Genomic DNA, 72089 nt, shown 5'->3' on the forward strand with positions numbered 1-72089 from the left:
TTTTTTTTACATTTAATTTCCATTATTAACATAAATAATATTGAAATTAAAATATATTATTATTAGAAAAGATAATAAACATTCATTAATTACACATTGTTTAACACTATAATATCCACAACAAACACCTGAAATGAAATTAATTACACAATTACAATCAATAATTAATAATTAATTAATAACAAACGCTTGATTGATTGATTGAATACAAATGAATTAACAAATAATTAATAATTCATCAATAAAAAATAAATTACTTCCCACCATTTACACCTATAAACACCACAACACACACCATAATCTATTAATAATTAATTAAGTTAAATTAATTAACAACTAATTATCAAACAATTATTAATAAATTAATGTACACTTTTAACTCAATAACATCACGATTATACAATTATGAACGAATATAAATTACTCAATACGTTTCATATAATTAAATTACTTCCCACCCTATTCCACTATAAACCCACGACCCTCTACAGAACTAAAAATGCAAAATTCAATTTTAAAAAATTTATTAACTACTATAAATAATAAATACAATCTATAAAATTAAATTACTCCCCACCCTATTCCCCTATAAACCCACAACCTGCTACGGAAATAAAAATTCAAAACTGTATTAAAAAAAATATTACCTACTAAAACGTTAACACATATATTAAAATTACAAACAATTATCATGCAAAGCACTAAAATGCATTACATTAAAAATAAATCGATATTTTTAACAACTACATTTTTGTAAACGATGTTTAACACTTCGATATTTTTGCAATCGATAATACTTACCTAACAATCGATATTCTTGACCACGATATTTTTTCTATCGATATTTCTATCCCACGATATTTTGACCTCGATATTTCTGTACATCGATATTTATACATCGATATTCTAGCTCTTAAGCGTCTGACGCACATACAATGATGCAGATGGGTTAATGAACTTGTGAAGAAGGGAAAAGTAACACAACAGAGATGCGGGTGAGGGGGAGGTTAAGGAGCATCAATAATGGAATGCTGGATGAAGGGGGTATGGGGAAAATAAAAGGAGGACGATGCGAGGGAGGCAGAGCCAGATGGGACAGGCAAGATGTAGAAGGGATGGGATGGAAGGAAAAAGGGCATCACACACAAGGGGGAGTGCAAAAGGGAAAGAAGAAATAGTTCCTCAAACATAAAGAGAGGAACTAATAGGTACTAATTAAGTTGAATCAATCTGTACTTGGTCCATGCTCCACAGAAAGGAATGGAAGTGATGCTTGTCATGCACTGGCTAATTAGGAGGCAACAAAGTAGAGTGACACTGAAGCCAACCTATGGTAAGCAATAGGAGGCACCATGCCCTTTATAGTAAACAGTACGTCCTGCAAGCGAGAGCACCTGCAGCGCATGTGCTGTTGCAGGGTCGATCTAAGAAGATCATAAGCTTCCACTTTCTGATGTGAACTGTGGTGGAAAAGTTGCTGCTGCTGAAGCGCATGGAACCTTTCATGTTGTCTCTTTTTTTATATTTTATCAACTGTGCACTTATCAAAACTTTCCAACCTTTTTAGAAAAAAGTAGAAAGTTGCAAGTTGCCAGCCAACAGTCTTAGCAAATATATGGAGACCCCCGCTAACCCCGAAGTTAAAAGCATTAAAGTTGTAGGACAAGAGGTTACAGAGCTCAAACTCAGCATCTCCAGAAAAAGGTTATGCTTCACGAAATGGCAAGGTGCCTATCAAAGAAGCTACAAGCCTTAATATCATCCAAAGAATCGACCACTACCATTAGAGAATGATCCAACCCAGAAGGGTGCAATTTGTTCCGTTTTCAGACTTTGCCCATGTATTTTTTAGACTGACTGTGGGACTTGTTATATTCATGAGGTTCTGATATGACTGTACAAGAGGATGTTTAGTGAGTTTGGAAGAGGAGTGAATGGTGCAACTTAAAGATGGTTTAGCAGATCTGTACTGAGTGAATGCATAATCGGAAATCTTCTAGAGGCATGCAAATGAGGTGAAGGCACTAGAGATCCTTTTCACTTTTTTGGCTGATAGAAAAATGCCACGGCTTAGGCTGAAGATTTTTAACCTTTGTTCATGGTCCTAAGCCCACTCAGAACTTGACAACCATGTTTCTGTGTTGTTCAGAGCTTGCTGCATTTTGGATGGAGGTGATATATTGAATGCAGATGAATCTTGAAACAGATATACATATTGATCTGTGCCATTTTATTTTAAGTTTTACCTTCATTTTTTGGAATGTGAGAACTTAATTACCTGGGAGGCAAAAAAATAGATCAGAATGACATGTAGAGAAAAATAAGAGAAGATGATAAGGGTAGGGACAGTCCATGCACACATTAGTAAACCACACAAAGAAAATGCCAGCAGAGATGGCATAAGAAGGGAAACCAAAATAGGGAAATTACAATAGGAGAGAGGTGAGCCGTTAAAAAAGGAAACGAGTGACAGACTTAAAGACAAATTGTCAAGGAGCAAGTGAATAAGCAGGAATAACAATCTAATTCAGTTGTCATTGTGGGGAAAGATCAGAGGAAGAACAAACATTTTAGAAGCAGAGAAAATCAAACATGATCATATTTTACTGACATTAGCAGGAGCAGGAGTGGTTGGATTTCAATACAACGCGGGCTTTTACCCCGCGTGCCATTACAACGCGGGCTTTACAACGCAAGTCGTTACCACGACTTGCGCTGTAGGGTGCTGGATTTAGGAATAGTAAGATTTACTATTCCAACACCAGCTACGTACAGTAGGGAAGGTGTTGGAATAGTAAATCTACTATTCCTTAGCCTAGAGCACCCTCCAGCGCATGTTGTGGTAACGACTTGCGTTGTAAAGCCTGCGTTGTAATGGTAGTGCGGTGTAAAAACCGCGTGGTAATGGATGTTCCCTGCAGGAGTCAGTTAAGATGTTCTAAGTTAAAGAGTGATTGGTGTAAAAGATGACACCAGGATTGTGGGCTGAAATGGTGACGGTGCAACGAGCATGGGAATAAATCAGGAGCGAGGTTGGAGCAGTGGTTGATTTGTAAAAACATAAGTGCTGGGGCTCTCGTCAGGAGGTCAGCTTGCAGCAGCCCATTTCTCCTGTTAGCGTCACCTAAAACAGAACCAACCACTAGCCATGAAAGTGGGGAGAGGGTGTGGTATAATGGCCAGACTTCAAGGTGATGACTTCAAAGCTGTGTAACCAGATTAAAGTCTTGGCGTTTGCTCAGCATCCTGTGATTCTGAGCAAATCACTTCATCTCCCCTTAAATTAATGTGTCCTTCACCGGTGCTCATAAAAAGAACTGGTGTTGATGATTATGTGCTAAAAATCACTGTCTCAAATTAAGCACTGTGTAGGAGATATTAAGGGGATAGGACATATCATTAGAGCTGAACATTCAGCCATAATAACATGATTTAACTTACATACTTTCAAGAAAGGTGAATATGATACCAAGAGGTGTATATTTAACAAGGTGACCTAATGTAACGCACTCTAAGTAGTAACTTCTGGTTACAGTTTAGGAGCTATTTAAGTTGAACCCAGATCTTTTAACTTTTGGTGGGAATTGCCATCATTTTCTAGTATATTTGTCTTTATTAATAGTTCTTGAAATACTGTTAATATTAAAGTACTTACTATCACCAGCTGGAACTGATTGCAAGAAATACTGAATAGTGGCCCTATTGCTAGATGTAATCCCAGCTTCCCCACTTTTGTGTGATCCTGGGCAAACCTCTTTATCTCTTTGGTCTTTGGTTCACTTATTTGCAAAACTGAGAGCACTTACCAGTGATATAGCCCCAGCTTGATAGCCATATATTTACATTTACTTAATGAAGGATCAGGCAGTGGAAATGAAGGGTTCAGCAGTCTTTATTGCTCAACAGCCCTTAAATCGTTTCTTCTCAACAGATTTGTAGGAGTTGAAACAGTTGTGGTCAGGAAAGCCAATTGACGTGCCCCACACACTTCCCTGCTCCTTACTAACTGGCCACACTCTGACCTCCAATCAGTTGCAGTACTTGCAAGATGTTGTGTACAGATGAATCGGGATTGAAAGAGAGGCAGCTACAGCGAGGAGAAAGCACAGAGACAGTCAACTGGACAGGTTGGGAGTCAAAGGAACAAGATGTTTAAATGTCGGAAATGATGATTCGAAAAGGACTCACATTCTCTTTTAAAATAGAAGCCCTAACATGATGGAAGGGCTTCCTATTGGCTATTTTTCTCAGTCGTTCTCTCCTTTTAAAGGATGTGATGCTGTAAATTCAAGAGAGATGATCACACATATGAGAAGACTGCAACTGGACGGCAATCACAAATAAAGGAGCAAGGAGACCAACACACTGACAGACACCTCGACAGCAAGACAGAGAGCACAGACAGAGTCACGTGGGGCCGTACAGCACTCCACTGACAGGAAGCAGTGGCCGGGGTAAGGGCTTGTCAGTCAGTCAATAATCTTTATTCGGTCAAAAAATATTAGACCATAAAAGCAGCAAATAATCACAAATAAAAAAACATGTCAATCCTCTTACAAATCATGTCTACACCATTACTATAATACAAAAAACAAGAGTATAATACTTATTTTTGATCTTAAAAACCCAATCAATACAAATCACATTTACATTGTTACTGTAATACAGAAAAACTGAGGGCCTCATTTATGAAAAGTGACGCATCGCTGCGTGAAAACAGCGATGCGTCACTTTTCACTGCGTCCTCCTTGCGACACCAATGATGCGTCATATTTACAGTATGACGCATCATGTCGCTAGGAGTTACAGATACGTCAGTATTTCTGACGTATCTGTAAGCGCAAAAGTCACGCGTTGCTGGGGTGTGTCACAAAAGTAACGCAACTCCAGCAATGCATCCTTTCAATGGGGAAAGCCCCATTTGAAAGGGCTTGCGTCAGTCTTACGCCTGCTGTGAGGCAGGCGCAAGATTTTGCCTCAACAGCGCCCTAAAAGTGATGCAGTGAAATCTCACAGATTTCACTGCGTCACTATTACGAGGCTTTTTGCAGGGGAACGCCCCCTCTGCATACATTATACCGGACGCAGGTATAATGTAGCGCAGGGGTTTACAAAGTGACGCATCTGCTTAAATGCGTCACTTTGTAAATAGTGCGCAACAGGAGGCATGTTTTACGCCGCCGTTTTTGTGACGCATCGGAAGCGCAAAACTGACGCAAGGCCTCATAAATGAGGCCCTAAGTCTAATAGTTCATTTTCGAGCTTGAAAACAATTCATACCAGGTCAGTTTAAAAAGCATCATGAAAGTTATATTAGCATTAGATCATTTGGAGGGAAGAAGAAAGACGTCTATATATGAGGTCACGGGGCAGCGTACAGGAGGGTAAGAACCTCAAATTAGGGTCCACCATACGAAGTTGTTCCACAGGCCCAGTCCAAACCATTATTGTTAGGGTTACACATACAGCGTCGTTTAGCTCACTTGTTCGTTACGTTGAAATGCCCTTCTTCCTTGCATGAAAAACACTCCATAAACAGGATGTCATTCTTACACAAATATCAATAGTCTTTAAAGATTGTAAGAATAAATAGGCCGGGCAGGATTGAACAAAGTCTAGCTGCTTTACATAACTTATTAAGCAAAATTGCATGTGGTAACTGGTTAAAATAAGCTGGTTTCCTAAAACAGAGGGTTTAAACCGTTCTGCTAACACTTGCTATTCTCTAGAAGAGTCAAACAGTCACTCTTTAGTTCTTTCCTGTTTAGTTCGGCTAAACAATCAGGGTTGGTAAAGTATTCTAGGTGACCCAGGTCCTGACAAATGCGCTTCATGTATGTTAACCACGGAATTTGTGCATAGTTGTTTGAGTGTTTACAATCCCTGATGACAAGCTGATTTAAAAGAGTGTGCTCTGATTACCATATTTTGTGCCATAGCAACATTGGTTGGATCTTGATAAGGTCAACCAGGAAAGAGAGTCCTAACTCCGCATGACATACAAAAGTTGGAGCGGATTTAGGGGTGGCAAGAAGGTATCTTAGGAATTCATTCTCCACTAGTTGTAGGACCATACAATTTCCCATAACCCTATATGCCTGACCTGTATAATGCTTTGCTAAGACATTTTGCCTTGTAAATGGTGAGCATTTCACGCAGTGGGTTAGTACCGAGTCTTATGGTGAATTTGCATAGGGCCATGCAGGCGCATTTGATAAGCAGCAACCTTAATTGCATGACTCCAAGTGCCATCCTTATCAAAGGGTACACTAAGATATGAGAAAGTGTTGGTTTGTACGATAATGGAATCCTCAATTCTCATTGCCCGGCAGGTACCTGATTTCCTCCCACACTTCATTATGACTGTCTTTGCTTGGTTCACATGTAGATTGAGATCCTGCATATAGTTAACAAAATCATTGAGCACCGACTGCATGGAGTTTGCGGTGGACGCCAGCAAAACAGCATCGTCAGCATAGAATACGGCAGGCAAAGGGCAGTGTCCCACCTGGGCCAGATCTTTTGGGTGTACAGTCAAGGCACACCCTACATTATTAATGTTGAGTGAAAATAGAATTGGTGCGAGGATACAGCCCTGCCTCACCCCTCTTTCTATGCTGAATGGCTGGGTACATTAGACGTTTATTCCATATCTAATTCTGGCCTTGGTCAGCCGCGGGCCGTGGAGGGAGTTACGGTGGGGCAGGGCGGCGGGGAGGGGGAGGGGCAGGGTGTAGAGGGCTAAAAACCGGCATATGGATAATTACAGGTAAGTAAATATAAAACGAATTTCGTAGCGCCACTGCATCACATTTTGCAATGCACGGCGCGCTACGAAATTGGTTTTATTATTTAAATTGTTTACTTACCTGTAATTATCCATATGCCGGTTTTTAGCCCTCTCCACCCTGCCCCTCCCCTTCCCACCTCCCTGCCCCACCGTAACTCCCTCCACGGCCCGCGGCTGGCCTTGGTTCCTTAGTACAAATCCCTCAAAAAGGCGATTATCGAGGATTCTACTCCCATCTCACTCACGATTACCCTTCCCTGCTCTTTACTAACTTAACACACTCTGTCCTCCAATCGGTTGTATGACGGTCTATCGCGGACATAGTTTTCGCGTGCATGTACCTCGCGGCTGTTACATCGCAACGGACATCACACCGTCATTTTTAACATCGCATGTTGTTGCGCCGCTAATGCGGCCTTTTAATTGGATCGCGTGTCACATCGCCGACATTACATCGTGCGACATGACAACGCGATGTTTGTGCCCTACAGAAAAAGCTTTCCAAAAGATTACCACCTGAACTCTCTTGTTTTTTCTGTTTCCCACCCTCCAAGTAAAACAATTCAGTTTTATCTGCTGGCACGCTTGTGAGAGAGCACAAGTTTGAAAAAAATGTATAAGTACGCCATATTTACAAGCACGTAGTTAGTTTAAACATGTTTTGCACACGAGTGTTTTATATCTAGGAGTGAAAATATACAGAGTGTTTTATATTCAGTAGTGAAATGTATAGAATGTTAAGTAGAGTAACTATAATTATAACGGTGTGAGATTAATGTAGAAATGTTGGAATATATGTGAAAACCTCATGTTCTCATGTTAAAAGAATCATGTCCGAATTAAATGTAACTTTAAAATCCAGTATAATGTGTAGGCCTTAGGGCAATTCACAGCAAACCTGAACGTGCTGCTAAAATAATGTGAGATAAGGTTGACATGGTTCTTCCAAATGTACTATTGAACTTAGGGTTAAAAGTATATGCTTTATAGATGTGTTATTTTAGAAACGTATGCTAGTTAAGAATGTTTGCTGTTTAAATCAAGTTAACGTTTTAAGAGTGCAGGGACCTGCTGCATGTAAATCAAGTAGGCCAGAGGAGATAATGTCATGTCGTGTAAATCGTCATGTGCTCGTTAGAGAAGAGGTCGCGAGGTGTCCAGCACAGAGCTTTGAGAGTGTTTTACGACTTAAGATATGGTGGAGTCTGGAATTTGAGGCCCACTGCAGGACGAGCTGTATGCAGGTGCGAGGGTCCTAATCAGCTCGAATGAAAGGGACTTTGTTCAGTGGCGCCTTGCGCAGGCCTGTAGGAGTTTCCAGGAATTTCAGGGGGTATCAGCGCACTGGAGAAGAAGCCTGGGAACCAAGGTCAACTATAACGAGGGTCTTCAAGAGTACCATCATGGAGTTTGCCGCGCAAAGATGTACCACGTGAGGGGCGTCCCAAGGGGCGTTTCTATTGGAAATGTGATTTGGTATTAGGGAAAGCGACCCGGGAGGAGAGCAGCAGATGATTTTGGGAGCCTAAGGAAGCGGATGGGTAGGCAGATAGGCTGATCAGGAGAGACCCATTATTAGAGAAGAGACAAAGAGAAGTGCGTGATCTTCTTAGGAAGTCACCACGGCTGACACCTAGAGGGTTAAGATCTTGCTAAGTAGGGATGTCATTTAAAATAGTGTAGGGACAGACTAACCTTAATTTTCTTTTCTGTAATGACTTTGAGATTGCAACTTATATCTATTTTGACAACCCTTATGGTTTTTGAGCTTGTACTTATTATTTTGTTCTTCAGACTTAGATTATTCAAGAAGTTCATGTTTATAGTGATACCAATTTACCTTTTGAATCTCATTTTGAGAAGTTTGTATCTTCAGTTATCTTTGACTTTATATTAAATCTTTAAAACTTAAATTTGGTCAGTGGTCATTTAGAGTGGTGTAAGTTCTTAAATTGATTGACTTATTGCGAGATTACCTTTTACTCAACGACAGGTACCAACGATTCAGTCGACATAGTTTGGGATTTGGTAAGATAATTAGTAACCAGTAATCCCGCGTTAGCAGTTGGTAGCAGAGTGAGGATGGTTATCTTCTTGAGGAAGGTAATCTAGAGAGGTTAGTTTACCCCAAGGCCCGAGACGCCGAGAGACGAGCAGCGGAAGAATCGTGTGCCGAAAGGTGCAGACGGTGCGAGAAAAGCAGCAGTATCGGAGAGTGAGTATAAAAAGGGTCATGCGTGAACAGATTGCGGTGTTTTGTGTTGTATTTGTATTGTAATGTCTTGCGGAGTTGAATGCCTGTAGTGAGAATGAGAGAAGGTTGTGAGCGCGCGCAACCTGGTAAGCTGGTAACCTGGTAAACGGGTGAACTGGTGAAATCTTAAGTTCAGGCCAGAGCTTAAGTGGTTTTGGGTGTATCGAACATCCAGGGTAGTTGTCGACCATAGTACGGAGGTCACGAGGTACCATTGACCGCCGTGGATCCAAGATAGGGGGAGTGTAAGAGTGAGTGTATGAGTAACGGACGCTGGTCGAAAGTTACTGTGTGTGAGTAACCTATCGGAGAAGGCGATTGTCTGGAAGTAAACGGAAAGACATTTCGCCAAGTTAAGGTGACAACTACAGAAAGACTGTGGGCGTACAGTCAAAGAAAGGTGATCGCTTGGACGGAAGTAATCATTTTTCAGAGTATGAATGGGATGCGTGCATGACCGAGGAGACGAGCTGAGAAAGGAGGGGAACTGCTGCGAAGGGGGACGGGTGACGTCGGCTAGAGCCGCGCTGTGATTGAGCGGTTGGTGTGACGTTAGCTAGAGCCGCGCTCTGGTTGGGCGGCTAGAGTGACGTCGGAGAAAAGTCGCGTACGGATAGGCCAGTTAGTGAGAACGGCGCTGAGATTGGTGGAGTGTCATCAGGAAGTAAACAAACGCGGAGAAAAGAGAAATCATGAAGTGTTTTAAGTGTTTGAAAGGGATTTTTAAACGTAAACGAAGTGAACATTATTATGGGGAAGAGGCTCCGCCGGAGGGTACGCCAGCTCATTATATGGCAACGAATGTGGGGCTGCATACCATATTGTGGATTGGGGCTTGGAATAAGCTTACGGAAGGGAATGAGGAAATGCAGTTCCCGAGGTACGGGACGTTTAAATTAGAGGTGTTACATCGGCTAAAAGCAACCATGTCCTCATTGAAACCCTCGCCCAGACCAACACAGTTTGAGGCTCTTAATGCATGGATTAAGGCTGCACACGACCGAAATTTGAACAGGCGTCAACAAAGACTGACGCGATCGGTAAGGGCAGTGCGAGATTCCAAATGGGATGAGGAGGAAAAGCGTTGGAGAGTACAGACTATTGAGGTGGAGAAAATGTATCCGATGAGGGAGGTGTCAGGAGGAGGAAACCTCATGGAAGAAGACGAGGAAAGCGAGTCGGAGGACAATCTGATAAACAGATTGTTAATGGATAGACCACCTCCGAGAGTGGGGTTAATAGAAGATAGAGGGCTCGCAAGGGAAGATGGAAATGACATAGAGGGATATACACCACTCCCTATATCGGAATGGACACCTATCAAAGGCGGAGAAACACCTCCAAACAACACTGTACAGAGTGTAGTGGGAAGGTTTGTGGTGCAGAAAACGCCAACCACAGAAAGGGTTGAGTCTGTGGGATTGCCAGACGCTCTTCAAGTGCCTGTTACCATAGGACCCATAGTTTCGATCTATAATTCTGTGAGAGATAGAGGGGAACAACAAAGGCAATTGGATAGGGAAAGGATTGAGATGGAAAGGAGGAATAATGTGACAAATGCATGGAAACAATTGCCAGGTTCGGTAACATGGAACACCCCATTAGACACAACTGTCGGTCCCAATTCAGAACAGGGAGGTCCGAGAGGACCAATGGATCTAAGGGGACCACGGCCAAGATCTTTTTCAGAGTTAAGAGCTGATTTGAGGGAATGGGACGGGTCCATAGTATCTCCAAGTAACAGGACAAGAACAGAACCAGAGTGGGAAAGCAGGGGTAACGGGACTGTATCTCATTGCGGGGCCAGCGAAAGCAGTCAGGGCCGGGAAGGCCAAAGTCAAGAGAATAGAGGGGATGCATGTCCTACAAATCAGAGAGAACAGCCGGAACAAAATACTAGGATTGTAGAATGTGAGGAAATGTCCCGTCTCTGGGGGAAAGGAGGAGATGAGGCGGTACGGGCTTTTCAGAATAGGTTTAGGTGCCTTCATCATACACTTGGGGAAGACGTTCAACATTGGAGAAAGGAGAACAGCGATAGGTCCCGCCACGCCTCGAATAATCAGGAATCACAGGGAAGTAGGGAAGAAAGAGGGAGTAATGGAACATCTTACCCTGCATCCCGTGAAACTAGTCAGGATGGGGAGAGAGGGGCTATGAGGCATGAAGGAGTGTTTCACCACCCACCCCGAGAAGATGGAAAGGCATGGGACCTAGAGAGATGGGAACAGGGGAGGACTCCCTATAACTCACCAATACCTAAACGAAGATCTCGGAGCTGGGATGGGAGAGATGCGGATGGAGGAGCTAAATTGAGTGTCTTGAAAGCTGAAATTAAGGCAAAAAGGCTTGATGTTACTAGTTTAAAATCAGATGTTGATGAGATAATAGATGGAACATTGCCTTTGGAAAGGATAGAATTGTATGAACAGGATGAGTTATTGTTCATGGCAAAGGATATTACTAGGAAAGCTAGAGCGTTTCATGAAAAACTGACTGATTTGGCAGATAGATATGCCGTGGATTTGTCTAGGACAAGGGCATTGCAGAGTAACCACAGATTACAGTACGCAGACCAGGATCTAGATGAGAAGAGAACTACTGGATTAAAAACACACATAAGAGAGCTGGTAACAGGGATAAGAGTGTGGAGGGAACTGGATAAATGGGAAGAAAGGTGGTCGAAAAAGGGCACGGTTAGACGAAGTACAAATGTGATGACCCCCGAGGGAAGGGTAATGCATATGGAGGCATTCCCTTTGCGAGAAATATCAAATGGAAATTATGTACATGTGCCCTGGAGTAGAGGAGACTTAGCTGCATTTACCAACTCATTTCCGAAGTTGCGGGACAATCCAGTAGAGTGGTATAAGCAGGTAGAGAGGTTTGTTAAAATTTCGAAGGTATTGTGGATTGATTTGAACACGTTGTTTGACATCGTGGTCCCATCTGATTTGTGGACCCCGTGCAAGACTAGTGTTGAATGGCCAAATACTGAACCATTGAGGGATGCTCGAACAAATGGACCGTCCGAGATTGTCATGCAAAAGTATGAAAGGGTAATGGCATGGCTGAAAGATAAGGTACTACCACAGGACATAGATTGGGTAAAAATAGACCGAACAAGGCAGGAACCCAAGGAGACAGTTCACGAGTTTTATGAAAGGTTATTGAAAACATTCAAGCAATACAGTGGACTAGATGTAATGGATCCCAAAGATATAGGGCAGTTTGTGTCAAAGTTTGTCTTGGGGTTGAGACCTGATATTTGTTTGATGATACAGCAACATTTAATCTGTTGGCAGAACAAACCACTAGATGAGATTTTACGTTATGCGAGGTACTGCAGTGACGAGATAGATTCTAAAACCAAGAATCTAAAGGAGAAATTGATGGTGGTGCAAATGCAGTCCGCTGGGAAGGGTGGCCAGCAGAAGCAGGGGATGGGACGAAAACCAAACGGTCAGAATAAGGACAATGAGGAAGGGCAGAGACCTAGGATAGACTTTGCCACTTTAAAGAAAACGACAAAGTGTCATCAGTGTCACCAGGTGGGGCATTGGCGACGCGAGTGTCCCTTTAACCCTGAAAATGGAGAGCTAGAAGTAGAAGAGCAGGTCCAAGAAGTCCCAGTGCAAAAGGTGACAGTTCCAGGAGGCAAGGTGGCCAAAGGGGGGACTTCGGCCCCACGGGCCCAGTTCCCACAGCCACCGAAGGTAGCGACAGGGGGTAAGGTCTTTAAGCAGATGCCTCTGTTTATCGAGGAAGAAAAGTGTTATTACATTGATCCATTGACAGGACAACGGGTGAGCAGTGAAGAGGACTGTACCCTTGGGGCAGTCCTAGAAGTGGATCAGAGAGGGCCATTTGTTGAGGCAGAAGTGGTAGGGTGTCCCACTACGTTCTTAGTGGACACTGGGGCTACTCGTTCGACTCTGAGATCAGCGGTGGTTCCAGACTTGCCAATGTCAGGGGAAACAATTCAGGTGGTAGGAGTCGCAAATTAAAGAATGACTAGTCCTTTGACAGAACCAGTGTCTGTGAAAATTGGAAACCACATGAACGAACATCAGTTTGTGGTTTGTGACTCGAGTCCGGTATGTCTGTTGGGAAGGGATTTGTTATGCAAATTGAATTGCACCATATACTGCACCCCGCAAGGAGTGGAGGTACAGACTACCGACGAAGATGCTACTTTTAAGGTGGCCAATTCAAAATCTTGTGTAGAACTATATCCTACTCTGACAATAGAAGATCTTCCCCAAGACCTACGAGATGCAGTGGCGTCAGAGGTATGGGATTTCACAGGAGAAGAAATAGGATTGATTAAGGGGGTAGAGCCGGTAAAACCAAATGTTGAGTTTCCAAGAACGCCTCAATACAAATTGTCCCAGGAAACGATTGCGGGAATAAAACCTGTGATTGAGTCAATGATACAACAGGGAATACTGAAAGAAATCGTGGGTAGTCCTTGTAACTCCCCGATTATGGGTTTGCAGAAACCTAGCGGGAAGTTTAGGATAGTTCAGGATTTACGAAAGATTAACAACATAGTTGTTTCATGTTGTCCCGTGGTACCGAATCCATCAGTGATACTGTTTCAAATACCATGTCAAGCAGAATGGTTCACAGTGATAGATCTTTGTCAGGCTTTCTTTTCAATTCCATTGGATGAAGAGAGCAGGTATCTTTTTGCTTTTAAAATGGAAGATCGCGTTTTAACATGGTGTCGAATCCCACAAGGATTCACAGATAGCCCATCCATCTTTAATCAGTTGTTGAAGAAGAATCTTGAGAATCTAGTACTGCCACAGAACTCGGTTCTGGTACAGTACATAGATGACCTACTTGTTGCGTCAGAGACAGAGGAAGCTTGTAAAGCAGATTCAATTGCCTTACTGAATCATTTAGCTGAAAATGGACATAAGGTATCTCCGAGCAAGTTGCAGTATTGTCTGACAGAGGTACAGTATCTAGGGCACAGGTTAGAGAAAGGAAAACGTAAGGTGTCACCAGAGAGGATTGAGGCGATAATGAAAATGAATGCGCCTACAACACAGAGAGAAGTTAGAATGTTCCTAGGAATGGTGGGTTACTGCCGACAGTGGATAGTTAACTTTTCACTGAAAGCAAAGCCCTTACAGAAACTGACGCACAAGGAGGTGAGTGATCCGGTACCATGGGATGAAGAATGTCTAGTGGCGTTTTTACAGCTGAGAGACGATTTATGTCGTGCTCCGGCTCTGGGAATGCCAGATTACGAAAAGTCATTTTCACTCTATTGCTGTGAGAGAGAGGGATGTGCTTTGTCAGTCTTGGCACAGACCCACGGAAATGCCCGTAGACCAGTTGCATATTTTTCGGCTACATTAGATCCAGTAGCCGCAGCGTTGCCCGGATGTCTCAAATCCGTTGCTGCAACGGGTGTCAGCATTGAAAGGAGCGAGAGTATTGTGATGGGACATCCAGTGGTGGTGTATGTACCACATTCAGTTGAATTGCTAATGACCAGGACGAAGACGCAGCATCTGACCAATAGTAGGCTCACGCGCTACGAGCAAGTTATTCTTGCCGCGGAGAACGTGACCCTCAGGAGATGCTCTGTCTTGAATCCTGCTACTTTGATGCCATTACCTACTGTGATAGAAGGCGAAGGATGTGAAGACCACGATTGCCTTGATGTGACTGAACTATGCACGAAACCCCGACCAGATATTGTGGATGAGCCATTGTCTGACCCCGATGAAATTTATTTTGTTGATGGCTCATGTTTAAGAGACGATACTGGTCGGTTGAGAGCAGCTTATGCTGTTTGTACCATTACTGGAGTTGTGGAAGCCGCTTGCCTGGAAGGAGTACATTCCGCACAGGTAGCAGAAATGATTGCCCTAACTCGTGCCTGCATAGCAGGAAACGGAAAGAGAGTCACCATATACACTGACAGCCAATATGGTTTCGGTGTGGTTCATGATTTCGGGCAGTTGTGGTCTCAGAGGGGTTACATGACCTCCTCTGGTTCGCCCATTCGAAATGGAGAATTTGTGCGGCTGTTGTTAGAAGCATTGCAAGGTCCAGTTGATATCGCAATAGTAAAATGTGTAGCTCATACTAAGAATACAGATTTTGTGTCACAAGGCAACAGATACGCTGATGAAGTCGCACGCTATTGTGCGGAACAAAATTATTCTTTCTCAAAGGTGGAAATAGAAGGTGCAGAAGAAAAGACTGAATTAAGTATGATGTTAGAAACTGTAGACACTTGGGAGGATTTAAGAATAATGCAGGAGAACGCACCTGAAACAGAGAAAAAGGCATGGGAAATAGCAGGTTGCGTGCGAAGTGAAATGGATTTTTGGGTTTCAGCCGATGGGAGAGCTGTATTACCTGAAGAATTAGCTAATCCCATGGCGAGAGAAATACATGGTCCAGTACATCTAGGAAGGGATGCTATGATGAGAGTGTTTAGGCAAACTTGGTATTGCCCTAAATTTAGAATAGCAGCAGAATCAGTATGTAAACGATGTGTTACCTGCCAACAACTGAACGTAGGCAAACGAACACCAGTCACACTGAGTCACATTGGGAGGTCGGGGGGGCCTTTCAACAGAATGCAATTAGATTTCATCGAAATGCCAAGAGTCAATCGCCTTAGGTATGTGTTGGTGATTGTATGCGTATTTTCCAGATGGGTTGAAGCGTACCCTACACGTAGGTGCGATACACTCACAGTGGCAAAGTTGTTGCTCAGGGAGTTGATACCGCGCTTCGGGGTGCCTGCCTCTTTGGAATCTGACAGAGGAAAACATTTTAACAGCGAAATAGTGAAGATGTTGTGCTCCACACTGAATATCGACCAAAAGCTGCATTGTAGTTATCGACCAGAAGCTTCAGGAATTGTGGAACAAGTGAACGGCACGTTGAAAAATAGATTGGCTAAAGTAGTGGCATCCACATCTTTGAGTTGGCCAGATGCTCTTCCTTTAGTGCTCATGAGCATGCGCAGCACCCATGACAGGAGGACAGGTCTTTCTCCCCACGAGATCCTGATGGGGAGGGCCATGAGACTTCCCACAGTTCCAACTACTGCCCTATTGAATATTACAGATGATCTGATCTTGGATTATTGTAAAGGACTGTCTGACGCCATCCATTCTGTGTCCCTTCAGGTGCATGCGGCTGAAGTTCCAGCATCGAGGAACCTGTGTCATGATCTGAACCCAGGGGACTGGGTCTTAGTTAAAAAACACGTCCGGAAGAACTGCCTAGATGTTCGCTGGCGTGGGCCCTTTCAGGTAATCCTGATAACGAACACCGCGGTGAAGTGCGGGGGGCTGCCAAATTGGATCCATGCTTCCCATACTCGAAGAGTTCCAGCACCTCTAGAAGGAACAGCTCCCATCCCAGACGAAAGCCCGGAAGTGGAAGAAGAGTCGCAAGAAGGGATTGAGGCAGCTGAGGGGGTGTCAGAAGAAGTTGGGAACGCAACGGATTCAGAAGAAGAGCGAAGGCAGGACGGCAGTGAGACGGAAGACGCAACTGAAGGAGAGAGCAGAAGTGAATACGACTCAGACTCAGATCCGTATCAGAGCGACCAAGAACCAAGTGAGAGGACAAGGAATAGGAGAATAAGGCTTGGAGCTGCCACTTGGCCAGCAAGGAGAAGAAGGCTAAGTTTGAGGTCGGCCCAAGAAGAAACGCTTGCTCCTATATCCGAAGACTCAGATCCAGAAGAAGATATCCAGGATCAAGCCGAGGAGGGTCTTAGAAGATCAAGGAGGGTGCGAGTGCCTAGCAGAAGATACTCTACTCCCGACTGGACCTACCTTGTTGCAGATGTCTGGGAGACACAGAACAGGGAGGATCAGGGAAGTGGAACTGATCAGAACTGACCCGATCATCACAGTGCAAATAAGGTTTCTACTGCCAGGAGCGGAGACCGAAAGGTTGCTGACACTCAACATCGTTCATCCTGCTCTCCTGAGTGGAATAAGAAAATTGATTTTAGAGACAGTTGAGTTTCCAGTTTGCTGTTCACGATATCCAATATTGGAGGGAACTCTTCTTCGTTTGGAAATGCTTGAGCGAGTAGTAGAAATGCTAGGAGCGCTTATTGTTGTGGATTAATACCATATTGTGAATGTCTTCAAAGGGGCGCAGAACTGGAAAGGTGAAGAAAGTGATCTTGATTAGAACGGACCCCTTTGTAATTGTGGATGTAGAACTGATAGTACCAGGAGTAGAAATTGAAAAAACGCTAACTCTCAATTTCGTCCGTCCACTTGTCCTGAGCGAAATAAGGAGAATAATCCTAGAAAAAGTTGACTTTCCATGTTGTGGTACGAACTGCCCAGAACCTGAGGGAATGATACTTCGGATGGACATTTATGAAGACGTAGTGTCACTCCTTGAGTCATACATAACTTCAGACGAAAATAAGACTGTTGAAAAGAAATTGTAAACTTGTTGCAAGATAACCTAGCGCCGAGTGGAAGAAGAAAAGTGATAGGGGTTTCCTTTTAGTGGATGGAGAAGGGCTAGGGTTGTCTAATTTCTACGGGACTTTGAACTGTTTTGCGGAAATAAATTGTCAAGCTTCCAAGTGTTCAAAGAAAGACATTGCAAGAGAGAAAGACTTTGTTTGAAAAGAAGAGGAAGTGAATGCTGGAAGAAAGTCAAAAACTACACTGTTTGAGAACATGGAGGCTGGCAACCCGAACCGCAGGGCAAAATGTATAGCTGTTACACTTTTAGGAGTAGTGGTTTCTCTTATAATTTTAGTGGTAACTGTTTCATTCCTAGCGGGACACGAAGGGGATGAAACCGCAGTCAAGGAGGATAAGGGAGTATCAACACCGAAAACTACCATTATTAAAGAGAAGGGAAACATCAATGAGAAAGACAAAGCATTGTTAGATGCAGAAATAAAAAGGCTTCACACAGATGAGTCACAGGGAAATTACAAGTCAAATGCTTATGCTAAATTGCTTTATGAATATGTTGATGCCATGGAAGTGAAGGATTGTTACGTTTGTATGCAATTACCAGCTTCAGTGGAGGAGGGTATCAGATACCATCATCTTCCGTTGACGTATGGAATAACGTGTAGTTTATTGTTGAGCATGTTTTATGGACGGGAAGGATTCGAGTATTATTTCTCGAATTTCGACTCGACATTGCCAGAGGTTCCGAATTTCAAGCATTTGAACAAATGGGACTACTACAAAAGCGAAGACAGATTACACAAATGGTTTATTCCATGGAAAACGTTAGATACGTCACATGCTCGAAGAAACAATCTGACTTGTCAAATATCAGAGGTTGAGAAAAAGTTTATAGCACAGGTAGATACTAGATACAGGAGGCAGAAGATTTTGAAAGCATCAGGACAATGGGAAACAGATTGGACCAAGGAGGAGAGGGCACATCAAAGAAAGGGTAGTATTGGTCCAATTGCTTTGGATAAGGATAAACGGGGAAAACTGTGCATACACAGGAGTTACTCATATTATGAAAACTTTTATGTAGGTCAAGTCCATTGTGAACATGCCTTTCAATTGGAGTATTACTCTAAGAACTTTTTGAAAGGGATGCAAGCAATACCAAATGTATATTTTGTATGTGGAAGAAATGCCTATGTGAAGTTACCAGATAATTGGTACGGATCATGTTATTTGGCTGTTGTCTTCCCTAAAATATATCATGTTGAGAATTTAGACACGCCTAAGAAAGAAATATCAACTAGATGGAAACGAGGGCTGGGTGCAGCAGAAGTAGTTGGAGATGTACTAGGTGCTGCATTCCCTTTCTTAGGATTGATAATGAATGACATCAAAATTAGGAGGTTAGCTACAGTCGTAGATAGGCTATCTGCTAGTACTGCAAGATCATTGATGCTGATAGAAGGTGAGATGCAATCGATTAGGGCAATGGTTCTTCAGAACCGACTTGCTCTAGATGTTCTGTTAGCAAAAGAGGGAGGAGTCTGTAAGGCTTTGAAGGTCCAGGAATGCTGTACTTACATTCCAGACAATTCAAAACCTCTAGAGAAGTATATACAAAATATCACTGCCATACACTACGAAATTGAGGACCTAGCAAAGGTAAATGTGTGGGAAAAAGTAGGTCATGGAATGGGTAAAGTTGGAAGTTGGTTTGCCAACTTAGGAAAGGGTATCGTTTGGTACATACTGAAACCCATCATCATAATAGTGATTTGTGTAATCACTTTGTGGGGATTGGTGCGTTTGTATCAATGTTATAGAGCAAATAGGTTACAGAGAGCTATGAAGAAACAGGAAGAAGAGTTGACAGCGATGCAGGACACTCAATATAAGAGTCTGAAAGCATTAGAGAGTATGAAAAGAGGTGGAACTGCCCTGTCTTCTCTTTGAAGGGTTCTACATTTTTTGGTGTCTTGGTGATGATGACCCCTGAAGGTCATCAAAGGGGGGACTGAGAGAGCACAAGTTTGAAAAAAATGTATAAGTACGCCATATTTACAAGCACGTAGTTAGTTTAAACATGTTTTGCACACGAGTGTTTTATATCTAGGAGTGAAAATATACAGAGTGTTTTATATTCAGTAGTGAAATGTATAGAATGTTAAGTAGAGTAACTATAATTATAACGGTGTGAGATTAATGTAGAAATGTTGGAATATATGTGAAAACCTCATGTTCTCATGTTAAAAGAATCATGTCCGAATTAAATGTAACTTTAAAATCCAGTATAATGTGTAGGCCTTAGGGCAATTCACAGCAAACCTGAACGTGCTGCTAAAATAATGTGAGATAAGGTTGACATGGTTCTTCCAAATGTACTATTGAACTTAGGGTTAAAAGTATATGCTTTATAGATGTGTTATTTTAGAAACGTATGCTAGTTAAGAATGTTTGCTGTTTAAATCAAGTTAACGTTTTAAGAGTGCAGGGACCTGCTGCATGTAAATCAAGTAGGCCAGAGGAGATAATGTCATGTCGTGTAAATCGTCATGTGCTCGTTAGAGAAGAGGTCGCGAGGTGTCCAGCACAGAGCTTTGAGAGTGTTTTACGACTTAAGATATGGTGGAGTCTGGAATTTGAGGCCCACTGCAGGACGAGCTGTATGCAGGTGCGAGGGTCCTAATCAGCTCGAATGAAAGGGACTTTGTTCAGTGGCGCCTTGCGCAGGCCTGTAGGAGTTTCCAGGAATTTCAGGGGGTATCAGCGCACTGGAGAAGAAGCCTGGGAACCAAGGTCAACTATAACGAGGGTCTTCGAGAGTACCATCATGGAGTTTGCCGCGCAAAGATGTACCACGTGAGGGGCGTCCCAAGGGGCGTTTCTATTGGAAATGTGATTTGGTATTAGGGAAAGCGACCCGGGAGGAGAGCAGCAGATGATTTTGGGAGCCTAAGGAAGCGGATGGGTAGGCAGATAGGCTGATCAGGAGAGACCCATTATTAGAGAAGAGACAAAGAGAAGTGCGTGATCTTCTTAGGAAGTCACCACGGCTGACACCTAGAGGGTTAAGATCTTGCTAAGTAGGGATGTCATTTAAAATAGTGTAGGGACAGACTAACCTTAATTTTCTTTTCTGTAATGACTTTGAGATTGCAACTTATATCTATTTTGACAACCCTTATGGTTTTTGAGCTTGTACTTATTATTTTGTTCTTCAGACTTAGATTATTCAAGAAGTTCATGTTTATAGTGATACCAATTTACCTTTTGAATCTCATTTTGAGAAGTTTGTATCTTCAGTTATCTTTGACTTTATATTAAATCTTTAAAACTTAAATTTGGTCAGTGGTCATTTAGAGTGGTGTAAGTTCTTAAATTGATTGACTTATTGCGAGATTACCTTTTACTCAACGACAGGTACCAACGATTCAGTCGACATAGTTTGGGATTTGGTAAGATAATTAGTAACCAGTAATCCCGCGTTAGCACTTGTGATGAAAGTATTGAAAACTGTAAAAAAACTTTTTTTTCTCTCAGTTTCCAATTACTGTTGAAAGACGGGGCTAGGTTAGCGCTGCCTAAACAAATTATCTGCTTGCACCAGTAAGTGGGAGAACTCAACTTGGTCCCATGAAAAGTCCTTGCAAGCAGAGCCGTAGGACGCCAATATGATTGCAAAGGCTTCCTTCGCACACCGTCAGTGTCCTTTGTGCACAGCAGGCTTTCCTTCAGCCAACTTCTCACCATGTCATTTTGTTTTACAATTAAAAAAAACGGAAAGGTAACATAGGGACTTCTTTAAAGTTTGGAAGCGTGAATGTGTAATTTTATAAGTTCTTGAATTAAATAAATGCTCTTTTGTTACGAAAAATCTGCAAGTCACGAGTTGAACTACCCAAAATTGCACTGCCGAATTAAAACATCCTTAAAAGGGTTATTTCACCACAAATGCATAAAGTAAATGCTGCTTCGTACAATTGCTCCGTCATTGAAGAAGTTGACCCACGTAATAGTGTTTAAGAAATATCTTTAGAAGTATCTAAAAAGGGTTTTCGGGCACCAGTCGTATTAGACAAGAACATGAAGAGAGAATATGTAGCATTTTTCCAATTTTTAGGAAGTTCATCTGCAAGCCCGCCCGGCAGCACCGCTGGCAAATCTAGGCCTGCACCAAGCAATCCTTGCCCCTTGCTATGAACTCCAGTGTGGGTGACCTTGGGCCCCGTGTATCTTGCCTGAAAGCAGCATGAATTCCTGCAGGTGCCGGGCTCTTGCTGCCAACAGAAATTACTTCCGCACATTCATCCATCCACCCACCCACTCCATCCACCCAGCACCCATACATGCACCCATGCATCCATCCACCCATACACCCCTCCATCCATCCATCCATCCATCCATCCATCTATCCATCCATCCATCCATCCATCCCCCAGCACCCATCCATCCAGCCATCCACCCACCATACACCCATCCATCCATCCCTGCATCCATCCATCCACCCATACACCCACCCATACATCCCTGCATCCATACACCCATCCATCCCTGCATCCATACACCCATCCATCCATCCGCCATCGTCCATCCATCCATCCCTGCATCCATCCATCCACCCATACACCCACCCATACATCCCTGCATCCATACACCCATCCATCCCTGCATCCATACACCCATCCATCCATCCATCCCTGCATCCATACATCCATCCGCCATCACCCATCCATCCATCCATGCATCCATCCATCCACCCATACACCCACCCATACATCCCTTCATCCATACACCCATCCATCCCTGCATCCATACACCCATCCATCCATCCATCCATCCATCCCTGCATCCATACACCCATCCATCCATCCCTGCATCCATACATACACCCATACACCCATCCATCCATCCACCAGCACTCACCCATGCATACATCCATCTATTTTTCCAGTAAATCCATAAAAAAGTTTCCTCGATAGGAGACTCGAACCCTGCTTGACAGCACCAAAGTCGGGAGTGTTATACGTCATGCCACAATGTAAGTTCTTAGTTTCCATTTTGAATCCCATATATCAGTAAAATGCGAAATTGTTGTTAATGTGCATTTTTAATCCAACATATCAGTTAAATCCATCCTAAATGTTTGAATCCCACAACTGTTTTCATGTTTGTTAATTTGCATTTTTAATCCCACATACAGTATAATTTTCCCCATAAAAACGTTCCGTTGATAGGACACTCGAACCCTGCTTGACAGCACCAAAGTCGGGAGAGTTATAAGTCATGCCACAATGCAAGTTCTTAATTTGCATTTGTAATCCCATATATCAGTAAAGTGCGAAATAAAATGCGAAATTGTTGTTACTTTGCATTTTTAATCCCACATATCAGTTAAATCCATCCTAAATGTTTGCCACATATCAGTATAACCCATCCGAAATGTTTGAATTCCAAATGTCAGTAAAATCAGTAATGTGTGTATTTCGATAATAGTAATCGTTGCGATGAGAACGCATGCAATGAGAACGCATGTCAACACGTGTCAGTAAAATCCGTAATGTGATGAGAACGCACCTTAACATCGCATGCGTTGCAATGACATGCGATGTTAATGGCCTCGCGTCCTCGTTGCATGCGCACTAAAGGCATGCGATGTAAACGTTCATCCAATGTCAAAGTCGTGTTTTGACACCGATGTTTTTGGTGTTTCCCCTCCAATCAGTTGCAGTACTTGCAAGATGTTGTGTACATATGAATCGGGATTGAAAGAGAGGCAGTTGCAGCAAGGAGCAAGCACAGAGACAGTCAACTGGACAGGTTGGGAGTCAAAGGAACAAGATGTAAATGTCGGAAATGATGATTCAAAAGGACTCACATCCCACTTTAAAAAAGAAGCCCTTATATGATGGAAGGGCTTCCTATTGGTAATTTTTCTCAGTTGTTCTCTCTTTCTGAAGCATGTGATGCTGTAAATCTAAGAGATATGATCACACATATGAGATGACTGCAACTGGACGGCAAACACAGAAAAAAGGAGCAAGGAGACCGACACACTGACAGACACCTCGACAGTAAGACAGAGTGCACGGGCAGAGTCACGTGGGGCCATAGATGCCAGGGTCTCTGCCTTTCATCTTTCTAAAAATTCTCGATCTAACTCGTAGAAATATTTGCGCCTGCCCGAGGCCACTCGGTGGCCATCAGGAGGGCGGGCCCTTAGTCACGGAGGGCTGCCCCCACCCCTAGCTAGCCATGGTTGCCACCCCTCCTCAGGGCAGGCTTGCCCGGTGGAGGTGGGCGGACCTGTGACGCACGTCCGGGGCGGCAGGCAGGGAGAGGGTATATCTCTCCCACTGGCCATAGTGGTGGCCTCTTTGCCGCTCCGGACGTCGCGCTGTACACGTCGGGACACTCTTGCGTCGGGACATTCTTTACGGTGAGTGACCCAGGGGCTGAGGCCTTCGGGCATTACCCCCCTCCGCCTACTCCCTCCCTTGAGGTTTCAGAGCGATGGCTAGGTGGCCCGCTTAGCGTCGGGCCGCTGTGGAGGTGGGGGTTTCGGGCTTCTGCTTCGGCAGTATTCGGCTGCCGCAGGAGGCCCACGGGCTGGCCTTTCCTCCCCCTCCCTTCTCGGGCATGAGTCCACTCCACTGAGAACGGGAGAGGTGGGGATTTTTGGGGCTCCCGTCACCGCTTGGTACCGCCGGGGTCCGAGCTGTCCGGAGCGGCGTTACCCTGGCGGCTTGCCCCAAATAGCCAGTAGGCGAGGCTGCAGTGGGCCACGAGGCGGCAGCGGTGTCGCTCGTCATGGTTGCCCTGGTGTGAGGGAGCGCCCCGCCATTACCTTACGCCCAGGCCCAATACACTCGCCCCTTCCCCACCCCATCCCAATGCGGCGCCCACGTGCTGCCAGGCCAGGTCCCGCCCGAGAGGTAGCGGGTGGGTGCGTTCGTCGGGCCTAGCAGTCGTGGTTATGCTGTGCCCGGCGGCCTTTTCATGGGCCAGGATGACTTAGGCCTCGTGACGAAGGTCGAATTTTAATTACTATGTCGTTGTTTCACCCTCGTGTGCTCATACCGGCACGGGGATGAGTCCGCCTAGCACGTGCATAAAGTTTCCAAGTTAATGCAGGCCTAGGGCCAATATCTTGTAGGTCTTCACGTGAGGCGCGCACAAAAGGTTCATTGTCTCGGCGCAGAGGGCCATAATAAGCGTAGGCGTGCCTCGCCACTGCACCGTGAAGCGGTGTGTTAGTGTCCTGCAGGCGGGCCTACGTCTGTATGTGGGGCCGAGGTAGAGTGTGGGAAATGTGTTTGGGGGGCCATGGTCCGACCCTCCCCCCGGTCTGGTACCACCTTCCCCCACCCGCTCCACGTGCCTACTTACGCACCACGTTCTCAATCTGCGAATACGAGTGCGTGTGCGACCCCATGATTGTGCCACCTTGGCACACCCCCATGAGTATTGTTGTCTTCCAGCAGCTCGCATGTACGTTGCCACGCGGCCTATTCGCTTGGTTGTATCGTAGCCCGCTGCGGTGGTGACCGTTCTCGTGATTATGTTTTAGCTAATTCTAGCAAGGCTAGGGTCGTCTTGTCAGAGCTTTTATTCATAAGAACGTTTCCTTGCTTGTTTCAGGCCTCACCCTTCCGCGCTCCTTCGGTGGGCGCCCCCATTTTTCGAAACAACTGCAAGTATTGGAGGTACGTATACGCCCTGAGGGTTGCTGGGGGTGCCTCAGGGGTTCATGCCAGTTTGCTGATCTGGTCTTTGGGGTAGCTGTCTCTGCTGTTGTCATCCTAGGTGTGTCTTGCTCGGGGTTATGTCACCCACATCGTGGAGACACAGGTTCATGCAAGCCTCTGGGGGCAATTGTGGACAGACGGTTCATGCCCTTAATGTTGCCTTCCCAGCGCTCCTGTTGGGCAGTGGGGCGAGTCGGCGTGTCATTAGTCCTGTAGCCCGTGGACCACCACAGGGCCTGTCCAGTCTCACACTCTCTTTTTCCCATACAGAAACTCGCACTCGCCGCCGGCTTAGGATTTTGGAGGTCCCCTCGTTCCCGACAGCACCCCCCCCTCTAACGCACAACAGGCGATAGGATCTATTCCGTGAGGGGAAGAGCCAAATTTAGGCATGGAGAGTCAGGGGTCCCCTCCGCTTTTTACGCAGACGTCCCAAGTCGACGATTCGGGGATAGGACCCACGCAGGATGCGCAGATGAAGGCATTGATGGACTTGATCAAGGCGAATGGGGTTGCGTGGGCTAGTGAACTGTTGACAGCCAACCCCCCCAGAGTCCCCGGGGTCGGCCCCGTCCTGGAACAAGACATTGTGGAAGACCCTGGTCACACCAGGTCCAAACGTGTGCGGAAACCAACAGTAAAAGACTTCCCAGCCGAGCCTCCTCCCAAAACCAGGGCGCCAGAACTGGTTAGGAATGTGATTGTGCATGCCCCCGCTTCACCCCCGACGGTGACCGTGGTTGGCACCCCCCCACCCCCTTGCCCGGTGGCTTCCACAGCAGACTTCGCCACCAGGGAGGACTTGGGTAAGCTCACGGTTTCGCTCTCTGCCTTCATGTCCGAAGTTAGAGCGAGTTTGCTTGCCACCCCCTCACCGTCTTTGTTGCCAGCAGCCCCCTTGGTAAGGGAGCCTCAAAACATTGCTCCTCCGCTCACGGCTCCAGTTGACACACTAGTTGCTCGGGTATGGGGCGGGCTTCAAAGTGTGGTCAGCAGGGCAGCGCCCAAGTGTTCCCCTGCCGACATGGCGTCGCCGGTGGATTGCTCACCATCTATCTCAGTTAATCCACCGTCACCTGCCACAGTATTACCTGCCCCGTCCCAGGTGGCCACAGTCTTACCCACGCCCCCAGTTGCACCTGCTCTCGCACACTTGTCAGTTCCCTCTGCGCCAGTGGTTAAGATGAGCATGGCCCCTCTACTGTCGGGTAAATGTTCGTTAGCCTGGCAGGTGCCCCAGGCAGCAAAAGAATGCATTTGGCGTAGGGAATTTGTCGATATATTTTCCTTCCTCATGGTGGGTGCCGTTGGCTTTGACATCAGGAAGGTGGGTGCCAAAGATGAAGATAAGAAAGTTTGTTTTCAGTCCTGGCCAGAGAAAACAATTAAAAACTGGAGACAAGCTTTCTCCATCCTAGCAGCAGTGATTACGGAGCGCTTCCCAGAGCAGGCGCAGGGCCTTTTTCAATACGCAACTGTAATAACTGATGAAGCGGAGTCAGCTCCAGGCATGGGGTGGTACAGGTATGACTGTGAATTTCGCATGAAAATGGCGGTCTGCCCTGAATTGGAATGGGACCAGATTGAGGTGAGACTCTGGATGCACCATATGGGTAAGGGTAAATTAGAAGGTGATGTCAAAGCGAGCACGCAGGAAAGAAAGCTGAAACTAGCAAGGGCCAGTACGCAGAGAAGAAAGGTAATTTCAAGCAGTCCTTTCGTGGGGGGCGCGGCGGTGGAGGTAATAGACAGGCAAGCAGGAAAGGTTTCACAGCCACTTGTAGGTTGTTCAATGCAGGTAATTGCACCTGGGGTAAGGCATGCAGGTTTGCGCACTTTTGCAGTAAGTGCAGTGGGCCACATCCCGGTGCAGCATGCGACAAGCGAGATTCCGCAAGCGCAACCAGCAAAGACAAGTAAAAACTGTTTCCAAACATTGACCTCCTGTTCACTCCTTGCTGCTCCCTCCTCATCCCCCCCCCCTGCATGGCCATGTTGCTCCAAATAGTTGTCTTGTCCCCATCGGGGTTTCCCCCTGCCACGCCAAAGGTCCGTCCCCTGTTCTCATTAATAACCTCCTGCCCTTACTAAGATCCTATCCCAATGAGAAAGACAGGACTGTCCTGGCGGGAGGTTTTCTTGAAGGTTTCACAATCCCTTACCAGGGTCCCAGGGTCAGTAGGGATGCCGAGAACCAGAAGTCAGTCAGGGACCTCCCTGAGGTGGTAGGTAAGAAAATCAGCAAGGAAGTGTCCTTGGGGAGGGTGGCAGGCCCGTACGCTTCACCTCCCCTCCCTGATTTTGTGGTGTCCCCGCTGGGTGTAGTACCAAAAAAGGAGCCGGGGGCTTTCAGGCTAATTCACAATCTATCCTTCCCGGAGGGCAATTTGGTGAACTCCTGGCTAACAGAAGGGGCTTGTTCCGTTTCCTACTGTTCCCTGGACATGGCAATCGACATTGTTAGGAGAGCAGGGAAAGGGGCCTGGCTCGCGAAGGCGGACATTGAAGCTGCATTTAGACTTTTGCCCGTGCACCCTGATAGCCAGCATCTCCTTGGCTTCAAGTGGAGAGGGGAGTACTATTTTGATAAGTGCATGCCCATGGGTTGTGCAGTGTCGTGTGCCTTCTTTGAGGCCTTTAGAACCTTTTTACAATGGGCCCTCACCTGGAAGTACGGTTTTTCGGCGGTGTCTCATTACCTTGATGACTTCCTTTTCATTGGTAGGGAGGGCACTCAGGAATGCAGGGAGGGGCTGAATGCTTTCATTGACCTGGCGGGACACCTGGGCGTGCCTTTGGCCCCTGGCAAGAGTGAGGGCCCGGCACAGGTTCTAACATTCCTGGGCATAGAACTAGATACAGTAATGGGCGTGTCAAGACTCCCCACTGAGAAAGTACAGGATCTTAAACGAGAAATTCAGGACTTGCTAGGGAAGGACAAGGCACCGCTGGGCGTCATCCAGAGTCTCCTGGGCAAACTCAATTTTGCGTCCAGAGTCATTCCTGTGGGACGAGTGTTTGCTAGGCAATTAGCCAGAGCCACAGCTAAGGTCCTCAAACGTCATCATTTTGTAAAGCTTACAGCGGGCTTGAAGAAAGACCTGTTAATGTGGGCGGAATTTTTGTCAGACTTTAATGGGATTGTCATCTGGAGGTCCCCGTGGGTGGACAGCCCCGAACTTAGCATGTTCACTGATGCCTCGGGCAGAGAAGGTTTTGGTGCAATTCTTGGTGATTTGTGGTGCGCGCAGGAGTGGCCGAATGCTTGGCGTAAGCGGGGGATTACTTCCAACATAACTGTCCTGGAGCTCTTCCCCATTGTGGTAGCATTGCATCTGTTGCCGGCCCTGTTGTCCAACAGGAAGGTCCTCTTCTGGTCGGATAATATGGCTGTGGTGCAAGCTATCAACGGTCTAACAGCCAGCTGCCCGTTGGTTCTTTGCTTACTAAGGGAATTGGCTAGCAGGAGCCTGTGCTGCAATTTGGAGTTTAGGGCGAGGCACATTGCGGGGGTCACTAATGTCGCGGCTGATGCTCTTTCTCGTTTTCAGTGGGACCGTTTCCGGGCGGCGTGCCCTCAAGCGAGAACAGAGATGACCTCCTTCGCACCAGGACTTTGGCGCATCTTGGAGTGGAGCAAGAACTGAGGGAGTTAGGGGAGAGGTCTCTAGCCTCAGGTACTAGGAGGCGCCATGGTAGTCATTTGGCCACTTTCAGGAAAGCTATTGTCGAGTTGAGTTTGTCCCCCTTGCCACTGGAAGACAGGGTGCAAGCTTTTGTGGTCTGGGCCAAGAAGCAGGGTAAATCCCACTCCTGGGTTTGCGGACACCTGGCGGCTATCAGTCACGATGCCAGGTTGAGAGGGGTAGGAGATCCGACCAAGTCTTTTGTAATTAAGGCAGCCTTGAAGGGGTGGGCACGTGACGAACCTAAGATCCCCGACACCAGGTCTCCTATCGAGTTCCCCACCCTGCAGGCCATGTTGGTAGTCCTGCAGTCGGTGGTGCGCTCAAATTTTGAGGCTTCCCTTTTTTCTGCGGCTTTCGGCCTTGCGTTCTTCGGGGCTTTCCGGAGCAGCGAGCTGGTAGCACGCTCCAAGGCAGATATGTCCGGGGACGCTTTAGGGGTGGCAGACATAAGTTTTGAAGCAGGCCTGTCCATCACCCTCAGACGGTCCCAAAACTGATCAGGCAGGCAAAGGGTCTGTTATCTTGCTGGCCCCTGTGGGTGACCCTGGTTGCTGCCCAGTAGAGGCCCTCAAGTCCTACCTCTGATTACGTCCTGCGGTCCCAGGTTACCTCTTCATCCATGCTGATCTGAGTTCCTTGACCAAATACCAAATGGATAAAATAATGCTTGCGTGCCTTGATAGAGCTGGTTTGTTGAAACAGGGGAAAAGGTTCTCCAGCCATTCATTCCGAATTGGGGCTGCCACCTCTGCTTTTAAGACTGGCATGCAGCCAGAGAATGTTCAGAAAGTAGGGCGTTGGGAGTCCCCCTGTTATAAACATTATATTCACCCATGAACAAGTTATCCTGTAATGGTCAGTATATTGTAGATATGTTTGCTGTGTTCCTAGTTTTAGGCTTGGTGCTCCTTTGCTATTTGTTTTGTTGTACACTCTTGGTCAAATAAACATTTACAGCGAATTGCGTTTGTTTTCTTTGGCAGGGTCAAGAGTGTGGGTCTTGGGGCACTCCACTGTCGCCAGGTTGGGCCGGTGGGCAGCGATCAGGCATTGGACGCAGGGTTTCGCAAACATTGACTGTTTTTGGATGGGTTTCCCTGGCATGCGCTGGAATAGTCTGTTGCACAGATTACAGGTAGCTTTAGCTACAGCGGGGCCACCACCTCAACACTTGGTGATTCACCTGGGTGGTAATGACCTTACTAACTGGGGGTGGTCTATCTTACTCCAGAGAATGAAAGAAGATATTGGGGTCATCTGCGGACTTATGCGTGAGTGCGAGATATGGTGGTCTGAAATTTTGCCACGTAGAGTGTGGTTGGGCGCTAAGTCGTGCCAGGCGATTGATAGGTCCAGGAAGAAAATCAACAGAGCCATGAAGAAATTTACCCAACAGAGGGGTCTGGGCTTCATCAGACATGAAATGAGCCAGGACAAAGTCAAAGGTGACTTCGAGGCGGATGGAGTCCACCTGACGCCGGTTGGCTTAGACTTATTCCTCCTCGATTTAAAAGAGACTTTGCTGAGCAAAGGTTGCAGGTAAAAGTAGTAGCGTTGGTGGGGGGCCCGTGCGGCGGCGGGGACCATCGCACGGGCTGTGGCGGAGTTACAGGGCAATCCGGAAACAGAGAGGTGCAACACAGTACTTCAGCGGGCACATAGGGGTGCCAGAGCCTAACCTGGGAGGTCTAGGAATCCGAGTCGGCGCCCCAGTAGTCCTTCGGGCGGTTGTGGGCCTGTGCAACCAGGGGTTTGCCTAGATACGCCCCGCAAGGGGCGTGAGTAGTGTATTACCATAATGGTGCAGCAGCTGGGTGGTTCGCCACTGTGCTGATTGGCTCATCAGGCGGGCAGGTGGCGAGAATGCGGCCTGCCCTTGGATTGCCCGTAAGATAACCCAACGTGATTACATAATGTTGTATGTAACAATAAACCTGCAGCAATTTTTCCCAATCTTAACACTTGTGTCTGTGTGTTATTTGCGGGATGTTGGTTATGTTGTGGCGGGGGGTTCCTGTGGCCCTGATGTGACTAAAAGGCATACTCTCTGGACACTGCAATAGCATAAAAAAATGGACGTTCAGCTTTGAAATGAGAGGCCAAAACAGCTGATGATACCAGCCCCAGATAGAGGCAAGGCAGGGACACGGACATCACACGGAAGAAAGGTGCTGAGTTGCTGACAGAAACACGGGCACCACCGTGCGGAGAGACACGTGCAGATTTAAGAAATACTTCTTGACATGCAACACTGGGGAATCTACACCAAGATCCAAACACTAAGACAGCGCAACACGAGAAAAGAAGTCAACTCAGGCACATTACAGGCCTCAGCTTGAAGAGGCCTTCGAGGAAGAGAGGCCGTGGAATTGACAAACATTGCCCTTTACAAATACCTCCTTACGAAATATAGTACTGTGGGTAGCACGCTGACTTGAGCTCAGGTTCTCCCTTGATTGTGCTAATAGGAGAATTCTGCTGATAGAATCTCGGTAGCTAAAATTATAACGCGTTTCAGAGCTTTCTCACTCCAGTCAATGTCAGTACTTAATGTTAAGGACGCTCATTTACCCGAATTTCACTCGAGGTTTATGGAACTGCTTGCATAATAGTAACAAGCATTTGCAATGCAATGGGTCTCGCCTTTGGAATCTTATATGTATTTAGCTATGCAGCACATTAACCACACACACACAGAGCCACACACACACAGTAGTATGGTTTCTTGAAATCATACAAATCTATCACAAAAAGCGGTACTATTAATGGAAGATTTACCTAATATAAATATCAGTGTCTGAAATTAAAAAGTCTTGAAATATCATGCACAAGTCTGCTCAAAATGCGCCGCCCCCTCCCAGCCCCACGAGGCCATCGGACCTGTCTGCAGGAGCGATCGACATAAAGGCCGCCTGAACGAGCTTCTTTGGACAACACAGTAGAGTTTTGTCGCACTTATGATAAAATATACCCCATAATGCTTCAAAATATACCCAATAATGCTTCTTGTCTGAGTAGTGTCTCTTGCTTGACTTACAGTGGAAACGCCGTCTAGCGCCACTGCACCACCACTGGTATATGTTTTAGGAGCTATTTTTATAGTTTATATATATGCAGTATTGACATTTGTATGACAAACAATTCGACCACGCTAGAGTGTGTGTGTGGGGGGGGGGGGGTGGAGGGTTAATTGCTTGACCATGGCACATATATCTTATTGAAATACACTTGGGGCATTAGTGAGGGGTTGGCCTAATTACACCTGTTTGCACATTTGCTGAGTGCATGTGAACTTCAAGTGTGCAAAATCTTCACAACTGACTCGCGTTTTCTTGAAATCGGAGATGCACTCTGAAACAATTGCACGTTTTATCGCATTTCAAATCACTAGATACCTGTCAATGTCAAAGCAATGTAATGTGTTTGTTATTGGTTTACAGCGGCCTCTTGCCCGTGTGTTGAGTGCCACCCTCTAACTGCTGCTCTCTCTGCAGACATAAGAGGTGGGAGGTTTTTATTAGAATCCTCGTGGCCGCAGAGCAGGCTTGTTTGGTTCTAAGAGCAGGGCCAACCCAGCACAGTCAGCTGCACCGCGGATTATCTAGCTCTGTGAGGAGTAGCGTCATTCTCTGAATAGGGTGACCTGCCCATTTCACTCAACGGGAAGCAGCGTCTCTATCTGTGGTGTTGTGAAAGGGAGCGTGGCATGCCTCGTAGGTCACTTCTAGAGTGCTATTGTTCCGTCAAAAGCGTCACACTCGCTGGTTGCTCATGTGGTGGTCTTAAATTGCAACAACAAATGCAAGTGAGGCTCACTGAAGCCATCCGCGCTTGATAAAGCTCTCTTGCCAACAGCGCGGGATTTGGAAGAAGGCTGTGATGCACCACTGCCCTGTTTTGTATCTTCTGTGCTAGAGCACACTGTGTGCCCGCACCCTGGGGCTGACACATGCAAGGCTCTTCCTGCAGAAAGAGGAGCACGCTGCAAAAGAGCAGATAAAAACATCAGACAAACCGAAACACGGAAGTGGTGGTTTCTGCCGCCAGCCCCTCCTCTGCAAGCACCCCTGCAGCGTGCGCTGTGAATGCGCTGAAACCCCACCGCCACACCTGCCGTGCAGCGCCTGACATACATACCCACAGTCCGCGCGCGCTCGGCTCCGCTTCTCTCGGTCTGGTGGGTGCAAAACCCGGCGAGCTCGGTGTCTCTTACCACCTCCCATGCGTCTACAAATCGGCCACCCGATATTTTTACACTGCACCTCTAATTGCCATGTGGTCAAGAGGTGGAATGTGCCTTCTGTGAAAATGTCTATCTGGAGAAAGAGTGCCTGCAAATATCTAGGCTCGTGGCGCAGCATTCTTGAGTAATATATGACAAGGCCCCCCCCCACCCCCATGGTCCGTCACCCTTCACTGTGTTCTCCCTCCGCGCAGCAAGAAGCCGGTCCCGCCCTCACACCTCTGAAGCCGCTGTTGCACTTTGCGGATTTCCATGCTGGCAGGGCACTTTCCACGGTATTGCAAGAGTTCGCGCGGGGAAAAAAACGCCGGCGGCCCTCGGGCCACTCTCGCTGCATTTCAATCGCTGATGCACTTCCAGGGGCACCGAAAGAAACGCGAACGGGGCTCGGAGGGGGCCCAGGTCGTTTTTTCCCCGTGGAAAATCATGGGATTCCTCCTTTCCGGCTCCGTCCCAGCCATGTTGAAAGTGTCAGATTCGACCAGTTCTCAGCACTGGAAGGTTGGGGGGAGGGGGGAGGGGCTGAGGCTAAGGGGCTGACTGGGAAGATGGGTTCGGGGACTAAGAGGCTGACGGACCGAGGGTCAGGATGTCCGAAGGACTGGAGAGCTGGGTATGCGGGGTGACAGGCTGTGCTCTGCGGGGCCAGGGCCTGAGGTATTCATGAGTTAGGGGTATGCGGGAAATGAAGGGCTGAGGAGGAAGAACGCCAGTTTTACAGCCAGATATTTAATATTGTTTTTCCAGTTAGCGCTGCCATTAAAGGTATCACCAACATCTTAAACCAACACAATAAACTTGAAAGTGTGTCTTGAACCCTAAAAGGGTCGTGCACGTGACATTACCTCTTTGGGACCAAAAATACACTGACATTAATCACTGGTGCACCAATAAGAGGTGGAAATGCATTCTGGCATCAGTGCACCACAACGCACCACATCTGACTTAAAGGAAACTGAGATGACAAGCAGTGCCTGCTGAATCTAACACTGAGGAGCCGCAGGGTTCTCGGGGATATCACACACAGGGCTATGACACAGGAACCCCGTGGATTCTACATGGCAGGGGAGGGGGCCTACGTATACAGAACAAAGCCACTGCAACACAGCTACTACTGCTACATATCATTCCAGTGTGAGCTAATGGAGCCTTCCTGCAGCATACCTTGACACACGAAGCGAAAGCACTGCTGGCTCTGTCAAGCACACCGTGACAATTCTTAGTTGGTTAAAAACCTAACAAGCACCTACGAGGACAACGGACGGCGGGAGGGGGCGGGAGAGGACACGGACGGCGGGAGGGGGCGGGAGAGGACACGGACGGCGGGAGGGGGCGGGAGAGGACACGAACGGCGGGAGGGGGGCGGGAGAGGACACGGACGGCGGGAGGGGGCGGGAGAGGACACGGACGGCGGGAAACGTGCACAGGACAGCGAGGGGGGCGGGAGAGGACACGGACGGCGGGAGGGGGCGGGAGAGGACACGGACGGCGGGAAACGTGCACAGGACAGCGAGGGGGGCGGAAAGGCACACGGAGGGGGCGGGAATGGACGGCGCATCTGAATTCACTTTCAGTGAAAGGGGAGGGAACGGGAAAAAACGTAACTCCGCCCTGGGAAAAAATCTCCGGAACGCCCAGGCGAAACCCAAAAAGGCGTGCAGCGTTTCTGCCGCCGCCGTGTGCCCTGTTCAGGCCGCATATCTCGCCCCTGGAGTGGTAATCCTCGGTCGGCATTCCCCGCTGTTCACTTTGCTCGACCATGAGTCGATAGCCCTGCACGGACAGAACTAAGGGGGCACGTTGAGACATTCCCCCAGAGGGCATTCCAGGCGAAATCCGCTGTCATATCGCGTCCAAGTTTTCATATCTTCCAAGTTTTATGCGCATCTGTACTGGGGAATTGGATTCAGAATAATCTCCGGAAACAGTAATCCTGCTTCGCAGAGACATGAGGTTTAACAGGATGTGAGGAGAATATATGGAAGGGGGAGGCAGGGCACTCTGAGAACACTGCACTGGGATCTTTGGACGGGATGCAGAAGTTTGACATCCGGGGCACTTTTCGTCGGTGGGCTTCGGCACTCTTTCGTTCCTCAGATGAAATAAAATATTCCAGTGCCAGTTTAGAACACTGGCAAAACAAAGGAAGATTACCCTTTGGGCAATAATGCCATACATAAGCGAAAGGGTGTATACCTCCTTCCCCGCCTGAATAAGGAGCTTCACCACCACAAACATGGCCGCCACCATTTGTGGCCCCAACCGCACCCACTTTGCCCTTCTGCCAATTTCTAGGGAATCTGATGGAAGGGACACACCTTCACCTAGAGCGGGATGGTGGAGAAGATGAGACACTGGCACTCTGTAAAGCAGTGCTGCTGTGGGTCCGGCTTCTTTATTACCATCCTTGTAGCCAGGCCAATATCTTATTATTTCAAAAGCATCCGACCCATTGGTAAAGCTTGTGATTCAGTAGCTCTCTATCTTTGTGCAGAAATGAAGGAATTCTTGCCTCCTCATCAACTGCTTCCTCTTACTTGCACTACTGAAATTGTCCAAATGTCTCCTCAAGCATAGTGTATGTTGTACTTTCACAAGTATTCACACCGATACAGTAAGGAAAATGTGCATATGGCTGGCACTGCTTGCATTATTGCATAGCGTGCTATTTCCCATAGGCCCAGGCTCTAAGTTGCACCAGTTGGTCGAACTGTCTGTATTGTGAGAACTTATATTTCACCAAGTGCATCTTTGGTAGCAATAAATTCAGGTATCAGCTGGAATCATCCTATTTTGAGTTTCATTAGAGCTGCACATTTCAGAAATATTTCTGTTTGTCATTCCTCTTCTCTTTTTTAATCAAATCTTGCATGACAGTTACAGTTGTGCACCAGTCCCTTTGGTTACTACACATGTTAAGATACCATTTTTCCTAAGAGGAAGGCAGAAACAGTGGGCGGTGTGACCGGTGCCATCAAACCAGATGCCAAGGTCGAAGGGGTGCCATTTGAATGACAGATTTAGGAGCCATATGAGCAGTCTGCAAAGCACTTTGTGTGTGCTCCGTTTTTCGGGGTACAATAACATCAGCTTACCAGCTGTGGTGATTACTTCAATTGATGGAGAGATGTGTGATTTGTCTAGGGATAGTTTTGACTAATGCTATAGTAGCAGAAAGGAGTAGTGCCCCTACTGTAAAGCACGAGTGAACTGCATATCACATATTTGTTTTTTTGTAGATAGCTCAGTGGTTTACTGCTTTTTTCAAGGAGATCAATGTGTTACTTGCACTTCATAAGTTGCCATCCTTCTAATATGATTCAGAAAAGGGGGTGGTGATGAACAGAGTGTCTGAATTAAGCAGACCACTCTTACCCAGTCCATAGATCAGGGCTTTATCCATCACCGTTATTTAGCTCACTGCCCCATCCCAGCTCAGAACCTGGCTATATGCAAATTAGTCTGTCCCTGGCCCAGTGCATCATGGGAACAGGGCAGACCAAACTACCAAGCCAATTCTTCACCAGAAAGGAGACAAGCTACCGGGGACCGGTTTCTGGCATTTCAGCCTCGTCGGCCCGGCTTGCTTGAATCCTGATGGAGCAGTGAGCAAGGGACTCATGTCTGAGAATACCCTGCCACACCTATAGTGGCCAAAAACGATTCAGAAAAGGGGGTGGTGATGAACAGAGTGTCTGAATTAAGCAGACCACTCTTACCCAGTCCATAGATCAGGGCTTTATCCATCACCGTTATTTAGCTCACTGCCCCATCCCAGCTCAGAACCTGGCTATATGCAAATTAGTCTGTCCCTGGCCCAGTGCATCATGGGCACAGGGCAGACCAAACTACCAAGCCAATTCTTCACCAGAAAGGAGACAAGCTACCGGGGACCGGTTTCTGGCATTTCAGCCTCGTCGGCCCGGCTTGCTTGAATCCTGATGGAGCAGTGAGCAAGGGACTCATGTCTGAGTATACCCTGCCATACCTATAGTGGCCAAAAACGATTCAGAAAAGGGGGTGGTGATGAACAGAGTGTCTGAATTAAGCAGACCACTCTTACCCAGTCCATAGATCAGGGCTTTATCCATCACCGTTATTTAGCTCACTGCCCCATCCCAGCTCAGAACCTGGCTATATGCAAATTAGTCTGTCCCTGGCCCAGTGCATCATGAGCTGGGATGGTGCAGTGAGCTAAAAAACGGTGATGGATCAAGCCCTGATCTTTGGACTGGGTAAGAGTGGTCTGCTTAATTCAGGCACTCTGTTCATCACCACCCCCTTTTCTGAATCATTTTGTCCACCATAAGCGTGGAAGGGTATACTCAGATGTGAGTCCTTTGCTCATTGCACCATCAGGATTCAAGCAAGCCGGGCCGACGACGCCTGAAATTGCAGAAACCGGTCCCCGGAAGCTTGTTTCCTTCCCAGTACAAGAATTGGCTTGGTAGTTTAGTTTGCCCTGTTCCCATCATGCACTGGGACAGGAACAGACTAATTTGCATATAGCCAAGTTCTGAGCTGGGATGGTGCAGTGAGCTAAAAAACGGTGATGGATCAAGCCCTGATCTTTGGACTGGGTAAGAGTGGTCTGCTTAATTCAGGCACTCTGTTCATCACCACCCCCTTTTCTGAATCATTTTGTCCACCATAAGCGTGGAAGGGTATACTCAGATGTGAGTCCCTTGCTCATTGCACCTTCAGGATTCAAGCAAGCCGGGCCGACGACGCCTGAAATGGCAGAAACCGGTCCCCGGAAGCTTGTTTCCTTACCAGTACAAGAATTGGCTTGGTAGGTTGGTTTGCCCTGTTCCCATCATGCACTGGGACAGGAACAGACTAATTTGCATATAGCCAAGTTCTGAGCTGGGATGGTGCAGTGAGCTAAAAAACGGTGATGGATCAAGCCCTGATCTTTGGACTGGGTAAGAGTGGTCTGCTTAATTCAGGCACTCTGTTCATCACCACCCCCTTTTCTGAATCATCCTTCTAATATAGCACTATTAACATGAACCATATGGCTGCATACAAACTGCAAGTCAAGGATTTGGAACCTTTTTGCTTTTTTCTCAATCTTTTATCATTCTAAGGTTGCTGAAAAAGGACTTATTTTGGTGGTAATAAATTTTTAAGAAATCAGTCAATCAATTATTCTCAGAGACGTGGAAACAACAAAATCGTGATCCTTGATATCTTTTTTTAAAGTCATTTTTATTCATGAATGTCCATAAATCTTGATCTTGAGTTTCATAACTTCATAAAAACAATTAAGGACAATCAAACAGTCAACACGTGTTGGGCTAATGAAACAATCGTCCTGTTTATGCAACAAATGGTATGAAGAAAATGTCAGTTAAAGTCACCGCCATCTGAAGTAATCCCATATGTTATTTGAAGGAATAACTAGATATCTTTTCAAATTAAATTATACAGTTTTAATCCCCCAAGATAGGGGTGTCCAAAAAAATAAAAAGTATTGTATGCAGGGATAACTTGATAATTGCTCTAAATTATTTCTATTTGATCTTAATAACCATGATAAGGCATCCAAATTGACTTGGCACAGTCACTATTTCAGCTCTCATTCTAATTTCTTTTTTTTTTTTTTTTTTTTTTACAAAAAATGAGGAGTTAGGTCCCGGGACACAGGGTCAGCTGGACCATAGAATAATTTATGAAAAGAGAAATGCTGGCCCTGCGGTTTTTGATGGCTATTTTATTTTAAGCAACAAACCAAATCTTTGTTATGATTTGTATGGTCAAATTTATTTAAACCATTTACTTTTTATATAAATCTCATTAATTTAAAGCATTAGTTGCATGAGAAAAACACTACGTGCATACAATTTGTACAAAAAACATTTAGCTCAAAAACATTTGACAAAGAATATTTGACAAAAAAACATGTGACAAAGTGACATCCAATCATTTAGTGTACATAGATATACGAATACGGTAATACGAGAAGCATCAATCGTTATGTGGTATTTAGCAAAAACTTAATTCAAATCGGCCGTGCATAGGACAAAAAACAGCTCCCACCCGCGACTCCTCGAATTGGTTTGGAGTGCACTTGGGAGCGTGTTAATCTTCAAGATCCACAATACTTAGAATACGAAAATCGAACTGAAACCGGCCAGAAGTTAGAAAAACAGGGGAGTTGCATTGAAACAACACAAGCGCCAACAATAAGGTGCAACAAGACGTGTCCACCGCCGGCTGGCGGGTGGGAGCTGTTTTTTGTCCTATGCACGGCCGATTTGAATACATACTAAACAGAAGTGCAGACTACTGACTCTAAGAAAAGAATCAACAATGACTGAATAAGATCTCTTGAAAACTGAAAACCCGCTGCCAACTTGAAAATAAAGAAGACTAAAACGAGAAAGCCCTGATGAGAACTTGCCAAATGCCAGAGCGAGTTCGAAACGCGTCGGCAATAGCAGAAAGGAATTGGCAATAGCAGAAAGGATTTAAGCTTATTTATCAGACAATTGAAAAATTTGTATTTGTTACAATTCATTTTGTTTTCCTTTTCCTAACTGCAAATAGCTTCATTCTTTTAATTAAGTTTTTGCTAAATACCACATAACGATTGATGCTTCTCGTATTACCGTATTCGTATATCTATGTACACTAAATGATTGGATGTCACTTTGTCACATGTTTTTTTGTCAAATATTCTTTGTCAAATGTTTTTGAGCTAAATGTTTTTTGTACAAATTGTATGCACGTAGTGTTTTTCTCATGCAACTAATGCTTTAAATTAATGAGATTTATATAAAAAGTAAATGGTTTAAATAAATTTGACCATACAAATCATAACAAAGATTTGGTTTGTTGCTTAAAATAAAATAGCCATCAAAAACCGCAGGGCCAGCATTTCTCTTTTCATAAACTCATTCTAATTTCAGCATATCATTCACGGACATTCATGAATAAAAATGACATTTTATTAAAAACAAATAACACAAATCACAATTGTGTTGTTTCCACTTCTCGTAGAATGAATGCTGGATTGATTTACTTAAGATGTTAACATGTTACTAGACAATCTCTGCTTACTATCATTGGTAGAAAAGGATTTGTGTAGGTGTAACTGTTCAACACACATTAAAAATGGTAGTGTTAAACCTTGTCAAAGCATAGCATTTTGTACACTACAATACTGAACGGTACCCTTCCAATTGAAAACATGTGATTTATATCACATACCACTATGGTGCAAAGATGTGTGCATTGTCACAAGACAACCTAAGGTAAACATCGCTAGGAGAAAGAGCAACAGTGCCATGTCTTAGTAGATATGCCGCTGTTGTAGTCCCTACATCTCACACAGCATGGCACAACAACTTAGACTGTGATGCACGAATACTTAGTAAATGTGTCCCTTTGTTGATCCAGATGAAATGCTCTTAACATATAGGGGCACATTAGGATGGCGGGCGGACATTATCCGCCCGCCATCCCTCTGCAAACAGGGACCGCCCACCATAAGGGCAGGGGTCCCGTGGGGGACATTAGAATGCGCCCGCATCAGTGGTGGGTGCATCCCGTATGTTTAGCATTGTGGCGGGCGGTGCTGAAAGAACCGCCCGCCGCAATGCTAAAAATGCACATCATACACCGCGCGGTGCCTGCCACGTTGTATATTGAAATGCAAGGGGGTACCATAGATATCCCCCATGTGCACCTCCCACTCCCCAGAATCCCTGGGGGCCCGCAACCGGCCCCGCAAGTGATTTCCGCCTGCCTTTCCGTGGTGGCGCTGCTGCCATGGAAAGGCATGTCCCCGCCATTATGCTAATATGGATGGCGGTGTCTCCCAGACACCACCACCATGTTAGCAGCTTTTGCACCCGGTCGACTCTTCGACCGGGCGGAAAACCGGCGGATGGTCTTTCCGTTCACCGGGCTCCCCCCACCATGGTAATGTGGCGGGGAGAATTCAGTGCGGGCGGAGGTGTTCTGCGGGCGGATCGCCACCGCCATACAAGCAGCGGCGATCCGCCCGCAATCATAATGGACCCCAAAGTGTCTACCATTATGGGTGACATCGGACTCCAGGACCTTGTAACCTACATTTTGTTATGTAACACTTCCTACACATTGATTTACACATTCATTCATTGCCCTCTGTGTAATATGTATCTTTGATGTAAAGAACTATGCAAAAGAACAATTGATGGACAGAATTCAGAACTATGACACCCTACATTGATATGAGTAGTGCTATGTTGAAAGTTGGGTGACTGGTTGAGCGGGTGAAATCCTACTAAAGTAGGAACTAAAATCTCTGTCAGGGTGAAACACAAGGAGACATCAAATTAAGATATGTTTAACCCTCTGATAGCTTGGCACAAAAGCAGTCGGGGTTAACTTCATTCATTCATTCATTGTGGGTTTCTAAAGCGCTAGAATCAACTCCCGAAGGAGTATCTCTGTGCTGTAGACCGCTGGGGAACCCGTCCTGCTTTCCCTGTGAGATGGTCCCTACTGGGTATCTCCAAGGTGAAACCAGGCATCCCCAGCGTATGTGGGGGGCCGTTGTGGAGATGTGGCAAGCTAATGCCCAGAGTTGCCGAGTGTGATCCCTGCTTAGAGTAGGCACCGAGGCGAGAATTATCGAGTCCGCTGACCCTGGTCCTCGACCCTGCCGCGTCGGGAATAGAACCCTGGTCCTGGGCCGTCCTCTGCTTTCGGGTCTGCCGCCTCTAACCAGTGAGCCACACCACTCCGCTAGAGCCAATCTTTAAAGTATTTATGCAGCACTTCGGACAGTAATAAAGTGAAAACACAACACAAGTAAAAACCCCACCGCAATTTAGAAACAAGAGAGTAAGATGTAATAAATGATTCGTCACCAAAATGACAAATATCCAATTAGTAGAACTAGAGATATACAATTTCAAACATTGAAGCGAAAATAGTGCATTGAAGCACAAAGCGCAAACTGTGGTTATCTGCTCACGCTTGACCGGGACAAAGTCACAAGTTCAGGCCGAGCCTGGGCCGGATACATGGACTTAGTTAGGTTTGCTGAACAAGAGTACCTTAAATCCTGGTTGCAGAGCATTGTGAGATCTCGTGTCAAAGATGGATCGCGCAGGAGAGGCGATGTGAGGTCCTGATGTGTTACGCAGAGGTGGTCCCAATAAGCTGTGAGACTGCAAGGCTGCAGGCACCAGATGGTTAGGGCAAAAAATGCCAAATTTTTAAAATTGGCATTTTCAGAGTTGGGACTTAAAAGCTGACTTTACCCTATAATTCTTTAGACACCAACATACCTGATTCCTCTCAATTGATAGATATCACTTATTAAATGTAATAAGTTAACCCAATGTTATCCTATGGGGGAGGTAGGTTTCACAATGAAGTTGAGCGTTTGTCACTACCGGGACATGTAAAACTTAAAAGTACCTGTCCAGCCTCTTAAACACATTGCACCCTGCCCTCTGGGCTGTTTGGGGCCTACTCTAGGGGAGACTCATATGCAATAAAGAGGGTGTTTAGAACCTGGCAGGAGGGTTATCTTGACAGGTTGAAATGGCAGTTTAAAACTGCCCACATAGGCTACAGTGGCAGGGCTGAGACATGTTTAAATGGATACTTAAGCGGTGGCACAATGAGTGCTGCAGACCCACTACTGGCATTTTATTTACAGACCTTGGGTACACGCAGTACTACTTTACTAGGGACTTACAAGTATATTAAAAGAACCAATAAACCTCACTGTCTATTGATCAAGTCCTGTTCCATTATTGGTGTGTATCTGACCCATTGTTGCCATGTCTCTGGCTCAATAATAACATTAACTCATCTGATATTGTCCTGTCCATATCATGATGCCCCTCCACTCCCTGTCCGAATGGCAAATTCTCTATGTGTAATTGATTATCTATTCCTTTCACTGTAACATTGTTTCTTAATGCCTTGAACGTAATGAAGCTTGACTGTCAGTGAAATTATAAGTTATATTTATCATTGGACAATATCTTAAAAGAGCACTCTCCTTTTAGCTATAGGCTGTGTAGCTTTTTTGAGGCAGAGGACTACTGCTGTTCCATCTCATACTATCCTTTCCTGGATGTATTTGAGTTGCACCCTTGAGAGCTGGCTGATCATCAAAGAACTAATTGTGAGGTCATGAGAAGCATACCTATGGTGGTACTGTGGTCAAGCTCTTCTTGTTATTCTTTTCTGGGGTGCTATGGGGTTGGAGAGGTGTGGCGCCGCGGTGAGGGTGACTGACGCTGGAATCTGGGAATCACGGTTCAATCCCCAGCGGCAGATTAGCCCAGCACCGTATGACTCTGGGCAATAGCTTGATTAATCTTCCCGATGGCCCATAGCGCCTGGAGACCCTTACGGCTGATTGTTTGCGCTTTACAAATGTGGATTATTATAATTATTATGGAGCTGACTGGGGTTGCTGCAGTCCAAGTGCCTGTGAGTCTCCATCTTTTCATGCATTTGCTGTGGTTTATTTTAGTTTATGTACAGAAGTAGGACAAGGGTTATGTGGCCTTCCCTGGTGGGTGGATAGGAATGAGCAATTGATTATTTTTATAGATAGGTGATTTATAAATGCACCAGGGGAATGAGAAGACAAACAATCACCAACATGGGCCATTGTGGTGTTGATGGTGATAATAGGCACGCTAGAAGAGACAGTGAAATAGTGAAAGCACAGCTCAGTCTTTGTATGTCATGCTATAGAGAGTTGACAAATGTCTGGAGGTATTATCAGGCTGGAGCAATGAAAAATATGACTTCTTTGGTAAAGGTTTGATTTTAAATTGCATGAGGTACGTGAAGGTAGATGAAGGCCACCCAGCATGGTAGAGCTTACCTTGGGGACATGGGAAGACTTTTAGGCCTTAGTTCAATCCAGGTCACTTAAAGGACTACATTAAGATCATGTGGAGTGTCTTCTTGAACTGCTTAGGTCTTTTGTAAGACACCTGGATCTCAGACCATATTGAAAATGTGAAGAAGAGGGGTGATGCAGACCTGACAAGGACATGACAACCAAACCCATAACAGGAGCTGGAGGAGAGTCATGCACACTGGTCAGACTGGGAAGGCCCAGAATCTTGCCTCACGACAGAAGAGTTGATGTGGACAAGAAGATGGGGAGAAAAAAAACTCTGAAATGGAGTGTGGTCAATCGAGGAAGCATTAGGTGGTGATTTCACCCACCACCAAATAATCTCAAGTCACAACGCATAGCAAGGGCTAGGAGTCAGTAGTTCAACTCAGAAAGAAGCACATATTGGAACATCATTATCGTTTATTGTGAAAAGATCTCTAATTCTTTTATCTTTTCCATCTCTAGATTCATTCTCTTTGCTGCGTTGTTGGGCCTGTACTTATACCAACCTTGCTTATAATGCTTGCCTAGGTCTTGTGGTAGCTGTGTGTACTATTCCGTCTATGTAAGCTATTATTTGTATTACAGTAGGTTTATGCATTAGATACTGCAATATAAGTGTCCTGGAGGTTATACAAATAGCGTCGCTAGACACAACCGACTCTGAGAGGCCCAACATGATAAGTCTGCGACACCCCCTATTTCTCATGGCCCCTGAATTACAGAGGTCTGGAATGTTCGCTCTCTTAGGAGGCAATACAGCATACAGAGTTGAAATGAAAGGCTCAAGACAGGTCTCATACTGAGAGTTGACTACATTTTCCAGAGTCCCAGGTCAATAGTTCTGTGCAGAATTCCTGATCATGTCTCCCGAAGGATACCTGCTTCCCACAGAATTCCAGAGGTTAAATAGAGGGTCTACAGCACGTGGACAGCCTGGCGCATGCAGCTGTCAGATGCCATTTGTTAGACGGGCCACTGTTGATATACAACCATGTGCAACCATTTAATAAGCAGCGCTGGGCGTGCAGTCGGGGCCGCGTGCACACAAGCAGCGCAAGACAAAGTGCTAAAGTTCAAAATGATATGTATCGAGTTCTCCTTTCCACAGCGAGCACAAAATAGGGCCCGCCGCGGTATTTATGAGCTAAGCTTAGCAGTGGTCCCCGCGCTGATTCTCGGCAAGCTCTCTTATTTTATTTGTTCGTGGCAGTATGCCAGTTTGACAAACTGCTCAGCGTCCCTTGACACAAGAAATGATTCAGTGGTGTAAAGATTCATGAGTCGAGATTGTTTTAATGTGTCTATTTAAAGTAGTTCACACTGTGCCAAGGCTGGAAATATTTCTGCAGACACACGAGGGACTTTTACAAACGTCAAGCTGACAAAATGAACGCTACATTTGCAAATATGATTATCAGAGACGAGGGAAAATGTATTTCTTGCGTGTCTTTTTAACACGATCAGGTTTTAATAAAGGACAGGTGGTGCACTTGTTCGGATTCATGGCCCAGGATGGGGCGCCGAGGTGGTGGTACCCGGAAGCAGCTGCAGATCGCTGGTTCGAGATCTAACCAGGACTAGGCGCCGTTGGGGGTAAGATGCCCAGCAGGCCACCCTGGTGACGTGATGAACAAGTTCTCAAAACGAAAGCTTTAAACCCACGTTGCTTTTATATTAACATATGAGTTGCTACGAGAATCGTGCGCTCAAGAGCACACAAGTCAAAAGGGTTAATGTAGACAAGACCTCATGACTCGCACATTTCAACCAGGTGACTTAGATATGAGGATATCTGGCAATGTGGAGGACCAGGTCCCTGTGGAGTCTGCAAAACGTGCTGTGTTTAGCCTGTTTGGGACAACAATCCTGAAAGCGCTATGTATACCAGTAATGTATTCAGATGGAAGATGTACAAGTATCTCATGCAAGGATTTCCACAGGATGCTTCTCAACCTCCATTCGGACGAACGCGGGGTACAGGACACGCAGGGGCTACTGGGCGGCAGCAATGGGGCTTGAGGCCGAGTGCTTAATTTGGGCCCGTGGTTTCCAGTGCCCGGCACCGGAACTTAGTAGTAGTAGTAAAGCTTTATTTGATTTTAAGACAGATTAAAATCATAAAAGCAACATCAATAAACAATTTCGTACACAATTATTAAAATAAATTTAAAAAATATTATTACACAGTGAATTACATAAGCGGAATAAAGTCTTTACATAGGATATAATTGAACAGATAAAATTTAGGTTTAAAATTCTAACGTAGAAATTTGTGTCTTTATAAGGGGTTTGAACAGTTCCAGGCAGAAATACAGTACACACTTCAATATTGGGTCGTCAGATGTTGTACCACTGAGAAACTACGATTGATCGAGACCGCTACGGATTTTCAAGCAGTTTTTAAGGTACATCGCTAAGCATTTTGCATTCGATACTGAATCAAGGTATTGTAGAGCCAAGAGTGCAGGGCGGCATCTGCGCAAGCCCTGTGATCGTAATACTGGAATGAGCCAACGCTTACGTGGTGCTTTGTAAAAATTACAAAACAGTAATACGTGAATAGTAGACTGTTCAGAGATACCCGCACAGGGATATCGAATAATTGAGTTTGACCAGTCTTGTCTCTTTGGAAAAGTGACTAATCGAAAGAATATGTTGAACCTGAATCGAGTCAATAAATATTTTTCATAGCTGGTCAGACAAAAAGTAAGGTATGGTTGGATGCCCTGAGTACTTTGGATTGTTACAATGTGTCGACTAGATACTTTGTGCATTTCTTTAGCTATTCGTAATTCTCTTAAATGCGACAAACAAAGTGTCCTAAGGGACTTTCTTGAGGTAGTAGTTAAAACAGAGGGTTCAGTAAAATAAATAGAAAGATCCATATCTTTAAAAAAATGATGTACAAAGGACAGTCACGGAATATCTGACCAGTTATCAAGGCTTAAACAATCTGTCAATAGCCCCTGTGTTAGTGTACATTGCTCCGTAGTCCAAGCATGATGCCACAATAAAATTGGCTGCATTTTAATGTGATCGGTAATGTAATCCATGCCCAATTCAGTATGACATGCAAACGTTGGGGAACATTTCGGAACAGCCAGCAAATAACAAATACATTTATTCTCAACCCTCTGTAAGGTATCCACTGATACAATAGCCCCAAACCCCGGCTCCATATGTAGCTACACTTTGACACTTTGCGTTATATATTTGAATTAGTTCTGTTGGAGGGGGCTTCCCTATTTTGCGGGAGAAGCCAATAAGGGCAGAAGTAGCTCTCAAAAATAGAAGATGCCTGCTGAGAATGGCCTGTTTCCAAGAGGAGATGTTATCAAATAGGATCCCTAAGTATGGATAGGATTTAGTGCAAGCCAGTTTTGCTTTGTCAATGTTTATCGCTTTTTGCCTGGTAGTCTTTTTTCCAATGTGCATGACAAATGTTTTTTTGATATTTACCATTAGCCCCAGTGAGATCGTAAAATTGCAGTAAGAATTTAACGTTTTTGGACTTGTATTGGGGTACGTGCCATGATCACCGCGTCGTCCGCATAAAGTAACGCGGGGATGGGACGACGGGTGATTTTTGGCAGGTCCTGACTCCCCTCTAACATGGCTTTCTCGAGTCCGTTTGTATAAAGATTGAATAAGAAGGGAGCCAGGGCACACCCTTGTCTGACACCCTTGAAAACTGCAAAGGGGGGGGTAAGCTCACCATTTACCCCAAATCTCACCCTGGCCACGGCTTCCGAGTACATCTCGCGTAAGAAGGATAGTATTAGGGAATCTACACCCAGGTCGGCTAAAATTGACCACAGCCTTGAGTGAGAGACACAATCAAAGGCTGCGGTCAAGTCAACGTAGACTAGATGGAGATTGCCTTTCTTGGCCTGGGTGTATTTCCCAATAAGTAGCGAGAGATTCAATGCCTGCTCCACAGTACCCAGTCCCTCCCGGAACCCGTTTTGCAGGTCTGTCATAATGTTGTTTTCCTCAGACCAGGCCCTTAGCCTGTCTAACACCAGACGGCCGGCAACTTTGCCAAGAGAATCCAGGAGTGAGATGGGCCTGTAGCATGCTGGATTATTTCGGTCGCCCTTCTTGAAGATGGGCAGCAAGATGGAGCTTGACCAGGATTTTAAAAGACCCCCTTTTAAAGCTGCTTCAATTACTCGGGTCGTGCTGTAAAAACACAGGTTTACCCATTAAGTCACTGGGACCTGGGTGAGTAAGTGATATAGACAAAGTGGTCCCAAGTACTATGGATGGATATTATCTTCAATGACTTCAAAGAGCGAGTATCACAACATTGTTTTTAATCACAACGTGCACAGTAGAACAAAGTTCATAAAATACATCAACAATTCATCACAATAAATGCCCCTGAGGGATTGGGAAGGGAAGGTAGTGAATGAGAAGTGAGGAAACTATACAAACGATACAACACTGGTCATTAAGACCTCAATAAAATATAATATAATAATGATTAGTTAAGGTAAACTAAATATAACAATTCATAAAACAATTACTCCAATAAACTCATGCCTCATCAGAACAGAATCATAAATGATATATCAAAAAAGGCTGCGCAAGGGAGAGAAGTGTCGACGCTTCGACCCAAATCAATGCAGGTGTACGATGGAACCTTGCTCGAGGGTCTTCATCAGGACTAGGGCGGACAAGGGGCAGGAAATCTCATAGATCAAACAGTTTGGCGTTAGGTCAATGGGGAAACCGCCACGTGGGTCGGGGTCCTTGGAAAAAGGAATTTCGGGCTCCTAGGGGGGGTCCGCTACTAATCATTATTATATTTTATTGAGGTCTTAATGACCAGTGTTGTATCATTTGTATAGTTTCCTCACTTCTCATTCACTACCTTCCCTTCCCAATCCCTCAGGGGCATTTATTGTGATGAATTGTTGATGTATTTTATGAACTTTGTTCTACTGTACACGTTGTGATTAAAAACAATGTTGTGATACTCTCTCTTTGAAGTAATTGAAGATAATATCCATCCATAGTACTTGGGACCACTTTGTCTATATCAATTACTCGGGTCAGCACTGGCGTTCAGAGTTCCTGGGTGTGCCTGTATATGTCCAGGGGTACGCCGTCTGGCCCCGGGGCTTTACCAGACTTGGAGGAAGTCAGAGCATTGATTACTTCGGCGTGGCTAAAGGATAGTTCAATTGGATAGGGTGGTGAGGGGATAATAGAATCCTCTCCACATACATTCGAATAAACACCTTCTGCAGTAAATATTTTGGAGAAGTGAGAGACCCATCCCTCTGCTGTAATTGCCACTTCAATGGTGGGTCTAATATTCCCCTCATTTAGGAACGGTGTATTAACCACCTTCCAAAAAATTTCGCTGTCCTTTCTATTGCAGCTCTCAAAGAGCTTCTCCCACAGAGCTTTTTTCCTTTCTTTCATGCATTCTTTTTTGGCCAAGTTATAGCACTTCCTCAACTTCCTAATTTCTGGTTGGTCCCTCACTGAGTTGGATAAGGCCTTTTTTAAGTTTGATAATGCCTTGCGGCAGGCAGTGTTGAACCAGCCGTTTTCATGTTGGGATGTCTGTTTTTGTTTACGTTGGAGCTCTTTACTAATTACCTTAGTAATAGTTATGAAACTAGTCAGGATCTGTTCAGCCGGGGAATCCGGGTTCAGACAGGTTTGTAACATAGGGTAGGCTTTGGTAATAACCGCGTTTGTAGTGGCATCCGGGTCTACTTTGGTCCATTTAACCGAATAGCCATTTATTTTGTCTATGCTTATCGCCTTTTGGGTTAATAGTCCATGATTACCAGATGTATTTTGTGCTGGTTGCATTAGCATAGTGACACTATTAGGAAAATGGTCGCTACTAATGTCGTCTCCAGTTAAAAATGACACTAACTCATCCTTCATAGAGTTGGAGATCAGGATAAAGTCAATTATACTTTGACAACCCCTGCCATGGAAAGTGGTGGAAAAATCAGTTGGCGGGTCAAGTAGTTCATTTGCAAACCCCAATCCTAGCGAAAAGAACGCTTCGTTTAAGATGTTCCCAAAGCTAGAGTGTGCAATATGTGTCAGTGGTCTTCCTCCTTCATCAGTAATACCACAACTTGGATTTTTAAACTCTTTACATAGAGTTATGTTAAAATCACCTCCCCAGATCAGTTTTGAGGTCAGGGAGAAACGTTTTTTTTATGCTCGCCCAAGACAAGAATTAGCCTTTTTAGAACCGTACGGAAGAATGATAATGACAAATTATTATAAAAATTTACTAGAAAATATATATGCCCTTGAAACATTCTAAGCTTAAGTATCTGGTAGTTCTCTTCGGATGCTATTTCCGCAGTTTCCTTTAATGGGAGGGTATTGGATACATATATCGCTAGGCCGCCCTTAGGTCTACCACAGGGAGAAGGACGTGCGCTCGAATTATACAGTCTATACCCCTGAAGGTGTATAGCAGATACCGACCATGTTTCCTGGCAGCATATTATGTTATAGTTTCTAATTTTATCCAGCCAGTTGGGTTGGTCAACTTTAGAGCGCAAACCTGCTATATTCCAAAAAGTAATGCAAAGAATCTGAGGACTAGTTAATAGGGCATTTGGAAAGGAGTGTAACTGGTTGGAATAGGTATGAGTTTTTAGTGGTTTGACCCTCGCCACTAGTGAGGGGTCTTTTGAGGAAGTCCCGATCCCTAGTGTAAGGATATTGTTATCCAGAACATTTTTTTGACACCCACTAGAGGACGCGGTACTACCACCAGAATTCTCCGATATTAATACTTTATTATCTACAGTCAAGTTATCCGTAGGGTGCAGATTAGGGTTATCCTCGGGAATAGGGATATTTCTCAGTCATTCTATGTCGTCTATTCCTGACAGAATGTTAAAACGATTATGAGTAGGGATAAGGAATGGCCTAGTAGACAGTTTATGTTGTAAGTTGTAGTCCTGTCTTTGGAGGTTTACCCATATTGGAGGATATTGAGTACCTGTGGGCCTTAGGTAATCATTTTGAAGATGGAATGGGGGTCTGTGATTATCGATGAGGGGTAAAGGTAAAGGTCTAGGACAGACATTCTGGAATCGTGAGAAGGAACCAAAGTGATCAGGTCGATAAATTGATTGAGGCCCATAGCAGCCCTCCTGTCGCCGGGGTACTTGAGTTGTGTAGTTGTCATAGTGATTAGATGGCAGCCTAAAATTGTGAGGGGAGATTATCAAGTTTCTGGGGTAAAAATAGGTCAGATCGCGAGCTATAATAGCGTTACTGTCCTCGGGGGGAAACCAGTCTAAGATGTAACTGTCTGCCCTAGCATCTCTAAAGTTTATTATAATTATATTCCCTGTGATGTTTTTTATGCTTGGACCAAGCCAGGGGAGACGTCTAGCGTATAAGATTTCACCATTCATATTAGGGGGAAGAGGGCAGTTCTTCCTAAGCCAAAATATGACTTTATTTTTTAATTGTGTGTGGTTCTCATTTTTGCCATCTTCCAGAGCCGGAACTCCTGTGAGGACTACCACTAGTGGAGCTGCTTCTGGGGGTAGGTCGACTTTAAGTCTCTTTGGGTAGGGTAGCCTTGGTAAATCTTCTCGTTCATTGTTTGTGGAAGGATTTTTTGGGGAATTAGTTTTAGGTTTTTCCTGGGGGTTCGGTTTAGGTCCTGCCTTTGTCCCTTTTACTGTGTTTGTTGATTTTTGCAGAGATTTTCCAGTAGTTATTGATTTTGGGGGGTTCGGAATTAATTGTTTTATGGATTTGGTTTTAGCTTTCGTAGCTGTTTGATTAGTTACAATTGGGAGAGAAACAGTGCTAATACTAATGGGAACTGATGGTGGTACCGGGGTTATCTGAACTCCTTCTTTAATTACATCAATTGCCTGTTCTAGATATTCCAGCTGCTGGGCTATTTTTTGCAGCCTTGCAACTAAAGGCAAAGTGAATGATCTAAATAGCTTTTCTAGGTTACCCATTAAATCATCACTGGAAGAAACTATCAAGGGATCAGTCAGAGGGAGAGGTGAGTCGATCCCTGATACTAATGGGGTAGGGACATTAGAAGGTAAACTCTTAGTTTCGTGTAAGTCTATTGAGTCTGTCTTAGTTTCCTGTGGTCTTCTCCCCCCCTTTCTTCTTCCTTTCGGTGGGGGGCCTTGTTGTCGTAAATATTTGCGGGGTTTGGGACATTTTTTAACATGCTCTGCTTGTGGTGTTGAAATATCAACCAGAATATCGGTTTCCCAAGTCAAATTTTTAGAGGAGACGGTTAAATTTATAAGCGGGTCGTTGTTATAGTCAGGAGGGGGAGTAATATCTTGGAGGAGGAGGGGAATATTTTCTCCAAGCGATGTGTCTAATCCAGCACTCTCTTCCTGCACACTGGGTATCGGAGACATAGCTTGCTGCAGCGAGCCCAATGAAGAGCGATTATTTTTAAGTAGCTCGATAGAGCGGCGCCTTTTTGCTCTTCGTTCAGCAAGTGCTGTCTCTCTGTCGGATGATACAGTAGCCCTGATGAGAAAGTTATCTAGTGTCCCTTGTTTATCTCCTCCACCTGCTTGGGATGTTACTATGTGGGTAATAGTAGACATGTTACTAGGTAGACACTAAAAATGGATCCCTGAAACACAGTTTAAATATAGATATTTACGGGCCTATACTTGAAACAACCCACGCTAATATGAGCGGCAACAGTTAGCTAGAGTATATTATAAAGGTGGAGCCGAGCTCAGATGCGTTTAGCAATAACTAACCTTTTCCGGTAATAAGTCCGTAAAACAAATGAACCAAAGGGGGGATAGCCCGGCCCGGCCTCCACTGGCCTATGAGGGCATTAGAGGGCCCGCCCTTTGCCCGGGCTTCGCCCGGCGTCCCGCTGAGCGAGGGAACCCGACCTTTAAGCACCTCCAGGCGCCTAGAATGACGTGTTCTGGTGTCGCTGTCGCAGGGGTCGCTGGGTAACCGAGTCCTCCGCTCGGCAGCCGCTGGAGATGATACACGCGGCAGCGGGAGGACTCGGGCAGGCAGGCAGGGAAGTCCGGTGTCAGGGGTAAGTAACAGGGCTCTACGTTATGCCCCCAATTTCTTTTGAAGGATTTGCATCCACTGTCGAGGGAGCCTGACCTTTAAGCGCCTCCAGGCACCTAGAATGACGTGTTCTGGTGTCGCCGTCGCAGGGGTCGCTGGGTAACCGAGTCCTCTGCTCGGCGGCCGCTGGAGATGATACACGCGGCAGCAGGAGGACTCGGGCAGGCAGACAGGGAAGTCCGGTGTCAGGAGTAAGTAACAGGGCTCTACGTTATGCCCCCAATGTCTTTTGAAGGATTTGCATCCACTGTCGAGGGAGCCCGACCTTTAAGCGCCTCCAGGCGCCTAGAATGACGTGTTCTGGTGTCGTCGTCGCAGGGGTCGCTGGGTAACCGAGTCCTCCGCTCGGCGGCCGCTGGAGATGATACACGCAGCAGTGGGAGGACTCGGGCAGGCAGGCAGGGAAGTTCGTTGTCAGGGGTAAGTAACAGGGCTCTACGTTGCCCCCAATGTCTTTTGAAGGAACTTAATTTTCAATACTAGCGCTTGTGACAGTCTGCTCCATGGTGGTGCAGTCTGTCAATTTTCAAAAATGAGCAGGAAAACAGTTAATTATTAATTCAGTATACATTAAAATTACTACTACCTGCCGCCCAAGCCATTCTCATAGCTTTTGGGGGCCTGCAATAGTCTGAATTGTCACACTTGTAGGAGTGCGATGGTCAGTAATTGTGTTGTAATTTTCGTTAGAAACAATGGCAGGAACAATGTTTACTGCAATCTGCGTTGGCCTCTTTATGAGGGCCCTGGCACTTATTGTTTTACAAATTAAGCACTGCTGAGGTCAGTCGCATCTGTTGTTCTTGGTCTGTCCTACTATGGCTCTGAAAAATGGTCAAGGTAGAAGTTCTTGAGGGCTTGACTCACAGTGGTGGCAATGGCAAGCAGTCACAGCCTTCTTAGGAAGGGAGTGTGGGAGTACATCAAGCTCAGAACTTTATAATCAACAAGCAGCACAATAATGGATTGTCCAAACCATCAAAAGGGATTTGGGTCAGTTCCTCTTTCATCTGGACTCTACATGCTGTTTTGGAGACTGAGCCATTGTGCAGAATGGGGTTCCTCACAACAGGGTACATTAGCACCCACAATAGAAGGATAAAGAGGTATATGCTTTCGGCACCAGGCTGCCAACACACACACTGAACAGTGATCAGGAAAGAGGCAAAAGGCTTGTCTCACCTAAATCATCCTGCAAACTCTGAGCAACAGAGACCACAGTTCCACAATTCCCACCCATCAGTTAACAAATGGCAATGCCCAGGAAGACTGATCCGCAACACCTCCTAGGAAAAGGACGTGATTGATTTTCTAACGGTCCTGCCTTTCTTTCCTCACTTCATAGTCTAGGTCTCCTCATTCCCTTTTCAGGAATATCAGCAATGCACTTGCAATATCTGGAAAACAAACTCACCTCCATCTGGTGAACGTGAACAAGACAGGAGCTTCCAACATATCTTTTATCTCCAGGATTAGCTAAATATGTGTAACTTCACAAGCCTGGCACACTTTTTCTTCCTTTTGCCAGTTTTCCCATGTGCCTTTCTTTGCATGCTATACCTCAAAAAATGTGGGATGCTTAAGAATAATCAGAAGAAAAGACACCCGTCACATCACCATTCCAGGTAATTTAATTGGAGAATGCAGCCTTCTGTATGTTGGTGCTGTTTCTGATAGTCTGATATGTTAGTTATCAAGCGCCTAATGCAACGGTCCAGGACGATTATGTCCTCAAGAAAGATGAGGAAATGTGTTCCTAAAAATAAGATTCAAAGCAGCATTTAAAATAACCGTTAATAAGAATTAGCCTTGACTCAAGGAGGCTCGAGATCAGTAATTTGTAAACCATGAAGGTTTCTGTTAGACCTGTCAGCCTTAGGGTGGTCTTTCACCAAATCTGTTGCCTTCTCCCCTCCTATGCTGCTGAATTTGTTTTTCTTGGACTAAGCGCTGCTAACCAGTGCGAAAGTGCTCATCCTCACTCACTAAAACATGGTAAAAGGTGCTCACACCTGATTGGTATATTTAATTTACTTATAAGTTCCTCGTCAAGTGCTCTACCTTATACCCAGGGCTAATAAATTATATATTACTAGTGGGCCTGCAGCACTTATTGTGCCACCCACTTCAATAGCCTCTTAAAACATGTATCAGACTTGCCACTGCAGCCTGTATGCAGTGATAAACTGCCAATTTGACTTGGTAAAATAAACAATCCAGACCTAAAACTCCCTTTTTATTACATAAAAGTCACCCCTTAGGTAGGCCATAACAGCCCATAGGGCAGAGTGCATTCTTTTAAAAAGTTGGGCATTTTCTTTTAGGTTTTACCTGTCCTGGTTTTGAAAAACTCACACATTCGGTTTTCATTACTGTGAGGCCTAACTCTCCGTAGGATAACATTGGATTCCCTTATTACATTTATGAAGAGATAACTTTAGTTCGGGAGCTGATGGGAAGGTCATGTTTGATGTCTAAAGAACTGCAATTTAAAATACGTTTTAATGGTAAAGTCAGATTTTAATTCACAATTCTGAAAATAGTACTTTTAGAAAGTTGGCATTTTCTTATCTCAACAAACTGTGCCTTTCTGCCAGTGTCCAAACCATTTGGTGCCTGTTGCTTATATAGTTGGTCACATGACTAGGTGCAGTTGGCCTTTGTGTATTCTTCCCAGACAGCCAATCAATAGAGAGACTGGGTGTTTGTAGGATTTGCAATTCAAGCGGGTCGGGGGCAGAGCTTTGCACGGCCCCACTTGCATGTAAAAGACCCTGCCACAACTCAGAGAGACTAGTGGCATGGTAGGAAGGCAGGGAATTCCAGACATGTATGTGGGGGAAAAACTCCTTAAGTTTATTCCACTTCAAAGCTGGCACCAGGTGTAAAAATAGGCTCCTACAACGCACTTTCAGTTCACTTCTGGACTTATAGAAGGACTTTCAGAAACTACCCTGTTGCCTGTGGCCCTCTGTGTACTTTAGCTGACTGCCCTGCTGCACCAAGAGGACTCCCTGCTACCTTTCCTGTGCCCTCATAGTCCTGCCCCACTGCTTGATACCTGCTTTCCTGGGTGAACCAAGACTTTCAGAGTGACTCCAAGGGTTAGTTGACTGGCCCACAGATCACAACCTCAGGAACAGAAAAGGCTCCAACCATCTTAAACACGCAACTGGACCTAGCCAGAGTGTGCCCTGACCCGCCAAGTGGTTCCCAACCTGGTCCTGGAAATGTGGTGCTAAAAGTGCCCAGATAGGCCAAATCCAAAACTTTGGACTTAAAAACATTTTCTGCCAGAAGGTGCTCTGAGAACTGAGAGAATATAGGACAATCTGCTCGGCGATTTGCCCAAGGTACATAGCAAGTTGACTTGACTTTATGGCCAGCTCTTGCTACGTTCTTCTCCTCAGCACCAAATCTTGTTCAGCGGCTCCTCAGAGGAGGGGTATCTGGCCTTGTGGCGCCCTCGTCAGCTACATCCTGCAGCTTTACACCACTGTAGATTCTCAACTTCCATAAAAGAGACTAAGGGCCTTATTAGGAGTTTGGTGGGCCCGTGGAACGCTGTATCGGCAGTGGCAGTCCGAGCATGGTAAGGTGGGCGATCCGACTCCCGTATTACAAGTTAGGTGCATTGGCTATGCGAAGACTTCCTCTTGACCGCTTGAGATCACAAGTAGGCCATGAGGTTCATGGGGAAAGGAAACTACCATAGGGTGATACAGAGGACCTTCTCCGCCATACATATTGCGAGTTGCCTTTTCCATAAGCGGACCACGGCAGTCCGACTGCCTGCTACAAGGTGGTGGGCACAAAGGATTTGGGGGGCATACTTATCCCTTTCTTCTACTTTCAGGCAGATTCCAATATGGATCATTTTCTCAAGGTCCCCACTTCACAGCAGGATCTTTACTCCGAGGATTATGACCCTGTGTGCGGCGATCTTCAGGTGAGTTGTTTTCGTACCAGATACCCATTGTCAGAACTGTCCACATATGGGCCGAACCCCAGGTAATGGTCATATGGTATTGTCCCACATCTATCATGCATTTGTGTGCATCCAACACATACGCAGTTGAAATGCACACAAAGGCATTGATATTTTGTGTAATAGTACTCGTCACCACTGCAAGATCCCCGCTTCCACGCCATCGGCCCCGTGGTCAACTCGGGATAGGGCAGTCTTTGGACCGCTAGCGCCGCGGGATGCTGGCGGGGCGGACGTGGTCCTACGGCAGTCAGACCAACAAACTCGTGATAAGGCCCTAAATCCAAAAGTAGAAGACTTCAACTCGATTTCATCCAGTGGCTCTTGCACAAATGCCTCCTCGGAAACTGTGGGCTGCATTGCCCCTGCTGAACTTGAACTTTCTCAGACATTTTTCCACAAAAACACCGGGCCCAGTCCACTTTATGTACCTGACCTGCGCTCCATCACAATTGACCATAACCTTTGACTGTGCCCTGGTTTCGCGTGACTGCATTTCTGTGGTTGGCAATTTGATTTTTAAGTACTATTTTTCACTTTAAATTAAAAAAAAATTCTACTGATAGTATTTTTGATGCTTTGGTGTCAAATAATGTATTAAAATGTACTCTTTATTTCTAAATTGGTGTGCAAATTTTCTTGTGTTGTATTTTCACTTTATTGTTTATTGTTGATTTCACCCTCCTCAACCAACAACCCAATTTCTCAGCGTTATTACAATATTAAAGTGCAATACAGAAGGCAAAAATATACAAATTTTAATCATTACCCGTAATATTTCAGTCATAAGCCTAAAGCTCAGAAATCATTGCAAGTTGATGCAGCATGGGCATAATCTCGGAAATAGTCTAAGTCCAGAATATAAAGAAAATCAATGGAAAATCATGCAAAGACTGAGGGAAAAGTAGACAAATTCATCATAGAAAGAAATGGAAATCACACGGTCAGTATAGGGTGAGCAATGTATCAACATACCATCAAATCATAATGCAGCACTATAAAACATACTTTCTGACCAACATCCATGCACTATCCCCCTAAACGAACATTAATAACTCTTCTTTCACCTAATGACATTCAGATGTGTTAGCACAAATCTGGTTACATAAACAATGAAAGTCTTCTGAATTAATAGACCTACAGTAAACAAAACATGATGAGACCTTGGAGTGCCACAGTTTTGCTAAAGACCTTCCGCTCAGGCTCGCCACCAACAATGTATCACCATAAAACATCAGTGCGCATTTTGCTGCATCTGTGGTCTATGAGAAGTGAAAAACTCCAAGATGGAGTTTAAGCCTAATTGGGTCCAAGTGCGGCCTATGCCAAGAAACACAGTTCTGTATATCACTACAATATCATTCCAATTGCAAAATGTTCATATTAGTAAGCTAAAACAAATTAAACTGAAAATAACAACAACATGTGTAAGATGTGAGAAAGTGGTAATCAGTGTTCCCCTTTGACTCGAAGATGCTAAATAGGGTAGTCAATAATGATGGGCCCGATTCACAAAGGTATCTAACTTTACAACTTTTGGTATTCACAGAGGTCATTTACGAGTCGTATCTTTACGTCCACAGTTGGGCCGTAATCTCCGCACCCGGGTCATACTCTCTGCACTCGGGCTGTACTCTCTGGCTCCAGCCTTACTCTCCAGCTAGGGCAGGAAGAAGTGTAATCAATGGGTCGAAATACAATTTTTTACAAAAAGGAATATTAGGAACGTGTGATAAATGGTAGAGGAGGTCATAAAAATCAGTTTGGGCAAGGGAAAGGATGTGGCTGGACACTACACCATATTCAAGAAACGTTTGCTCCTTTGCATCATGGTACATGCAGTGCATGATTTGTGCTCCCCTCAGTGTTGAGCAGTCCATGGTTTGCACTCCCCTCAGTGTCGACTGCAATGTTGGCAGTCAACACTGAGGGGAACTTAAAGTATGAACTGCATGTACCAAAATGCAAAGGAGCAAACTTTTCTGGGATATGATGTAGTTTCTTGCCACACCCTTTTCCTGCCCAAACTGATTTTCATGACCTCCTCTATCATTCATCACACATTCCTAATGTTCCTTTTTGTAAAAAAATAATATTCTGGCCCATTGATTACACTTCATCTGGCCCGAGCTGGAGAGTATGGCTGGAGCCGGAGAGTAAGGCCGGAGCCAGAGATTTCGGCCCGGGTGCGGAGATTCTGGCCCGACTGGACGTAAAGAGACCACTGTGAATACCAAAAGTCGTAAAGTTAGACTTTTGCCTCAGATTGCCTTTGTGAATCGTGTCAGATGTGTTTATTTTGATTTTCTTTAACGCAGTGCATTCACAGCAGGAGAGTAAGCCACTTTACTTAAAAGTACCTAAAAAACTTGAAAAGGCCAGAAAATCAAGCCCCAATATTAGCTTGGGGGTTCAGTTCATGTTCATAATGGCACTGAAGTTTGACAACAATTAAATGAAGAATGTGGCAAACATGTACAACACGATAAATCATTATATTTTTCTATTGCCTTTTCACAATTTTCTCCTTTGTCTTTTGATGAATACTAGAATTGTCAGAAAAGGGAAGAAAATATTTGCAAAAAATCTAAATAAAGCAGAAAGTCTTAAACTTTAATTTGGGTCATAAACGAAAGATGTGTGAGGTAGAATTAAGACTAGGTAGCCTTGGTATTCCGTTATCCTGGCATTCAAGAGAACAGGCAGAGAGCTTCTTAGAAAAACTTTAGGATCTTGCACTTTTTTATTTCTTTTTACAAATTAACAGTGTCTCATCTGGCACATCAAAATTAATTTAATCGTTTGAAATTGTAAAACGATTCTGAAATGAACGAAAGAAGGGAGATGATTTCAAGGTAAGTGTGCAATTAAATTTTGCTGATGTGTTGCCACTCTGTTCTGAATAACAGTTAATAGAATAGAAAATTAATTAAATAAAGCGCATATTTATTTGCACACATGTAAAACAACAGCAATGTTACTATTACCATATTAATCAAGAAAAATATTTTTTAAGAAATGATTTAAAAGTGGTCAAAGGGGGCAAGTTCTCACTCGAAATACAGTTAATATTTAATATTTATTTATTGTTTGGACTGGATTCCTTTATTAACTGCATTTCAAACTCGGATCCCCCTTCATTAACTATCCCGGTTCACCATGAACAGTATGGTCTGACCAATAACATTACAATCTAGCACCATGTACCAAGACTTTGTATTGCTAAACACAAATAAAGCGTAGCTATCCCATTCTTTTACATTATATAACTGGTATTCTTCAAAATTGGCAATAAAACAGAAAATGAAGAAAGTATTTAAAAGTCCAAGTACTGGTGAGGGTAATAAGTGAGACATATATTAAGGGGCTGAGGAGAAATATTGACCTGACGTGTTTCCTTCACCACTTCTTCAACATAAAATGCTATTTCCATGCCCAAGCCTTGTTTGCTCTTCACTGTTGTTATAATCTTGGGCATCACCCTTAAATAGCTCTGTGGGGTTGGCTGCCTGCAGCAGGTAGGTTGGTTAAGGGCCTGGCTAGATGCCAGACCCTGCAGCCAACACTCAACTGCACACGGCCAAAGTTTTTGGTGAAGGGGGCGTTGGCAACCCATGGGAATTGGGTGCAGGTCCTGACCGAGACAAGGCTACTGAGTCCAACTGTTTGCTGTGCATGCCCAAAAGCCAATCTTAGCAGAGGAGTTGGCTGACAATTATCCCAAAAATCTCAGACGTTCAATAAAAAACAAAGATTAGTGTGACATTATAGATAAGTATGGCAAACGAGCTAAGATTGCATTAAAAAAACGAGAAATTCACTGACAAAGGTTATAGAGATGTGGCGAAATAACAAAAAACGAATGTTTAATTTTTTTTTTTTGAATTTTTTTTTATTGACAAACTGATAAGGAAGACATATCAATGTACATATAGTAAGAAAGCCATTGTTTACAAAATAAATGTAGCTCGCTCCCTAACGGAGACTTGTTTCAGTTCCCACTTGGAACACATTACAGCGTAATTCATTTAGTTCATACATAAAGCAAAAACTGCAAAAATAATATAGTTGTCTGCAGCACAAAGTATCTATCCAACAGAAAAAGTTAAATAGCCACAGAGCTTTCAATAAAATTACCCCAAATTTTCTCAAATTTTTTTAGTGAACGAGCTCGCCTAAGTTTTGCAAGCCCAAACTCCATGGAGTGAATTTCGTTGATTAGTGACCACCATTCCCAGATGCTAGGGGGTTTGGGGCAGATCCAAGCTCTAGCCAATATAAGTTTAGCACAAGATATGAGAATCGTTATCAGAGCAGATTGGGGGAGGGAGACAGGATGTATATCAAGTAGTACTATTGGTACAGTAAGAGAGGGTAGAAGATCTTCTTGATTTCCAAAATTTTGAATATTTCCCCACAGAAATCCTTTAGAGTTGGGCAGGAGAACAACATATGCCCCAAATCTGCGGCGTAAGCGAGGCATTTGGGACATTTGGTACGATCCCCTTGGGTGGTATTAGGGGACCACTTGGAAATCTTTTCTGGTGTATAATATAACATACATGTTGTTCGAAACTGCTGCAACCTTAAGCTAGATGATCGTACAGAATTATTAATGTTAGATAGAGAGCATGATATTTGTTTGGGAGTTATAATTAGGGCGATTTTGCTACTCCATTTTTCGGCTAATTTTTGAAAATCATCAATTTTGAAAGCGCAAAAGTATTTGTAAGCCTCACTTATCACTGATCTATTTTTAGTAGAATATAAACAATTCCAGATATCACAATCTAGTATGTTGTATATTTGATTCTTCCTTATTAGAAAGTCATGTATTTGTAAGTATTTAAATCTCATTGTTTCCGACAAATTATACAGAGTTTGGAGTGTGTGAAAATCTAAAAACCCTTGTGCGCCATATAGGTCTCCCAAAACATTAATTCCCTGAGCAGACCATCTAAGAACCATCCCATCGTTGAAAATCCCCGGGAGACCCGGGTTGCCCCATAACTGCAATTTCGGATGATAAAAAGAAGTATTGCAGTAGGCTAGAATATTAACCCATATCCTAACTATATCTTTGGCGGTCTTAAATTTCACCCTCTTGTAGTAGTTAGGGTCGTTAGCTCGGAGTAAAAACATGTTTGAATCAGATTTTAACATAAAACAATGGAAAAAAGGGTATCTTCATTATGTAACAAAGACCGGAGGTGCCTAATAAATGAAGACCAAAGTTAAAGTACAACTTAACATCGGGGAAGTTTAGACCGCCCTTGTCTGAGCTATTTTTAAGGAGTTTCAGCGATCTTCTAGCTTTTTTGTACCCCCAGATAAAGCTGCTAAATATTCCATCTAGCTGCTTAAAAAAAGAATTGTTTAGTGCTAGTGGAATGGAGCGAAAAAGTTATAAAAATTTAGGTAGTACCTTCATTTTAATGAGATTGATTCTACCAATTAAATTCAAAGGCAATCTGTGCCACTTTTTTAGCAATACGGTAGTAGATTTAATTAATTCATTATAGTTAAGATTATTTATTTCTCGTATTTTAGATGTAATTTTGACACCTAGGTAGGTAGCGATTTTACAGATCTCAGGGACTTTTACCACTGGTGTATGATTAGCTATGATTTGTGTTTTGTTTATGTTTAACTTGTAGCCGGATACTTTGCCGAATTTACAAGCCTCAATGTTGATCCCTTGCAATGACTTAATAATTTCAGGAGAATAAATGGCAATATCGTCGGCATATGCTGTAATTTTCATTACCTGTTCATTAGACTTGAAGGGAACAATTCTGGGTTGTGCTTGAAGAGAATGTAAAAATGGTTCTAGTGAGAGGGCAAATAATAAAGGTGATAGGGGGCAGCCTTGACGAGTGCCCCGGGAGATCATGAAATCTGTGGAGATCTGTCCCCCATAGCTAATACGGGCTGAAGGGTTGTCATATAATGCCTGTATCCACGTTAAAAAAAATCCACTAAACCTCATTTTGATCATAACGCGCCAAAGATAGTCCCACCCCACTCGGTCAAAAGCCTTCTCGGCATCCAGCAAAATCATGCCGAGTGGGGTGGACTCAGTCTCAGCCACGTCGAACGCTGTTATGGCCATGTTAACCTGAGTGGTAGTATCTCTCCCAGTAACAAATCCGTGTTGCTGCGGATTAACTATTTTGGGCATAAGAGGAGCCAGCCTAGTAGCTAAACTTTTCGCAAATATTTTTGCGTCGGTGTTAATCAGAGAGATGGGTCTATATGACCCCCTCTCTTCCTTTGGTTTGCCATTTTTAAGAAAGAATATTATTTTAGCTCTATTCCATGACTTGGGGGCCCTTCCAGACACCCTGATAGATTGTATGACTAGTAATAATAAGGGTACTAGTTCCTCTATACAGATTTTATAGACCTCTAGAGGAATGGTATCTTCCCCTGCGGCTTTTCCTGTCGGTAAAGCAGCAATAGCTTGGCGTAATTCTTGCCCTGTAATATTTTCAGACAGTGAATCTATTTCTGAGGTGTCAAGTAAAGTTATTAAGGTCTCATCTAAGTAATTCTGTATAGTAGCTTCATTTGGGGTTGATTCAGGAGGTCCTATAAAAATCCACAAATTGTTCCAATATATCATGCGGCTGGTCATATAGCTTGTTGTCAGAGCCTCGGATGTTAGCGATCATGGTGCTAGCTCTATCTTCCGCCACTTTATAGGCCAAGATTTTGCCAATTTTATCCCCGCCCTCATATTGTGTGATCTTAAATTTGTGTAAATTAGAGCTGTTTTTTTGAATAAGCTTTGCTTTAGTTTCAGATTTTAATTGGCTTAGCTTAAGACCTATTTCTACTACCGTTGGCGAGTTTAGCCGTAGTGCTGAAGCTAATTGTACTTCCTGGGCAGCAATGCTGGAAATCAGGGATTCACTAAATTTACGACGCTCAAAGTTTTGTCTAAACACGTATCCCTGCGCGAATCCCCGGATGCTTGCATTACAGGCGTCCCAGACCGTATTACATGTGGCAGAGTTCTGATTGATTTCTATAAAATCAGTAAGATGAGTTTTTAACTGTGAGATGTAAACAGAATCTGATGTTAAATAACTGGGAAAAGAGAATGGTCTAGGACATGTGCGAGTGTGTGGAGTATCAAATATCAGCATTATGGGGTTGTGATCTGAAGAAATTCGAGGACATACCTCCATTAGACTAGTATTCAGTAAATTAACGTTAGCTAGAGCCATGTCCAACCGAGAGCAGAGTTTGTGAGGTACAGAGTAGTATGTGTAGCCAGGAGTGTTTGAATGTAGATATCACCAAGCATCTTTAATATTATGAGTCCGGCATAAATCTAAAATTGAGGCTCTGGTTTTGCGCATCCGCTGAAAACTCCCGGGCCTAGTAGTATCTAGTTGGTAATCCATGATACAGTTAAAGTCCCCCATTATAATGAGCTCCCCATCCCAATCTAAAAGTTTTATATTTAAATCATCAAAAACCCTAGGTTCATCTTGGTTTGAGCCGTACACCACACAGACAACATATTTGTGATTTTCAATGTTCAATTGAGTAATGACCCATCTACCGTCTTTATCGTGAGCAGTTTGCACAATTTCTACCTTGAATTGTTTATCCTTAAGAATTGCTACCCCTCTAATTGAAGCCCCGAAGGTAGAGCAGCTAACGATATCATATCCTAGTTGACAAAGTAGTTTTTTATCCTTGCCAGCTACATGCGTTTCGGATAGTAACATGAGATGGGGATTATGTAGTCTCAGCTCTTCTGACACGAGACGTCTTTTATTTTTACTGTTTAGCCCCACAACGTTCCAAGCAAGACACTTTATTTTATGCATTTAAAAAACAAAACAACCAACATAATAAAACACCAAGTGGACATTTTTCTTAAGCCGCACAGGAATGAATATTTACTTATATTTTTATCTTTGATAGCATGCCTCCCCCTCAGATTGTAAACACCTTTTTCCAATTTTTTACCCCCCTCTGCCCCCCACCCTGCGGAGAACAGATAGCTCCCTCTCCCCACCCCCCTGTCACCCACCCACAGCGGGAAGGGACCACCCTTCAGCTTCTGCTGCCGTTGAAGAGGCAGCATCTGCAGCAGGCTGCCTGAGAGACCCCACCACCGCCCCCTCTGAAGACATTTTAAATAAAGTCACTTAAGAGTAGCTTTTCCTAAGGACCAGAAGAAAAGAAAATGCCCATAACCACCTGAGACTTAGTTTCCTTAACTATTGTATCGACATAATCGTGAGTCTAGCTAAATATTGTGGTGATTAGAGTCTAACTTTTGCTTAAGCCGGATAAAAATTGCTCGGCTTCTCTAGTATCATTAAAGAAATATGTGAGCCCGCCTTTAATGACTTTTAGACGTGCAGGCTCCTGAAGAAAAACTTGCCCCCCCATAGATTTAATTGGGTCGATCAATTTGCGTAGTTCCCAGCGTCTTTCCATAGTGGCTTTGCTAAGATCAGAGCGAACAAACAGCGATAAATTCCATATAGTTATAGGGGCATTAGGTCTTGCTTTCTGCCAAACAGCCTGTCTCAGTAGAAAATTGCCCAAAAAAATGAGAAAAGGACGTGGGAATTTGTTCTTTTGGATTAGGGGTAAGCAGTGTGCCCGCTGAATTTGAGAGTCCCAGTCCCAGTCTGCTAAGTCTGGAAAAGCTTGTTGTAGTAAACCAACAAGAAAGGCCCTCGGGTCTGAGCCTTCAGATCCTTCCGGTACCCCAAAAAGTCTCAGGTTTGATCTTCTCTGCCGGTTTTCCAAATCCTCAACTTTCAGTTGAAGGATCGTTATCTGAGTGTCATGTTGATTTACTGCTATATTCATACGAGACGCTACTTCTTCTACGCCTACTACTCGGTGCTGCAGCTCTTCGATATCCTGCGAGACCCCGCTAAAGTTAGAAGTCAGTTCTAGTAAAGAGGTCTGCAGTTTGTTGTTATCCTCCCGCAATTGTAAGTAGTGTTCTTGTGCTTCTGTACGTTGATTAGTTAGTATTTGGAATATAGTATCCAGTTGGGAAGAGTTAGGCTCTTGTTTGTCTTCTTCTTCTAGATCTCGAGGTGGGATACTTTTATCAGTCATAGAAGAGGCTATGGTTGCCGAGGTTGAAGCGGTAGGCGAGGTTAAAGTATTGTTATTGGCAGTCATATAGTTGGTATCATTTCCCACCTTTCCATCTATAGTTAACATCTTTGAGTTGGTAGACACCGGCGAGCCACAAATTGATAGAGTTGCTGGACTTGGTTGTAACAGAGGCAGAGGCAGAGGCATCGTATCTTGTTCGGATGCTGCATTTGATGATGCATTAAGGAGTTCACTTGAAACGTTATTCTCTGGGGAAGTGGAGCATCCTGGGAGGCCCGAGGTGGGGTCAGGATCCGTAGGGCTTGTCCCAGATAACCTTAGTGTCATGCTCTTTACGAGCCCCTTCGCCTCTATCCATTTCCTAAGAGGACTTTTATCAGTAAGAATTTTCTTAGTGGCCGAGATATTATTTGTGATCAGCCGATTTAGAGTGGTATTAGTTTTCCCCCCTCTTTTAGTCTTGGGTTTAGTTTTCGGTTTATGCCTTCTGGTCGCCAGAGATCTCATTGTGGTTTCAGACGGGTCAGCCATCTCTTCTTCCGTCTCCGCTTCATATTCATCATGGGAGCCCAGGTCTCCATTATCTTCTTCCACCTCCTCAGACGCGTGACAAGCCTCTTTATTTGATGGTCCGGTACCACTGGTTGCTACATCTGAAGCAAATCCGGGGTCACAATTTGATGGTGGTTGTATACGTTTTGTAGAGCGAGGGTTAGGATCATGCGTCTTATCCTCGTTGAGAGTCGTGTTGTTAGCTTCTTAATTTGCCATTTCTTTTATTTTTTCCAAATCATTGACAAATGCTAAATCATTTGAGTCTCCATTTACATCTGAATTCAAATCGCCATCAATCGTCAAGCTCTCTTCAGTTATAGTTACTACTTCTGTAGATAATATCAGGTTAGAATTTGAGTTTGAGTTTATGAGAGACTGGTTCTGAGTCGGAGTTGAAACTTTGTTATTAAGTTGGGATTTTGCTACAGCTCCTGTGATTTCTGCTATGCCTGCTTCAGATACGGCGATTAAACTTGCCGGGAGAGTTATGCAGTCAATTTCATCAGTTTCGCCACCCTCGCCTCCTGTCAGAGATCCCGCTAGACCCCCTGGTTTAGCTTTCGATTTAGCAATATTTTTGACAGTTTTTTTAAATGAGGAATTAGAAACAGTCAGCGTTGGAGGACGTAATTGTGGCTTACCGGCAGCTGCACTTTCAGTGTCCTTATATATGCCCTTGTCTCCCGGGGCCGCCGCTGCAGAAGGATTTCATTTAGTACCGCCCGACGCTCCCGAAGACTCAGAAGCCGAGAGAGTCGAAGTGTCCGGAGGCACCGCTTCTGTTTCCGTTGCTCCTGTCGTGAAGGGGGGTACCAAAGCTGCCACAGTTGCCGTAGTCGTCGCGCCCGTAGAGGGAAGGGAGGAAGCAGCAGCGGTAGTTTTGGTATTTCGAGTAGTGCGAGGCGGATTCTTCGGTGACATTTTGTGTAACCACCAAGCACGGACTGCGGGTTGAAGACCTGTCCACGCAAACTCCGAACTAGTGAGCAGACCACGGATCGTGTGCTTGATCGAGTACCTGATGATCCGTGAAAAGTTTAGGAGCCAAAGCATCGGTAAGCGTCGATATATTTCAGTTTATATATTCCTTATTCATGCGTTTTCAGGGTTTTCAGGGTATCGCCAACATCGAATCTCGTTAATTTGTTTTCCTAGTTTCTCTTCAGAGGGGGTGAGGAGGTCCAGGTTTAGCTGCTGGTTGCCCGCGTCCTCACTCCGCCATCTTGGCCGGGCTTCTACTTTGAGTCACAATTGCTCTATTCAATCACCTGGGTGAAAAAGGACACAAAGTGTCTCCCAAAAAACTAATGTTTAAAAACAAAATAAAATTGAGATTCAGATATATTTTACTGAGCTAACTATATGCCTTGCAGTGGTTATGACGTCATATATTGCAACACTCATGTCTTTTTTTAAATTTGGATTTCTATCAGTTTTCAACAATACATTTGAGTTTGTTACATACATCACGGGTCATAGGCCACTTCTGGTCCACCATTATTTTGTACAATGGAGGTTGTGTGTGGTGCTCCAACGTAGCTGAAATCGGGTCTGTAATGCAGTGAAAGAGGAAGCTGCCTGCTCCTATATCATGCTGATATATCTTGTCTTTACAGGGGGATCCACAGGCCCTCATGAAACAGATCGCCCCACATGTGTATCGCTGCCTCCTGTCATGAGCGAATGTCATGGTGATATGTGGGTTGAAGACAGTCATGGAGCATCTATAACAGCATCTCCGCTGCATAAGGTGTCTGTCTGTCAGGTGGTGTTATATATATGTCTGATTCCCACTTTGCTACCGTCTGGAATCGTCTGCCCTTTCCTTGTTATAAGCCATCTTAAAATGGTGGCATCATCCAGTCATGCTAAGACGTCAGCTTGGTTTGGATTTCTATCATCGGCTCTCCATCGCAACAGACGTGGAGCAGGGCTGCATTATAGTACAGTTCATTATTAGGAGCCATCAGTGGCGACTCCTCCACTAAAGCAGAGGAGCATCGCCCCACTGAAGAAAAGGATAAATAAATTGATAATAACTATCGTTTTTATCATGTTATTTTTTCTATTGCTGTCAGTGGCTCTCGGGTGGGTCTGGCCAGAGTAGAGAAGGAGTGGTGTGCACTCCTTAAGTGCGCATAAACACTGTGGCTGATCCTTTTGGGCCGAACAAACATTTCATGCGCACTTTGCATATACCTACCAAGATGCATTACACAGCCTAGTCAGGAACATGCACAGGCCCCCTGTTCAAGTCTGCAAAAACAACAAGTGATGGACTGAATGTGGATCAATGTCACACACTCCCCCAGTCAAAAGATCTGGGCCCAAATCCATCATTTTTTGCACTCCACACCACCCTGGGTTAGACAATGGCGATATGCAAATCAGCTCTGACCCTGTTGCCCCATGGGAAAAGTCCAGTCCGAACTACAAAAGCCATGTCCTTCCCAGAACGGAATCAAGCATCCGAGGACCGGACCGGTTTCGAGGTAACACCTCCCTTCAGCCCGGCTAGCTTGATTCCAGTGGTGTGGAGTGCCTGGGACCCACGTCTGGGCATCCCCAGCGCACTTAGGGCGGCAATTGCAAAAACAACAAGTGATGGACTGAATGTGGATCAATGTCACACACTCCCCCAGTCAAAAGATCTGGGCCCAAATCCATCGTTTTTTTGCACTCCACACCACCCTGGGTTAGACAATGGCGATATGCAAATCAGCTCTGACCCTGTTGCCCCATGGGAACAGTCCAGTCCGAACTACAAAAGCCATGTCCTTCCCAGAACGGAATCAAGCATCCGAGGACCGGACCGGTTTCGAGGTAACACCTCTCTTCAGCCCGGCTAGCTTGATTCCAGTGGTGTGGAGTGCCTGGGACCCACGTCTGGGCATCCCCAGCGCACTTAGGGCGGCAATTGCAAAAACAACAAGTGATGGACGGAATGTGGATCAATGTCAAACACCGGGCTGAAGAGAGGTGTTACCTCGAAACCGGTCCGGTCCTCGGATGCTTGATTCTGGTCTGGGAAAGATATGGCTGTTGTAGTTCGGACTGGACTGTTCCCATGGGGCAACAGGGTCAGAGCTGATTTGCATAAAGCCATTATCTGACCCAGGGTGGTGTGGAGTGCAAAAAAACGATGGATTTGGGCCCAGATCTTTTGACTGGGGGAGTGTGTGACATTGATCCACATTCAGTCCATCACTTGTTGTTTTTTGCAATTGCCGCCCTAAGTGCGCTGGGGATGCCCAGACGTGGGTCCCAGGCACTCCACACCACTTGGAGTCAAGCTAGCCGGGCTGAAGAGAGGTGTTACCTCGAAACCGGTCCGGTCCTCGGATGCTTGATTCTGGTCTGGGAAAGATATGGCTGTTGTAGTTCGGACTGGACTGTTCCCATGGGGCAACAGGGTCAGAGCTGATTTGCATAAAGCCATTATCTGACCCAGGGTGGTGTGGAGTGCAAAAAAATGATGGATTTGGGCCCAGATCTTTTGACTGGGGGAGTGTGTGACATTGATCCACATTCAGTCCATCACTTGTTGTTTTTTGCAATTGCCGCCCTAAGTGCGCTGGGGATGCCCAGACGTGGGTCCCAGGCACTCCACACCACTTGGAGTCAAGCTAGCCGGGCTGAAGAGAGGTGTTACCTCGAAACCGGTCCGGTCCTCGGATGCTTGATTCTGGTCTGGGAAAGATATGGCTGTTGTAGTTCGGACTGGACTGTTCCCATGGGGCAACAGGGTCAGAGCTGATTTGCATAAAGCCATTATCTGACCCAGGGTGGTGTGGAGTGCAAAAAAACGATGGATTTGGGCCCAGATCTTTTGACTGGGGGAGTGTGTGACATTGATCCACATTCAGTCCATCACTTGTTGTTTTTTGCAATTGCCGCCCTAAGTGCGCTGGGGATGCCCAGACGTGGGTCCCAGGCACTCCACACCACTTGGAGTCAAGCTAGCCGGGCTGAAGAGAGGTGTTACCTCGAAACCGGTCCGGTCCTCGGATGCTTGATTCTGGTCTGGGAAAGATATGGCTGTTGTAGTTCGGAGTGGACTGTTCCCATGGGGCAACAGGGTCAGAGCTGATTTGCATAAAGCCATTATCTGACCCAGGGTGGTGTGGAGTGCAAAACAACGATGGATTTGGGCCCAGATCTTTTGACTGGGGGAGTGTGTGACATTGATCCACATTCAGTCCATCACTTGTTGTTTTTTGCAATTGCCGCCCTAAGTGCGCTGGGGATGCCCAGACGTGGGTCCCAGGCTCTCCACACCACTTGGAGTCAAGCTAGCCGGGCTGAAGAGAGGTGTTACCTCGAAACCGGTCCGGTCCTCGGATGCTTGATTCTGGTCTGGGAAAGATATGGCTGTTGTAGTTCGGACTGGACTGTTCCCATGGGGCAACAGGGTCAGAGCTGATTTGCATAAAGCCATTATCTGACCCAGGGTGGTGTGGAGTGCAAAAAAACGATGGATTTGGGCCCAGATCTTTTGACTGGGGGAGTGTGTGACATTGATCCACATTCAGTCCATCACTTGTTGTTTTTTGCAATTGCCGCCCTAAGTGCGCTGGGGATGCCCAGACGTGGGTCCCAGGCACTCCACACCACTTGGAGTCAAGCTAGCCGGGCTGAAGAGAGGTGTTACCTCGAAACCGGTCCGGTCCTCGGATGCTTGATTCTGGTCTGGGAAAGATATGGCTGTTGTAGTTCGGACTGGACTGTTCCCATGGGGCAACAGGGTCAGAGCTGATTTGCATAAAGCCATTATCTGACCCAGGGTGGTGTGGAGTGCAAAAAAACGATGGATTTGGGCCCAGATCTTTTGACTGGGGGAGTGTGTGACATTGATCCACATTCAGTCCATCACTTGTTGTTTTTTGCAATTGCCGCCCTAAGTGCGCTGGGGATGCCCAGACGTGGGTCCCAGGCACTCCACACCACTTGGAGTCAAGCTAGCCGGGCTGAAGAGAGGTGTTACCTCGAAACCGGTCCGGTCCTCGGATGCTTGATTCTGGTCTGGGAAAGATATGGCTGTTGTAGTTCGGACTGGACTGTTCCCATGGGGCAACAGGGTCAGAGCTGATTTACATAAAGCCATTATCTGACCCAGGGTGGTGTGGAGTGCAAAAAAACGATGGATTTGGGCCCAGATCTTTTGACTGGGGGAGTGTGTGACATTGATCCACATTCAGTCCATCACTTGTTGTTTTTTGCAATTGCCGCCCTAAGTGCGCTGGGGATGCCCAGACGTGGGTCCCAGGCACTCCACACCACTTGGAGTCAAGCTAGCCGGGCTGAAGAGAGGTG

Source organism: Lissotriton helveticus, chromosome 3_1 (assembly GCF_964261635.1).
Source record: "Lissotriton helveticus chromosome 3_1, aLisHel1.1, whole genome shotgun sequence".
In the NCBI taxonomy this organism is placed as follows: Eukaryota; Metazoa; Chordata; class Amphibia; order Caudata; family Salamandridae; genus Lissotriton; species Lissotriton helveticus.